General features: G+C 47.8%; 1 protein-coding gene across 1 annotated transcript; it reads right to left on the bottom strand.

Annotated features, from left to right (window-relative positions):
• Positions 1–6,941: 6,941 nt before the first annotated feature.
• Positions 6,942–60,957, bottom strand: LONP2 (lon peptidase 2, peroxisomal). The gene is made up of 15 exons (XM_056862770.1): positions 60,707–60,957; positions 58,485–58,719; positions 56,698–56,829; positions 55,260–55,382; positions 53,125–53,279; positions 52,646–52,740; positions 51,115–51,373; positions 43,923–44,064; positions 31,251–31,401; positions 29,247–29,373; positions 26,333–26,466; positions 16,533–16,675; positions 11,746–11,953; positions 9,306–9,496; positions 6,942–7,170 (listed from the first exon to the last, which is right to left on the bottom strand). The coding sequence occupies exons 1-15, from the start codon at positions 60,952–60,954 to the stop codon at positions 6,949–6,951; spliced, it is 2,565 nt and encodes an 854-aa protein (XP_056718748.1). The 5' UTR covers positions 60,955–60,957; the 3' UTR covers positions 6,942–6,948.
• Positions 60,958–61,253: the final 296 nt, after the last annotated feature.

Genomic DNA, 61,253 nt, shown 5'->3' with positions numbered 1-61,253 from the left:
GGGAAAAGATTACATTCTTTGAGGAACCCTTCCACAAGTCTTTGCCTGCAGGCTGGATCGTGTCTTTATTTATTATTAATCTGCTGTTAAATTGCACTTTGCTATATATAAACAGCTTGTTATAATACTGAATTCAGTAGATCAGAATTGTCCTGGAAAGGGCACGGTCTATGCTGCTAACCTCTTTTCTATTAAAAACAGGCAAGGAATCGCCAGCGGTGTCCATGTAAGTAATTGTGGAATAGACTTCTGTTTTTCATAAGGCAATAACGTCCGTACAGTTTAGACATTACATTCTCTCAAATGGTTTGATACATCGCTTTTTGCCTTATTCGATTTCAGAGCTTAGTCTAAAGATTTCACCTCCTTCCCCCCGCCTCTCCCTAAACAGAGGGTGCAAAGTAGAGTGTATATTTTTAGATGCTCCTTGAATACATGCAGTTGAAGGGTGCATGCCTAGAGAAGTCTTGGCAGCATGGTTATTCAGTAACTTGACTTCACAACCATGTCAGGTGCTGGATTTGATGCCAGCGGTATGTTTAACAGTACCAGGGGATTACACACTGCAGGCACTTAGTCTGGCTTTGGTACTAGGCAGTAAAACAGATGGTCTTTTCACCCAGTAGTGTATGCATGTCTGTACCTTTAGTCTATAGTATTTCGTGTAATGTGAAGCTGGCACAGCCCTATGTAGTGAACACACATTTGCGAGCAGCACCTCTCCAGTCGTGGACAGACTTTGTTCCTAGTCCTGCTACCTGAGATCTTTAAATGTTGTCTTACCGTATATACTCGGGTATAAGCCGACCCGGGTATAAGCCGACCCCCCCAAACTTGAGGCCAGAAAAGGGAATTTCTTATTGACCCGCGTATAAGCCGAGGGTCAATAAGAAATTCCCTTTTCTGGTAAAGCTGCGCTCTAAAATGGCGGCCGCCATTTTAGAGCGCAGGGAAGATCTTGCCCCTGCCCCAGGTCGCCCTCCCACCGGCCTCCCGGGACCTCCCAACCCACCCCGACCCCAGTGCCATTCAAGGGGGGGAGGGGGAAGAGCCCCTGAACCCCCTACTCACCAGGAGAGTCGGCGGCGGCAGCAGCGGCGCAGCCTTCCCGGCCCTGCAGGAGGCCGCTGAGAGCCGGAGGAACCCTCGCGGGGCCGGCGGCGGCGGGGCGGCCTTGCCGGCCCTGCAGAAGGCCCCTGCCGGCCGCGGCCGGCCAGAGGAACCCTCGCGGGGCCGGCGGCAGGGCGGCCTTGCCGGCCCTGCAGAAGGCCCCTGCCGGCCGCGGCCGGCCAGAGGAACCCTCGCGGGGCCGGCGGCGGGGCGGCCTTGCTGGCCCTGCAGAAGGCCCCTGCCGGCCACAGCCGGCCAGAGGAACCCTCGCGGGGGCGGGGCGGCCTTGCCGGCCCTGCAGAAGGCCCCTGCTGGCCGCGGCCGGCCAGAGGAACCCTCGCGGGGCCGGCGGCGGGGGCGGCGCGGCCTTGCCGGCCCTGCAGAAGGCCCCTGCCGGCCAGAGGAACCCTCGCGGGGGCGGCGACGCGGCCTTGCCGGCCCTGCAGAGGCCCCTGCCGGCCGGAGGAACCCTCGCGGGCCCGGCGGCGGCGGTGAGAATGGTAAGTTTCCCCCTCCCTCCTCCCCTCCCCTACCGTATTGATCCGCGTATAAGCCGAGTTCGGCTTTTTCAGCCCTTTTTTTGGGCTGAAAAACTCGGCTTATACGCGAGTATATATGGTAACTGGGAAGGACTGGATTGAATCTGGGACCTTTTTGTATTTAAGGGTGGGGGGCACGCATCCCTGTATGGTTTATCCAGTAATGTTAGTAAAAGCCAGCGTTACAACTGATTGGTACACCCATCATTGCAGAGAAACAATATGGTTTTAAAAACCCCTGCGTAAAAGGCCCAGATTAGCACAACGGCACATGACCTTATTTAGCCACTAATTTTTTGCAATACTTTCTCTTTCAACATGGAGTATTCAGAAGTGGCTGACTTCCTGCCTGGTTTTAAATAATGGCTCCTAAAGGAAGGAAGCAGTGTTGCATTGAAAAGGCGTAACACCTTGCCGTTGAATCTAGGTTTCCCCCCTTGTGTATGTTTTATTAAACAGCCTAATTGAACTGAATTTTCAAAACTCGCGCAGCCAGTTTCTACATGTTTACCCAAAAGCCCTGCTGGGTTCAGCGGAGCTTACTCTCAAGTTTTTACGTTCAGAAAAAGGCAAGCGAGAGGAAAAAAGAGCAACGAGTCCCAGAACTGGAGACGGTGCGTGGTTGTTTTCATATTAAAAATGGCAAGAAGTCCAAATGTTTCGTCACTCTGCCTCGATTCCTGGCTTTTGATGTGCAAGTTATACCAGTTTGGATTGTTTTGGATTGCATGTACTTGTTTGGGCTGACCTTGGAAACGGAGTGGAAATGAAACAGCATATGGGTGTGAGGCTTAGAAGCTGCTTGCTTGGTATGTATGCTGTGTAATGAGAGGGCTCGAAGTAGGTTAGTCCAAAGCAGCAATTCCTCACAAAAAAGGCTAAGCAGTACATAGTGTCTGGGTGCTCTGCCTGAACCCCCTACTCACCAGGAGAGTCGGCGGCGGCAGCAGCGGCGCAGCCTTCCCGGCCCTGCAGGAGGCCGCTGAGAGCCGGAGGAACCCTCGCGGGGCCGGCGGCGGCGGGGCGGCCTTGCCGGCCCTGCAGAAGGCCCCTGCCGGCCGTGGCTGGCCGGAGGAACCCTTGCGGGGCCGGCGGCGGGGGCGGGGCGGCCTTGCCGGCCCTGCAGAAGGCCCCTGCCGGCCGCGGCCGGCCAGAGGAACCCTCGCGGGGCCGGCGGCGGGGCGGCCTTGCCGGCCCTGCAGAAGGCCCCTGCCGGCCACAGCCGGCCAGAGGAACCTTTGCGGGGGCGGGGCGGCCTTGCATATCCTCAGTTTATGTATGTTGTGTAGGCTGTATTCTTCCACATAATGTTATACCAGCCTCCTTTGAAGGAATTGGCTACTTGATTACTGTACATGTGTCTCCTGAATTTTGTGCCTGCAAAGAATGGGAAACACCACAGTAGAGTCCTGTGAAAATGAGACATTTGCCACTCTGAAGAGCCAGCGTGGTGGTGTGGTTGAGAGCGGTGATCTGGAGAACCGGGTTTGATTCCCCATTCCTCCACATGAGCGGCGAAGGCTAATCTGGTGAACTGGATTTGTTTCCCCACTCCTGCACATGAAGCCAGCTGGAGACCTTGGGCTAGTCACACTTTCTCTGCCCCACCTACCTCATAGGGTATCTATTGTGGGGAGGGGAAGGGAAGGTGAGTGTAAGCTGGTTTGAGTCCCTTAAGGGGTAGAAAAAGTCGGCATATAAAAGCTAACTCTTCTTCCTTGTGAACCCGTGAACGACATGTGAGCACGTGCAGGCCTCCATTTGGAGTGTGGTTTGTGTTAATTTCTGCGGCAGGGGGTTAGGATACTTTTTCAGGCGACCTTTGCAGATGTCCTTGCCTCAAACTTACTGTACTTCTTTAAAAGAGTTCTTGATATGACCAGACTACCCCCGCCCCCCGGCAGTTAGATGCCCAGATAAGACAACCGGGGCGTACATTGCTACTGGGCAAGACAAAAGAAAGTCCTCTGTGGTAGACTCCCAACAGTGTCTTCTGACATCCTTGCTGGGACTGTGTTCCACTTGGTCTTGCCTGCCACTTACAAAATATTTGAGTCTTTTCTAGCACCTCACAACTCAGCCAACCATCAAGTTTTCATACAATACAGAATTATCAAGTGTGCATTTTAAGGGGAACACTTCCGAGGAGGGGTTACTACCTCATCCAGCCCTTCTGTTTCAACATCGTGAATCTTAACACAGTGAGTGTAAAAGAAAGCAAACTGCTGTTTGAAGGGTTTGTTAACTCCTCCCCGCTTTCCTGTCTCACCCAGTTACTTCCTCACATAAGCATTCTGCTGAAAAGCTTCAGGCAATGTGTCTTTAAGTGGGGGGGGGGGGGCTTCCAAGATCCTCTCTGTCCCTCTGCCTCCAGCCTGGCCAGGAGGACAAGAGGTTGCATTCCTTGGCAGTGGAGGTGGAAGTACATCGATTTCCACCGCTTGGATTGCAGAAGTGGAGGAGGGGAAGAGTCCAGTTGGTAAATTAGTCTCCTCAAAGGAAGCTAGTGCTGTAGACTAACATAAATCTGAGTTCAAGAAGGAACAGACTTGAGGAAAGAAAGCAAGGAAATGCCTGGATAAAAGGAACACATGAAGCTGCCTTATGCTGAATCGGATTCTTGGGCCATCAAAGTCAGTATTGTCTACTCAGACCGGCAGCGGCTCTCCAGAGTCTCATGCAGTGGTCTTTCACATCACCTACCTGCCTAGTCCCTTTAACTGGAGATGCCGGGGATTGAACCTGAGACCTTCTGCATGCCAAACAGATGCTCTGCCACTGAGCCACACTGAGGAGGTTCTCAGAAAATGCATTCATCCTTGCTTGTGGAAAAGTGGAGTTTGCACACTGTCATACATCTTCCAATGAAGCATTATTCACAGCAGTGTGGTAGTTGAACCAGTCTAGGTTTAGGCATCTTGAGCCGATTTCATGATAACTGTAGATTCCATTTTGTGAAATTCTTCCAAGTTGAGTTTGAAAACCCACTATAAGGGGGAGAGCGGTAAAATGATTTACTTGTCCCAGTTTATTTTGAGAGTGGCTGAAAGGGAAGTGCAGCTGGCATGCTCAAATGGGCCCTCTTTTGCAAGCGGGGGCATTTTTCCACACAGCCACGCTAGTAGCCTTGTCAAAAACTGTCCTAGCAAACTGACCCCCACCAGTATCGGTTGCAATCTTGCATTGATCAAATTCTTCCTGGTGTGATGAGGTTATGACTTTGGAAGCTCTTTGCTATGCATGACCAGAATAGACCATGATTGGGGGTGTATGTGTGTGAAAGGAGCATGAACAGCTGAAAGCAATAAATAAAATACAGTGAAAAATAATCCAACATAGTAAAGCATCCAGAATGGCTGAAATGCATGCCTGTAATCTGCATGTTTTTTTAAAAAAATCCAAAATACCACTAATTAAAAACTTATGGTGCTTAATTACAAAGTACAGTGGTGGTGTCTGCATGTTCAGTTACATCAGTCAAGAAAAGCTGAAGTAATTGTTGCTTTGGGGAGGGTTGCAAAGCCTTAAACGAAAAACTGCTTGGCACTTCAATGAATGTGGTAACCAAAAGGTTGAGACAAAGCAACCCAAGTGAACCCAATGCTAAAAATAATACAGAAAGTTAAAAAACACATTTTAATTAAATGTGGAACAAAATCAGATGATTAGAATTTGTTTGTGTGTAAACATGTAACAATATATGTACATTTTCTCAACCTTTTGGTTACCTAATTCTTATTCGGGTGTAGGTCCCCCCGCCCCGTTTTGGATTTCAACAAATGTGCCCAAACCCACCCCTGTATGTTTTGAGAGATCTACCAAGTTGCACATTTTAAGTACTTAGCAGTCTCTGAAGTGGTTGCGTTTTAAAGCAGAACGATAAGAACATAAGAGCCCTGCTACGTAAGACCAATGGTCCATTTAGTCCAGGGTCCTATTTCACACTGTGGCCAATCTGTTGTCCTGGAGGGACAACGAAGTTGGACGCTCTGTAGCTAACACGGATCACTTAGAATACCTTTGCAGAGGACAGAATCTCACATGGAAATTCTTATGAATCTTCCATTAAGATAGGGCATGGATCTGTTCTAAGAATACCCCAGGGCCAAACTTGCTTCTGCATGCCATTGGAAGCTCCCCTCTTTTCTATATGTGTCAAATCTCTCAGACGCAACAGCTGTTACTTCACTAACAAGCCTTTATCTGTATTTGCCTTTTGTCCATCAGCTGTAATCACAGACTTGGTATCTTCAGGTTGTCTAAGTGGAGAGTTATTCCCTTTTCACAACACTCTGCCTCCCTCCCGCCTCTCCTCTGCGACCGCTACTTTTCATTCCTTCTGGGTATCACTTGGAGGATGTTTCCACCCACAAAGAGTGCAGGCTTTGCCCCTTGTACCACCCATTTTCTGTCTGATCTCCAAACGTTTACTATAACTCTTCAGAAAAAAATCAAGTTATCAAATTAAAAGAAAAACATTTCATTACAACTGAAGCATCTTATCTGTTGTACCAAAAAAAGTAAAGCTTCCCCCACCCAGTGAAATGGGATTAATGTAGCAATGTATAATTTCAAACAATTGAAATAGGATTAACAGTAGGAGGTGCCAAACAATTCTATGCCATCACTATCATCCTCAGGAAGTGTTTTGTTCCTAGAGTACATAAAGCAGTATTCAAATCCTGGAACTTCCATTCCCAGATCCTACAGGTTGCAGGTTTTGAATGGATCCACCCCATGAATCTCCTCCAAACCCTTTGTAAATCATCTCGTGGGAAACAAAAAAATAGCTTATCTCCTCAGTACTTGCATGCAAGACCTGTGCTGTACCAATCATTTGCATTAAATTCCTCAAGATTTTTTTAAAGTGAATTACATTGTCCTCTAATAATACCAATTTAATTACATCTCTGAAATTCAAGTAAGTAAAAAATCACCTCAAGCTTTCCAGGTGAAAGACACCAGAATCATTCATGTTATTAGGCAATGATTTCCTGCAGGCTCCTGTGATTGGATAGTAGTACTCTTTTTACTCCTGTGGAAGTCTACTTCTGAATGTCTTAAAGGAATAATCATAATTAAGAGCTTAAGTGTTGAAATCTATCTCTGTAGACTGTTCCCCATTAATACACATTAAGGCCAGTATGAATGTCTGGCAGGTTGACAGTGATGACTAACCCCTTGCTACAAAAGTCGGATGGCTAATGTCCCTGCTTCGATACTCTCACTTTTATAGCCTGGCAGATGAATATCAGCATTGTATTCTGTTCCCTGTGCAAGCCCAAATCAGCCAATCTGCTTAAAGTTTACTACTGAAGTGATCGAGTCCAGTCTTGGCTGAAAACCCCCCCTCGAAGGCGGCATTGAGAACTTCATCTAGGCTGCTTGTCATCACAAAATCCAGGTCCTGCCGCACATTGGCCGCAATCTCCTCGAGGTCTTTCTCGTTTCTTTGAGGAATGATGATTCTCTTCAGCCCAGCTCTGTGTGCAGCCAGAACTTTGTCCTTAATTCCACCAACCTGTTTGAAAGAGACAGAATGAAATGGGAAGGAAGCTGAGAAAATTAGGTGGGCGGCTTTAAGTGTAACGGTGGCATTTTGGTTGTTCCTGTGTCAAAATCTGCATCCTTTCTCTGATTGCTATAAATGCAACACGCTACAGGCAGAGGTACAGCAAAGTGGTACAAACCTTAATAAAAGCTAAAAAGCAAGTACTGAAAGCAAGAACGCACCTGTCTGAGTATGAATATGGTGCAGAATGCAACTGAACTACCAGACTCACATGAAGCTGCCTTACACTGAATCAGACCCTCGGTCCATCAAAGTCAGTATCATCTACTCAGACTGGCAGCGGCTCTCCAGGGTCTCAGGCAGAGGTCTTTTACATCACCTACTTGCCTAGTCCCTTTAACTGGAGATGCCGGGGATTGAACCTGGGACCCTCTGAATGCCAAGCAGATGCTCTACCACTGAGCTACAGCCCTTCCCCCTTAGACAACACTTAAGAGTGGAGTTTTCCTCACTTGTGGACAGGCTGCAGAAGCACCCATTTCGATCACATTCTACATGCCTGGCTGGAAGATGTTCCTGACAAAACCTTTAGTAGCAATGCTACTAGGATCTGGGAAACCCAGGTTTAAATCCTCACTGTGCCATGGAAACTTGCTGGGTGACCTTGGGCCAGTCACACACACTCAGCCTCGATTCTGGCAAGTATTTGGATGGGAGACCTCCAAGGAATAGGAGGGGTGTGGCGTGGAGGCAGGCAATGGCAAACCACCTCTGAATGTCTCTTGCTTTGTAGTCAGCTGTGACTTGATGCCAAAAATAAAGGAATCAAAAGCCACAGAGCCCGAACTGGATGTGAGAACAAAAGGACATAAAAGCCATGCTGGATCAGACCAAGGTCCATCAAGTCCAGCAGTCTGTTCACACAGTGGCCAACCAGGTGCCTCTAGGAAGCCCACAAACAAAACGACTGCAGCAGCACCATCCGTGTGTTTCACAGCACCAAATATATTCAGCATGCTCCTCTGATCCTGGAGAGAATAGGTATGAATCATGACTAGTATCCATTTTGATTAGTAGCCATGAATACCCCTCTCCTCCGTGAACATGTCCACTCCTCTCTTCAAGCCTTCCAAGTTGGCAGCTATCACCACATCCTGGGGCAGGGAGTTCCACAATTTAACTTTGTCTTGTGTAAAGAAATATTTCCTTTTATCAGTTTTGAATCTCTCACCCTCCTGTGAGAGGAGGCAGTCCCGTTCCTCGAGCCACAGGTCTTGTCCATAAGAAGGAACAGGCAGGTGAGAGCAGCCGAAGCATGGAAGCAATTTCTCCCAGCCCAACTCTGCTACTTGAAATCAGCTAGGCCGCAGGAAAAGCGCAGCAAGGGGAGGCTTGCACAACGTGACCCCTGTCCATCTGAACCGCAGCCCACCAGCGGGGCCCTGGGTGGCAACAGGCATCCGTAGCTTTTTAGGCTACCTTCACAGGTTGTGCATGCCTCATTTAGGACTTGTGGAACGCCACAAGGACACAAATGCTATGAAAAAGTAATGCGCTGGTGTTGCTCAGAAAAGGATCTCAAACATCTTCCCCACCTACCAACCCAATTTTAGGTGTGTGCCCCCCTCTTAATACAACACTTCCTTATTTTGGAGTGGGAAGAGAGATTTTTAACTCAGGAAGTTTAGACTTTTCTGGATTTAACGTCTTCAGTTCTTGATGGTGACGTTTAAAGACCTGGAGTGTCGCTTATCTGTCATCCATGTGGAAGTGGGGAAAAATCAAAACCAGTTAACCTTGTTCTCAGGGAGGGATATTTCACAAAAAGGATCCAAGTAACGATACAGCCACAGTTTCAAATTAGGCACAATTAAACCCCACCGCTGGAAGAAGTTAACTGGTACCTGCTCTTGTCTCTTGGAAACGTCACCCGTGGCAGATTATTAACTTTCTAATGCAGAGCAGGTTGTTGTTTTTACATCAAGTATGTGTTAACTATACCAGAGGATTACAGAGGGCTGGCTAGGAGTGAAATACAACAAGCCTGGCGACGTGGCTTACAATAAACATGGAATTAAAACTCGTGCTGCGTGTATGTGTGTGGGAGAGGCTCGACGATATCATTCTCTCCAAACAATACTCACTGGAAGAACCAGGCCTCGTAGTGTAATTTCCCCAGTCATGGCTACATCCGAACGCACCAGCCGCCCACTGAAAAGTGAAGCAAGGCAGGTTACTATGGTAACGCCAGCAGATGGTCCATCTTTTGTGACGGCTCCAGCTGGGAAGTGCAGATGGATGTCTGTGTTGTCAAGGAGATCAAAACTTCCAGAAGCTTTAAGAAAGAGAAGGGGGGGGGGGAGAGAATCAGTATGGAAAATCCAAAGCTGCGGTGATTCTACCCGCACCCTCCCCCCCTCCCCACACACACACACAACAGAGATCTTGAATTCCTAGCGTTTGTTCCATTTGGCAGCGACGGATGTGAAAGGAGGCTTGGGAGAAAGGGAATAAAACACCTGCACTGATATGCCTTGCCTTAACTGCTCCAGATGAACGCCTATAGCAGCAGCAGCACTCATGTGCAAGATTCTTAACAAAAATATACAGGCTTCCATCTGCTTTAATGGAAGGTAGATATAATATGATTCCGCTTGCGAGGGGGACCTGTCCGTGCGAACTCGGAGAAGTCGAGAAGAGGGAGCATGTTTTCTTTAAATGCCCTATTTATAATCAGCTTCGACTTGCCATATTATCCCCACTATTGGAAAATCTAATCTGGTTATTCTAACAAATATAAACTTGGAAAACTACTGGCAGATGAAAACCCTTCGACCACAAGACAGGTTGCCAAATTTTTGCGTTGCCGAGATTAAAGTATGTAGTAAATTAAAAAAAACAAAGATGGAGATAAAGTTGAACTTAAACTACTGGATTTCAAAAGTGGAAAACCTGATGGCTGTATTGTTTGTAGGAAAGAGAGAATAGTTAAATTACTATGCAGTAATTGGATTTTAATTTTGATAAGTTTTCATATCCTATTTTATTTGGAATGCTGTAGGATTGTTACATATAGTGTGTATTCATTGGTCTTTGACCACAAATAAAATTCATTCATTCATTCATAGGTTTGAGATGATGTCACCAAAATGGCCAAGGCGCTTCTAATTCATTATCTTAGCATCCTTAGCTCTGGGAAGTAGACCAGTATTATCATCCCCATGAAGAACACGCAGGGCTGAGGAAGAGAGAGACAGGTTTGCCCCTGTGTGTGTGGGGGGGGGGGGGGAGCAACTGGAGAAACGGGCAATGTTAGTCTGGCTTGTAAAAAATTACAGGAGGAATGCGATTTCTAAACATTCACCCTGAGATGATAAAAGCCAGGGATCAGAAGTGATGTTATTACACTCTTTTAAGTATGGAACAGAACTAGCTGTTCTGTTTTGTTTGCAATCAAGTCACATCTGGTTTATGGTGACCCCAGTAGGGTTTTCAAGTCAAGAGACGTTCAGAGGTGGTTTGCCATTGCCTTCCTCTGCATAGCATCTCTGGTATTCCTTGGAGGTCTCCGATCCAAATACTTGCCAGGGTCGACCCTGCTTAGCTTCTGAGATCTGACAAGGTCAGGCTAGCCTTGGCTATCCAGGTCAGGGCAGCTGTTCTATTAATTGCTTATTATTAGACATTCAGTAATCTGCTTTTTAATTTATATACATTCCCCAAGTAGAGACCAATTGAACTCAAAATGCAACTGAAAACAAACCGTAAAACATACCGACTGCCAGACTTGGTTCAGGCTTAAATGCCAGACAAGGTTTGTCATCATGAGAATGAGTCTGGGGGAATCTGGGCGCTTCCTTCCCATCCCCCCTTCCATGCCTAGGTGGCAAGCTAATTGGCTACTTTTGCCTCCACGGCAAACCATTTTGTGTGTTTGCCCTGCAAACTGGCAACAAGCCCTGGTTCGCAATCCCGGATTGCAAGGTGCACACAAACCTCCGTTATCAGGTGAGCAGACAAACTGTGGTTTTTCCTCCCTAGGATACCAAAGTTAATTAATTAACTCACTGCTCATGAGGGAAGGAAGAATTGGCCACAGCTCCTTCATGGAGGACCAAATCATGGCTTGGCATTCTGTCCAAACCAAGCCACACAATCACCAACATGTTTTGAGGATTAAAAGCGTGTACAAAAGTACAAGCTCTTGGGGAAAGTCCTGTTCAGCTATGATTTACTATGAGGAGTTTGTGTTTGCTTTAGATTGTCTGAAAACGTGACATATCAATATTAAACAAATGAGAGCATATGAATGTACGATGGAGCAGAAGACTCTAAAAGGGAAAGGAGGCACCATGTTATGGGTTCTTTCTTCTGCATCAGAGTGTTTCCCGGACTAATTTGTGATGGAGGCTTAAGTATCAACCGGCCCTGCACACCAGAAACATATTTCAACCTGCAAGGTCTTCAGCAAGCCTCCGCTCCTGCAGTCTCAGGCAGGTGATGAGAACAAGAGGTGTTTCATACGCCCTGTTAGTGATGCCCAAGGCTGACGTTCATGTTCTCTGCTGATGGGTTCCCACGTACCGTTTGTCAGTTGGTATTTCTTTGCATTGCTGCGGAGCCAACTGATGGCGAGATGAGCTGATTCCTTCATGATGTCGCCCAACTGCCCGGTCAAAGTCAGCTGGCCCTCCCCGTCCATGCGGCTGGCTTCCACAAACATGATCTCTCCCCCTAAGGGGGTCCAGGCCAAGCCAATGGCTACACCTGGTTGACTGAGTCGCTCGGATACCTGGAAGGAAATGGAAACAAGAAGATTTCTGGAGGAGGAAACAAATCATGAATTCCCACTCTGATCATCTCAAAACACAGTAATATTCTCAAATATCATCAGCAGTATGAACACTCTCTTCTGGAAAAAGTATAGTTTTTCTGCTAAGTTCAGTAGAATGGAAAGATCAACATGGAGCTTCCAAATACCATGAGAGAGATCCCTTGTCCTGAATGATGTATCTAGGAGACCTTAAAATCAATGTCTTTGTGTTCTCAAGGTAGCACATTTGGGCAAATGGCTCTCAGCTTCTGCCTCTTTTTGGTAGATGATGTCCACAGCATACCTCATGGGACTTTTGGAACATAGAACAACCACAACAACAGGATTGTAGAGCACTTTGTACATTAATCACATGAGCACATCCTCATTTTGTGGTCCCCATTCATATTTAATGTACTTAAAGGAATATATACTGTGTCAGACCAAGGACCAGGTGGTAATAAGAATGAACCTCTGGGTGGCATTTCGGATTGCCATAGCAACCCCCAAATGGTGCTTGGCAGAGGAAAGGAGGGAAGCAGAGTTAGGGAAGGGAAGCAAAAGGGCAATAGGACTTTGGAGATCTCAGGTCTCCAAGTGTTCTCATCTAATACCCTTAGAAGCTGGTATTTCTGTGGGCCCTGACTTGGGTGGCCCAGGCTAGCTTGATCTCGTCAGATCACAGCAGCTAAGCAGAGTCAGTCCCAGTTAGTATTTGAGTGGGAGACCACAATGGCAAACCACCTCTGCTCGTCTCTTGCCTTGAAAACTCCACTGGGTCGCCATAAGTTGGCTGCGACTTGATGGTACTTTACATGCACACACACATTTCGTGGGCAGTATAAGACTTAAGCGGTACACTCTCAAGGCCTAATACTAATTTCTCTCCAATACAAAGCACTGGAAAACAACCCTGAAATAAGATGTCCACCGGGGGACGCTTCAGGTTTTCACGGCTAGTTAACAACCCAGAACCATGACCTAATTCACAGTTGAATGCCCACCACGAACTATACAAGTACCATGTAATAAATCCATTTCAACTATTCGTAAAGAGCAAAGATGCTTGCTGCGTGCATGATGTCAGCAGCCAAAAATGAGTTTAAAAAGGAAACCGCTCCAACATTTACCTAGGGACCATCAGATGGGATTTAAGAAACCCAGTTAACTAAACGACATGGTCTTAGATGCATTTATTAAGAGTGATAGCCAGTTCTATCCTGTAGGCTCAGCTGAAAAGATTCCTCCTCTCCATCCAAATCTAAAATTACATTAAGAAGCTAAAAAGAAGGGGGGGTGAGAATGTTATGCCATTCTGCGGGGCGGGGGGGGGGGGGAGGAAGCACCAATCGTCTTGTCCCTCTTCACAGATGTTCAGGGAAAACTCTGAGGAACATTCCTTTTCTTAAGTGGATTAGGGCAGGAAATCTTTAAAAGAACTTCAGCTGCAGGCCTATTCCTGAGATGTTTACTAGTGGACAGAGCAGGATTCTTGCAGAGGATTAGTTTTCAGAACGCTCATTTTTCAGACAAGTCAAGAGGTGCTCAAAAAAAAGTGTCACAGCTACTTTCATCGTCAAGCTCACAGTCACATTTTTCACTCACACACACACACACAAAGAGATGCACTGGACAAGCAAAACCACAAAGACTGAAAGGTATTTGACGCACCATTCAGAAAGTGCCTACTGAATGGTTCCTAAAACCGGAAGAAAAAGAACTTGAAACAGGTGCTAACCACTGGTTCAGAATGCAGATAGTTCAATCCTCCCCATTTTTTTCAATGGTTTCAACATTTCCAGGAATTTGACACCTCTAAAATAAGTTGTCATTGGATGTGGAATGGTATGGTATAGCCCAATTTCTTCAGATCTTGGAAGCTAAGCAGGGCCGGTACTTGGAAGGGAGCCCTCCAAGGAAGAATCTGCAGAGGAAGGCAATGGCAAACCGCCTCTGTTTAATCACTTGCCTTGAAAACCCCAAGGGTCGCTATAAGTCGGGTGCGACTTGATGGCACTTTACACACACACACACACACAAATAAGTTGTCAGGTAGACCAAGCCCCCTGTTCCCAACGTGTAGCCTCATGACGGCCAACAACCCTATGCCTTTGTTGCTCCCAACAGCTGGCAGCAATATGCACATGCAGTTCTGTAAGAAAACATGGCGGCTGGGATTGGAGCACTGGAAGCTCTTGGGGTGAGTAGAGGATAGGGCGGGATATAAATAAAATAAATAAATTAAGGTAATACGATAGATTCATGGAGGAATCATCATTAGTTCATCATTGGCTACTAACCATGATGACTAAAGGGAACTTCCACATCTGAAGGCAGCAAGCCTCTCAAATCCAGTGCTAGGAGAAATCAGGAAGTGGAGGGTTCTATGCCCTGTTTGTTGATCTTCCAGGGCAACTGGCTGGCCACTGTGTGAAACAGGATGCTGGACTAGATGGACTGCTGGTCTGACGATGCAGTGCATTCGTTATGTTCTTATGCAGAAGACCACAGATGGATCTTTCCAAACAATTTCAAAGCAAGGATTACTGTTGGCACAAGAGGTTTCCATTTCAGAAGGCAACCGTGACCACCTTTGTTTATAACAACCACAGGCATGCTTCCCCTACCTTGTGGAGGCAAAACAGAAGCGTTGGTAATGGTTTGGTTCTAGTGGTTCCCTTCTGCAAAGTGAAGAATCCTCTTCCACTGGAGGAAAGACTCCCTCCTCCCATGGCTGATGCCTCACAGTGGTAGGAAACCATTAGATCGAAGCCTAGGTTCCTAAACACCATCTACAGTGAGCCATAGACCAGGGGTGTCAAAAATAAGGCACGCAGGCCGGATGCGGCCCCTTGAGAACTCTTATCTGGCCTGTGAGCCAGCCACCCCCTCTCAATCTGGGCTGGCGAGGCATGGCTTGGCCTGACCAAGTGACATTTATGTCATATCTGTCCCTCTTAACAACTGAGTTCGACACCCCTGATCTCGACAATGTAATTTTGATTCTTCAGTGTAAAGTTTCTCTTGAACATCTGATACAAATTAATTCTTTGTAAAGCACCCCTGGGTTGTGGCTCAGTGGTAGAGCACCTGCTTAGCATGCAAAAGGTCCCAGGTTCAATCCCTGGCATCTCCAGTTAAAGGGATTAGGCGAGTAGGTGATGTGAAAGACCTCTGTCTGAGACCCTGGAGAGCCACTGCCGGTCTGAGTAGACAATACTGACTTTGATGGGCCAAGGGTCTGATTCAGTATAAGGCAGCTTCATGTGTTCATGTATGCCCCAAGATTATAGGCACAATGAATTCTTTAAAAAAAATCATTTTCGTTTCTGGCAAGGTAATCAATTCTATTGCGCCAGGTTTCCAATTTCTCTTTGCTAGAGCTCCTCTCTGGCTGAGAACTGTCATGAGAATTGCCTTTGCTGGGTCTTGATTTCAACTAGTTATTGATGGCAGAATGAAAGTCAGAGGTGACGCTCTCAGAGCCCGGGGAGGAAAACGGAATGAGAGGCCCATTGCAGGCTACACAAAAGAAAAACAAACCCAGCCCAACCCATCGGAGATATTTTTCACGAAGACGGAAGCAGCCCTCTTCGCTGCATCTCAGTGGCAGTGAAAGATAAAGATTTAAGGACTCTGAAGAATGATCTGAGACAGCTAGGAAGCAACCGTGGCCACTGGCCATTCAAAGAGTGCAACCACCTTAAACTGGTTACAAAAATTCCCTACTGAACACAGGAGGCTGCCTTATACTGAATCAGACCCTTGGTCCATCGAGGTCAGTATTGCCTATTCAGACTGGCAGTGGCTCTCCTGGGTCTTTCACCTACTGCCTGGTCCTTTTATAACTGGAGATGCTGAGGACTGAACCCAGGACCTTTTGCATGCCAAGCAGATGCTCTATCACTGAGCCACAGCCCCTCCGCTGGTTCAGAGTTCGTATATATTTGGTAGGATTTGACATTTCATCCCTAGGAGTCTCTAGACTCAGACCCACACTTGGATGGTTTTATGCTTCTAATTCCTTAGAGCTTCTGCATATAGAAAGCTAATGCTAAAAGGGGGGTTTCTACTCCTTCCTCTTGGGTCTAAGCAAAGCTGTTTTCTTTTTTCCAGTTTTAACAGAATGTGGTCAAAGAAGTTTTGAGTCCATTGTCAGTGCCCCAAGGTGTAGAGTTTGATACCAGGCTACCCTTCCCATCCACGAGTAGAATCAGTATAATGTAGTGATTAGAACGGCAGCCTAGGATCTGGGTTCAAATCCCCACACAGCCCACTGGGTGACACTGTGTCAGTCACAGTTCTCACCCTGACCTACCTCGCAGGTCTATGAAGATAAAATGGGGGGGGGGGGAGGAAGAACTCTGTTACTGCTTAGACAGTTAAGATGCACGTGACAGAATACTGTAAGACAAGTAAGAACTGAAGGGGCAAGGTGAGAGAAAGAAGGGAAGAAAGACTTTTTTTCTCCTTTAAAAATATCCACCGTTCACCCATATAATCACCAAAAGCAAGCTGGAACAAACACCGTGGTAGAGAAGCAAAAAACAAACGTTACCTCTAGCTCGTACATTGGCGGTCCAAGGATATCTTTCAAGGCGTGGGAGTCGATTAAAATGGGCATTTCCGGCGGCAGGGCCAGGTCGGCTGTCTCATTGATGGCATCGGGTTTTGCATCTTCCGTGACATGCTCTTTGCACTCTAAGACAAGAAAGGGGCACTTTAGAGTTGCACATGAGAAATTTGCCCCTGGAAATTCCTAGACAGAATCGGTATGGTAATGTTCTAAGGGACCTGGGGGTAAATCCTCCACCAGGGACTAACTCTGTTATTCACACAGGGCCTCTGGTCTGGCATTGGCTGAACTGCTCTGATGGTACGGGTTGGTGACAGGATAACATTGTGTTGTTTATCACAGTAAACAGCAGTCAGCAGTTGGCAGCCTCAGTGTATTAAACTATTAAATGTCAGGCCCAGTACACAACCTGGGTCCCACAGGTACCAACTCACCAGCACTGTGTAGTGGTTAAGAGCGGTGGTTTGGAACAGTGGACTCTGATCTGGAGAACCGGGTTTGATTTCCCACTCCTCCACATGAGCGGCAGAGGCTAATCTGGTGATCTGGATTTGTTTCCCCACTCCTATACCTGAAGTCAGCTGGGTGCCCTTGGGCTAGTCACAGCTCTCTTAGAGCTCTCTCAGTTCCACCTACCTCACAGGGTGTCTGTTGTGGGGAGGGGAAGGTGATTGTAAGCTGGTTTGATTCTTCCTTAAGTGGTAGAGAAAGTCGGCATATAAAAACCAACTCTTCTTCTTCACTCACTGGCGTGTTCTAAATGTAGCTTTGCAGGAGACACTCCAGCAGGGGTGTTAAACATGCGGTCCAGGGGCCAGATCAGTCCTGCAAGTCAGCTGAGGCAGTGTCCCCACCCCCATCTGAGCTGGCAAGCTTGCTGCAGGCTCACCAGCTGAGGCAGCCACCCCTCTAGTCCTGAGATGTCAATGATCAAAGACTGTTAAATAAAAGATAATACTATAAGAGTATTATTGTTTTAAGCATGTTTGTATTTTAAGTAAAAAACAAAGTAAAAAAATATATCACAACAGAGGTAGTACCCCAGTGAGGTAGGTGGGGCTGAGAGAGCTGTGACTTGCCCAAGGTCACCTAGCTGGCTTCGTGTGTGTGTGTGTGTGTGTGTGTGTGTGTTAAGTGCCGTCAAGTCGCTTCCGACTCACGGCGACCCTATGAATGAAAGTCCTCCAAAATGTCCTATCTTTGACAGCTTCGTGTGTAGGAGTGGGGAAACAAATCCAGTTCACCAGATTAGCCTCCACTGCTCATGTGGAGGAGTGGGGGAATCAAACCCAGTTCTCCAGATCAGAGTCCACCGCTCCAAACCACCGCTCTTAACCACTACACACCATGCTGGCTCTCACTACAAAATGTGTCCTTCTCTCCACCCCCCCATCCAATCCTTAGGGGGAGGAGAGGAGACTGGCCATGCAAATCAGCACACTAAAGTTCGTAGTCCTTAAGAACATGGCTAATCTGGCCACACAAGATCACTTTTATTGTCTGTGCCATGTCAGTGGCCCAAATGGGGGGGGGGAGAGAAAGAAGTCACTCTCTCCCGCATAAGTGAAGCTTTCCTGCCCGATCAACTAGAGGAAAGTCTTACTTGGTAAAGGTGAGCGACTGTTTATAAGCCTTTCATGGGGTTGCTGCCAAGCATGAAAGCTGAGATATTAACACGTAAGCAAGGCAGTCAGAGTCCTCTCTAGTTATTTTAGCGGAATGCTTCAGCTGCATCCAGATGTCACAAACAAAACGGAACCTGTCTGTGATGTGAACAAGCCTAAAATGCTTGGGCACCGAAACCTACGCCCCTCGCACTGCGTGCAGCTAGGTCGAAGACTTCTGCGTTCTGCTGTCAAGTTACAACTGGGGACCCTTTAACAATCTGGGGTTTTATTTCTTGCCCGCAAAAGCAGAACTCTAAAGCAAGAACAAAAGAACATAAGAAAGGCCCTGCTGGATCAGACCAAGGCCCATCAAGTCCAGCAGTCTGCTCGCACAGTGGCCAACCAGGTGCCTCTAGGAAGCCACAAACAAGATGACTGCAGCAGCACCATCCTGCCTGTGTTCCACCGCACCCAAAATAATAGGCATACTCCTCTGATACTAGAGAGAATAGGTAAGCAGCATGACTAGTATCCATTCTAACTAACAACCATGAATACCCCTCTCCTCCATGAATATGTCCATTCCCCTCTTAAAGCCCTCCAAGCTGGCAGCCATCACCACATCCTGGGGCAGGGAGTTCCACAATTTAACTATGCGTTGTGTGAAAAAATACTTCCTTTTATCTGTTTTGAATCTCTCACCCTCCAGCTTTAGCAGATGACCCTGTGTTCTAGTATGGGAGAGGGAGAAAAACCTCTCCCTGTCCACTCTCTCCAAACCATGCATAATTTTATAGACCTCTATCATGTCTCCTCTCATCCGCCTTCTTTCCAAGCTAAACAGCCCTAAGCGTCTTAACAGCTCCCCATAGGACAGTTGCTCTAGTCCCCTAATCATTTTGGTTGCTCTTTTCTGCACCTTCTCAAGCTCTGTAATATCCTTTTTTAGGTGTTGTGACCAGAACTGCACACAGTATTCCAAGTGTGGTCTCACCATAGATTTGTACAAGGGCAGTATGATATCAGCAATTTTATTCTCTATTCCTCGTCTAATTATAGCCAGCATGGAATTTGCCTTTTTTACAGCAGCCACACACTGGGTTGACATCTTCATTGAGCTATCCACTACCACCCCAAGATCCCTTTCTTGGTCTGTTGCTGCCAGCACAGATCCCAACAGTGTATATGTGAAGTTGGGATTTTTTGTCCCAATATGCATCACTTTACACTTACTCACATTAAATCTCATTTGCCATTTTAATGCCCATTCTTCCAGTATGCAGAGATCCTTCTGGAGCTCTTCACAGTCCAATTTTGTTTCAACCACTCTAAATAATTTGGTGTCATCTGCAAACTTGGCTACTTCACTGTTTAACCCCAACTCCAGGTCATTGATGAACAGGTTGAAAAGCACCGGTCCCAACACAGATCCCTGAGGCACCCCACTGCTCACATCCCGCCATTGGGAGAACTGACCATTGATTCCTACTCTCTGCTTCCTATTTTTCAGCCAGCTCTCAATCCATAAGAGGACTTGCCCTCTTATCCCGTGACTATGAAGTTTGCTTAGCAGTCTTTGGTGGGGGACTTTGTCAAAAGCTTTTTGGAAATCCAAGTACACAATATCCACAGGCTCATTCCTGTCCACATGCTTATTGACGCTTTAAAAAACTCTAATAGGTTAGTGAGACAGGACCTACCCTTACAGAAGCCATGTTGGGTTTTGCCCAGCAGACCTTGCCCTTCTATATGCTTGATTCTATATGCAAGATTGAACCGTGGTGTATAGTCCCCCAGTTTGTGGGCGAGAAATACAACACAATTCATTAACTTGCCTGAAACTGGACGCCGAAACAAAAAACGTGTTTGGAACAAAGACTTCCCAAATCAGGAAGTCTTCAATCATTGGGTGGGGGGAGTATGTGAGCCTGATTGATGTCAGCTACCCTCACATCACAAACAAACTTGAGACATCGGAATGTGACCTTAATCCACAATGAAAGCCATAACCCTCTGTTCATTCTAGCTGCGGCTCAGTCTGAATCCGCCCCGAGCGTGGAGACAGCAGTAAGAAACGGGGTGAGTCTGTACAGGAACCCCTTCCTTATTTGCTAAGGACCTCTGCCCTACCAGGAAAAAACCCATTTCTCTTTGCTTCATATTCTGATAACCCAATTAGCAACACCTGTTTTGGAACCTGTCCCCCTTTTCATTCAGCTCTGACGTCTCTCATCCCCGCTCCCCAGGGACGCATCGCCGAATTTGCATGAAGAACACCGAGTTGTGCAATTACGTCTAGCGAGGCGATTTTCTGCTTCAAAACAATAGGCTCTCTTAGATCATTATATTCACACATATAACGTGGGCCGAATATCGAAGGGTGCCGTAATCAGATTTGCATGCATTGCACAAAGTCCACAGGCTCACAACAGGTGACAAAACAAAGCGGGCCTGCATTAAAAAAAAACACAACAACCCCTGCCTACCGAGCAGCTGCTAAACACTTGTGTTCTTATCTTATAAAAAGATGCAATTCGGGTTTTTTTACAAGTCTCAAGTCAGATCTCCAGAATGGAAAGACCAGGGCTCGGCTCAGATGTAACGCCAAACTGTAGCTATGAAAATGAGCTCGGAACGGACTTCTGGCTTGCTTCCATGATCCTTTTCTCTCTCCCCCCGCTCCCCATTATTTTCTGGTTTGCAGCAACCAGCAAATTATGGTTTGCAGTTGGCCTTATGGACTAAGTTTGAAATCGGGGAATGAACCCTGGTTTGGAAGGCAAGCACAAAGCACAGTTTGCCAGTTCCAATATAACAACAACTACTCAGAGTAATTAATTAGCTTGCAGCACACAGGAATTGTGCGTGTGAAGGCACACACAATGCCTGCCTGAGACTCTGGAGAGCCGCGGCCGGTCTGAGTAGTCAATACTGACTTTGATGGGCCAAGGGTCTGATTCAGTAGAAGGCAGCTTCATGTGTTCATGTGTTCAAGGCCTAATAATGTGAGACTTTCCCCCCCTTGGTATGATGTCCCCAGATTAGGTCAACATGCACGGTTCAGAAATTCTGTGCTTCTTTTCAGAACAAGACTGTTGTATGCTGTGAAGGGGGGGGCTTATGTATTCCCCTCCCCGCACCATTTTCCAATTTGAATTGGCCTCAAGGAACTGTTATGTCCCACCCCCATGGGGCAACACATTAAGTTTCCCCAACGGGACAAACAGCGGCTCCTTGGGGTCAATTCCGGTTGGGAAAACCAAGTAATGTGTGTGTGAAGCCATGGTTCACAAGACAGCTGAACCAAGGCACTGGTGAGCAAAAAAAAAAGACAGGAAAAAGAAACAGGAGTTGGATCCCACGGATTTGTTCTGCTGGCGTAAGCACCTTCCTCTGGCGGAAGGGGAATTCCCTGGCAGAAGATGCTCTTTTGTCAAGGGGAGGCTCCTTCTGCTGGAGGAAAACACTTCTGCTAGCGCAACCACCTGTGTCACGTTTCCCTGCCTCTCGGTATGTGTAGTCACATCGACGACAGTTTTTGCACACAGTCACAACCCTATGACTGAAACTCGTGACGGGGCACAGAATCACCAAGTTGGAAGGGACCTCCAGGGTCATCCAGTCCAACCCCCTGCACAATGCAGGAAATTCACAACTACCTCCCTGCCACACCCCCAGTGAACCTTACTCCATGGCCAGAAGATGACCCCAAAAAAATCTTCCAGCATCCCTGGCAAATCTGGCCTGGAGGAAAGTTGCATCTGACCCCAAAGTGGTGATCAACATAGAATCACCTAGTTCAACATGGTTGACATGTTGTTCTAACCACATCACTGCACGAGGCTGTCCAACTTGTAATCCCTGTTGAATGCTTTTCCATCAGGGAAGACCACAAGGGAGGGGCCATGGCCCAGTGGTAGAGCCTCTGCTTGGCATGCAGAAGGACCCAGGTTCAATCCCCGGCATGTCCAGTTAAAGGGACTAGGAAGATAGGTGATGTGAAAGACCCCTGCCTGAGACCCTGGAGAGCCGCTGGCGGTCTGAGCAGACAATGACTTTGATGGCCCAGGAATCCAATTCAGCATAAGGCAGCTTCATGTGTTCAGCTTCCTGCTTCTGCTGCCAGCCCAGGACTGAGGACTTCGCCAAGCACCCTATAAGCCACACTGCATGGTTTGGGTGGAGGGGCGGCATTTCTCCCGCAACAGATTATCCAACACAACGTGATTCGGCGTGGCACAGTACAGCTCCAGCATGCACACATGAAGCTGACAAACTGAATCAGACCCTTGGTCCGTCAAAGTCAGTATTGTCTACTTAGACCAGCAGCGGCTCTCCAGGGTCTCAGGCAGGGGTCTTCCACATCACCTACTTGACTAATCCCTTTAACTGGAGATGCCGGGGATTGAACCTGGGACCTTCTGTATGCCAAGCAGATGCTCTTCCACTGAGCCACGGCCCCTCCCCCAGACTCCTTTTCTTTGCCTGCCTCAACTTTGCAGAAGAGAACCGTGCGTCTCTTCTAGTGAGGCGGCACCGTCCCAGTGCCAAACTGCGTGCCCCTCCCCATTGGTCAGGCTCTCTTTTATTGTGCGCTGTTTTTGCCTGCTGCTGATTTAGGCCACACAAAGACAACTGTTTGCAGCTCAGTACTTCTGGGCTCCCGCCAAATGGCTCAGCCCAAGCAAAAAGGGAAGGGGGGATGCTTCAGTTTTACGCTGTTTGGAAGCATACAGCTGGCCATTCCTTTCCTAGCTGGGAGCGGTTTCAAGGCCCGCTCTAATTTTAACACTGTGAACAACAACTCCGCTGGATTAGCCGGAATCCCAAAGACAGCCTCCCTTTTGTTCGGCGTTTCGTAGTAAACAAGTCATTGTGTCCTACAAAGGTGAGAGTTCTCGAGCGGTTCCGATAGCCACCCGAGAAAACTGAACACGTCTGCTAATCGGCGGGGCTTTGGGGCTGAATTAATAAACCCATCGCTAGACCCACAAGCTGAATTTTGGAGCTTTGTGCCTTTTTTCATGGGATTGTAAAAAAAAGTCACAGCATCTGATTGCAAAGATACGCTGAAGAAGGGTGCAAAGATTACATATGCTTGAAGTTCTCCTCTCTCTCCTAGAGAGCTAGTGAAGATAGATAACGGGGGTAACTGCAGACATATCAGGTCTGAACAAGTACTACCTAAGATCTAAACAAATATCAGAACAATTACTACTGGGACAATTACTTCCTCTCCTATACAGAGTGTTCCATTAATACACCACAGTTAGGATGATTATTATCACCCCTACCCTGGATGTTAATGGTCACTGTGCTTTGCATAGAAATGCCATAGATTGGACCACTTATTTTCCAGGGTGATTTGGCTTTTGCCCCCATTTCATTTCTGTGATAACACTTCTTGCATCCGATGAAGTGAGCTCTAGTCCATCCAAGCTTATGCCATGATAAATCTGTTAAGTTTTGACAATGCCACGAGATTCCATTTTGTTTAAAGGCAAAGGACTGAACTCTCTAGCAGCTGTACTGATTCTCCAGATCCTAGCCCAGTTTATGCCCATAGATTTGTCTGCTTGCATGACCCAGCCATCAAATTCCAAGCACGCATAGGGCGCTTTTACACATGCTGAATAACACTTTCAATCCACTTTCAATTCACTTTAACGATCATTTGCAAGTGGAGTTTGCCATTTCACACAGTAAAATCCACTTGCAAAGTGCATTGAAAGTGGATTGAAAGTGCATTATTTGGTATGTGTAAAAGCACCCATTATAACCCCCACCCCAAACAGGATAAATGCATTTGGGACTCCGCCACATTCCCTTTGGAGAAGGATAGCGCTTTTTGACAAGGACAGAAGGTCTCCGGATTATGGGTCAGAAAAGACTGCTCGTAGAACTGGGAGAAAAGGCATTCCAACCCTTGTTTCTTGGGGGAAGGGGTTCCAGTTCAGTGGCAGAGAGGCAATGCCCTGCACGCACAGAAGGTCGCTGGTTCAATTCCTGCCATCTCTGGTTAAAACAATTGCCTGCAGTTTGCAGAAAGAACCCATCCCATACTCCCCCGCAAGACCCTGAACAGCCACCGCAACCACAATAGGTGACATCGATCTAGATGGAACCAAAGGTCTCACTGCAGATAAGACAGCTCCAGGCATGCTCAGATACCAGCACCTGAGCTCACCTGCCACGTGGACTATGGAGAGCACTTTAATTTTAAAATATTAACATGCATCTCGACAAAAGCATTTTGTCCGGTAAAACAAAAAGGGCAAACTGACGGGGGGAGCATTCTGGAAAAAATACAAAAAGGTTGTGCAGACATCTGTCTCTCTTGGTCCTCCAATCTGAAAAAAGATACTGGCACAAGGCCATGGCTGGCAATCACTACATCAACAACTCGGCTGCCAACTGGAAAAAAAAAACTGGAAAGGGTTTTTTTCTGAAAAGGAGACCTGGAAGCACATTAAAAGTTTGGTGCCCCCTTATTTCACAGCTCCTGTAAAAATCTCTTCCTAGACCTCCACGTGGTGTTTAGAAGGCAGAGAATGTCTTCCTGGAACACTCAGGCAGGAACGCACGCAAACTACTAATTAAACCACTGCTAGAACAGTAAGTGGTAGAATGATCGGAATCAATGAGATGTGAATCCCTGAACATGCCTGTCGTGCAGAAAACTCCACGTTTACAGGTAACAGCACCACAGGTTCATGAAGGCACAACTCCTATTTCTTCAAAGCTTGCATGGATTTCAGATTGGGAGTATCAGAGCAGCAGGAACACATGAAGCTGCCTTATGTTGAATCAGGTCCATCAAAGCCAATACTTTGACTTGCAGTGGCTCTCTGGGGTCTCTGTCAGATTGTTTAACTGGAAAAGCCAGGGATAGAACCTGGGATCGTCTGCATGCCAAGCACTGAGCCACTGCCCCTCCCAGCAAAAGGCAAAGCATCTCCTGGGAGTGTTTGTGGGATCTGTTAAGACATCTTTCCAGTAGCACCTTTACAGGGCACCGTTTGGATGCATTATTCTATGGAAACAACTTGGAGCCAGTTCAGGCAGGGCAGCGGCGGCACGGTGGATGCTTGCCCACAGCTGCGTCCTGAGGCATTTTGAAAAGGTTGGGAAGTAGAGATCAGAACAGAGGTGATGGGTAAAGGGGCCATGGAAAATGACCACGTCATCTATCCCAAGTGATGGAGCGGGATAAAGAAAAAGAAGAAGAGTTGGTTTTTATATGCCAACTTTCTCTACCACTTAAGGGAGACTCAAATTGGCTTACAATCACCTTCCCTTCCCCTCCCCACAACAGACATCCTGTGAGGTAGGTGGGGCAGAGAGAGTGTGACTAGCCCAAGGTCACCCAGCTGGCTTCATGTGGAGGAGTGGGGAATCAAACCCAATTCTCCAGATCAGAGTCCACTGCTTCAAACCACTGCTCTTAACCACTATACCACACTGGGTCCCTGTGATAATGCCCTGTGACCTCTGGATAGCTTGTCCTTGAGAACGCCTCTCTTCATATACTTGAGGTCCCAGTCTTTTTGGGGTAGAGAAGGCACTGCTTAGCTCGAATCAAATCACGGTGGGGTTCAGGAAGGTGGTGGCTTCTTAGGAATATCTGGCCCACAGTTGTTAACAGTTTCAGAAGATAAAACACAGGCTGCGCTCACTGTCTGGTTGCCACCAGTCTACAGACTTGGCTAAGGATGTAGAAGAAGAAGAGTTGGTTTTTATATGCCAACTTTCTCTGCCACTTAAGGAAGAATCAAACCAGCTTACATTCACCTTCCCTTCCCCTCCCCACAACAGACATCCTGTGAGGTAGGTGAAGTTGAGAGAATGAGACTTGCCCAAGGTCACCCAGCTGGCTTGGGAAACCAACCCCATTCACCAGATTAGCCTCAGCCGCTCATGTGGAGAAGTGAAGAATCAAACCCGGTTCTCCAGATCAGACTCCACTGCTCATAACCACAGGGTCCCGTTGCTCATTCTCAGCATTGAACGCCAGAACCCGAACTCTGCCTATTTATTTTAGCGAGAGACCCGAAAACATATGCAAATCTAAAAACCGTGAGACGTGGGCAATGGCTCTTTTAGCGGGCAACCTTCCAAGTCAGGGAGCTGGCAAGAGTTTGAAATTGGCAGGAAAATGTACAAAGGCACACAAACCTTCTCCTTCTGTCACTTCCGAGCGATCTGGCTTCGTCTCCTTGTGCTGGCCTTCCGCCACTTTCACCGCTACGGCTCGGCAAACGGCTCCAAATTTGCGATCCAGAGAGCGCACGCCTGCCTCGCGGGTGTACCTAGCCCAAAGAAGCCATGAGGTTCCCCTTCTGATACGGATCTAATGGACATTTATCTGGATTCGCCACTGCTCTATTAACTGCACGTGGGGTTTTTTTCTCTCTTTTAAAAACAATTTGGCTATTTATTTCAGCACATAGAACGATTTTACCTGTGAAGGCTCTAACAGCCGTAATAAAGCAGTATCCGTGGCTCAGAATCTACCGAGGGGGGGGGGAATAAGATTGAGAGGCAATCGATACTGAAGTGGAGCCTAACAACAGCCCCATGGAAGCATAGAAGAGTTTAGTTGTCTCCATTTAAATAACCTGACAATCTTAAAATAGAAAAAGATTGGATGAGTTTCTGGGAAAGGGTGGAATAAAATATCCTGTATGCAGCCCGAAGCTCTCTGCTGACAATCAGGGTTTTAATTCTCTCTCTTACCTGCCAGTGGAAGAAAGAAACAGCATAGTCCCTTCTTTCTGGAACCCCGTTTCCCTCTTCCACAAACCGAAACAGAATGGCCCCCTTCCCAAATGGCCAAATCCAGAAGCCATTCTGTCTAGCGCCAACGTATTTCCAGTACCCTCCCGGAATACCCTTCACCCCCCCCCCCAATTGACGGCTCAGTTAGGAGACAACTATACTCCTCAGCCGTATTTTGCTTTGTTAACGTTGCAGTATTGGAAATCAATCGAAGATCCAGGAAGACCCGAGAGCAGCTGTGTGAATTAACAGCCCCCCCTGCCCTCCCCCTGAATATTATTCTGCTTGGTTAGTCATGGGGAGGGATAAAAACATCGCCAGACCCTGCAGCCCAGTCCCCAAGCGCTGCAAATCCTACTCATTTACCCCTCCCCGACCCATCCGCCCCCAGCTTCCGAGATTTCATTAGGCATTATTCAATATACTTTCAAGCTCCCTCCCCGCCCCTCGACCCTAAGGACTAGAAGGATGCACTGAATACATATGAGATGCACAGGCTCCCTTTCCTATCGACCGTTACTCATGCCAAATACAGATGGGCTTTCTCCAGAGCTCGCTTCAACACTATACCTTCTGCCATTTTAGGTGGAAGGTTTCAACATTTACCTGTGGAGCAGAGGTGCTGCCCGTGTTCACCCAATGCAGTTGAATCAATATCGCACAGAGTACTGCATTGTGAATTGTACTCTGATGTTGGAACAAGTGCTATTTCCTCTCTGCTACCTCGGTTTAAGTGTCTGAACTATTTTTCAGGGTTTACGGAGTTAGACCCGATTAACTGCTAGAGCGGTTCCTCAGCGGAACAGGCTTCCTCGGGAGGTGACGGGCTCTCCTTCCCTGGAGGTTTTGAAGCAGAGGCTAGATGGCCATCTGTCAGCAATGCTGATTCTATGAGCTTAGGCAGATCACAAGAGGGAGGGCATCTTGGCCATCTTCTGGGCATGGAGTAGGGGGTCACTGGGTATGTGTGAGGGAGGTAGTTGTGAGTTTCCTACATTGTGCAGGGGGGTTGGACTAGGTGGCCCTGGTGGTTCCTTCCAACTCTTACGATTTTACGAAAGACTTACTTGAAGATAAGGAGGCTTCAGTATCTTATGTAATGGCAAAATTTTGTTATCTTAGTTATCCTTCGGCTTTTTAACTAATCAGGGTATGTATTTAGCTCACGGTTGTATACAATCCTTTTATTATGGAAGACTGCTTGTATTTTATATTTTGCTGGTCTTTGACCGTAACAATAAATATATCTGAGACACACACGCCTGCAGAGCTCCGGCCTGTCACGCCAGGTGGAACATGGCACCTAAAAGGACTGTGCTATGAATCCGCAAGCCTCCAGTTTGAATCTCATTACCGTGAACTCAACGGGGGCTTCAAGCCAGCTGTTCATCCTTCCCTCGATCTGACCTATTGCAATGGGGGAATTCACCTACGGCAGGGGTGGGGAACGTCAGGCCCAGGGGCCATATAAGGCCTGCGAAATCATTTGGTCTGGCCCTTCATGGGTCCTGGCAGATCTCTAGCTCAGAAGGATGCTGCCCTGCCTGAATCTCTTGGGCCCAGCTAGGGACAGCAGAGCTCAAAAGTGAGTCGCTCTACGTGGCAGACACTCGGAGCCGTCTCTGGCCGTGCCTCTTGGCTAAATGTTTGACCAAATATAGTAGGCTAATTTTTAAGTTGATAATTTTGCATGGCCCGTGAATGATGTTATAAATATCCAAATGGCCCTTGGCAGAAAAAAGGTTCCCCACCCCTGACCTACGGGGTTGCTGAAAAGATGACAAGGTGCTACCGTTGCATTCGCCATTCAAAACGTTCCACATATCGGGGAGAGGGGTTGTGGATCCGGCAACTTCCTTCCACTGGGTGAGGAGTCTTGCTTTTTAGAAAGGAGCAGGCGGATCCAATCCTGTGAATTGCTCCGAGCGGTCAAAACAGCTACGTCAGTGCTAAGGATTGTCAGGTTGGTTACAAAGATCTTTTTCTACCCGGTTCTTTCTGATTTCACCTCCTCACGCTCTAGTCACCACCCTAGGTGGCTTTTGTCTACCTGGGTCTCACCAGTCTCTGGTGTAGCCTTTTTTTCTTTCTTTTTTTGGGGGGGCGGTCCTCTCTCTTTCGCCAGAGGAAAAGCTGGTAGATACACCCCATCAGTATCATCAGCACCTACAGCCCCGGATGCATTTACACATTCTTTTTGACGAGTTGTTGCTGATGAATAATAATTCAGAATTCTAAAAGACTACTCTTTCAGGAAGCCGCTCCCCACCCTCAAAAGTGGCAAAGAATTTAAAGGGTAGCCAAATTTTACCGAGTGATGATGGCCAGAGTCGCTTCCGGGGGGATCTGAATCTGCTGGGGAGTCAAGCCATGCTGCTCCAGCTGTTTTGGGATCAAGTGTCGATGCGCAATTTCCATCTTCTCTTCTTGGGTGTATCCTTTAAAAAAAAAGTGCTTGGACATCTTTTATGTACTTTACTGATATCCTGCTTTTCTCCCCAATGGGGACCCAAAACTACTTTCGTCATGGTGTAGTGGTTAAAAGTGGCAGATTCTAATCTGGTCAATTGGGGTGGTTTCCCCACACCTCCACATGAAGCCTGCTGGGTGACTTTGGGCTAGTCACAGTTCTCTCTCAGCCCCACCTACTTCACAAGGTGTCTGTTGTAGGGAGGGGAAGGGAAGGCTCCTCAAAGATAGAGAAAAAGTGGGGTATAAAAACCAGCTTTTCTTCTTCTCTCCCATTTTATCCTCACAACAACCCTGTGAGGCAGGTCAGGCTCAAAGTGTGTGACTGCCCAAGGTCAACCGGCAGGCTTCCATGGCAGAGGATTCAGACCCGAGTCTTCCACTACGACATACCGGTGAAGTTCTGTGTGGGAATGTAAAGCTAACTTTCATTGTTGTGAAAAGACAGTAATGTTTTAACCACAGGGCAGAGGGAGTAGGGGGTCACTGGGGGTGTGTGGGAGGGGGGAGGTAGTTGTGAAAATCCTGCATTGTGCAGGGGGTTGGACTAGATGACCATGGTGGTCCCTTCAAACTCTAGGATTCTATGATTCTATGAGACAGGGAGAGAGGGGACAAGATACATGGGCGGGGCCATGTCTTGACTGGTATGGCCTTCCACTCTGAATGCCCAGTGGTATCAAAGTCAACTCCTGGTCCCACCCCAAGCAAGGAGCTCAGGGAGCAGGAAATACCTTTCTCGGAGATTCTGGAATGCAGCACAAATAACTTAGTTTGTGCCAAGTCTGAAACTGCCACAGGTCATCCGTATACAAACAGTGGATAGCAAAAGAGAAACACGTAGCCAACATGAGTGATGTTGCTAGAATTTGGTCCGCAGTGCTTGCTTAGGCAGCACATATACTAAAATTGGAATGACACAGAGAAGATTTGAATTTGGTCTGGGGACACCAGGGTTCCAATCATGAAGCTCCCTGAAGGAGGATGGGCCAGTCCCTCCTTCTCAAACTAGGCTACCTCACAGGCTGTGGTGAGAGCAAAAAATGGGATTCCCTCATCCATGTATGCTACCCTGAGCTCCTTAAAGAAAGAGTGGGGTATAAGCGGGAGGAATCAAAGAACCACTGAGTTTGAATTGTTCTACATATGCAGGCCGTTGCAACTACATCTGGCCACTGCAGCAGACAATGCCAGATGGCTATCACAAACAAGAAAGAGGAGTTGGTTTTTATATGCCAACTTTCTCTAAGGAGTCTCAAGCCAGCTTACAATCACCTTCCCTTCCCCTCCCCACAACAGACATCCTGTGAGGTAGGTGAGGCTGAGAAAGCTGTGACTATCCCAAGGTCACCCAGCTGGCTTCGTGTGTAGGAGTGGGGAAACTAACCCGGTTCACGAGATTAGCCTCCACCGCTCATGTGGAGGAGTGGGTAGTACAACCCGGTTCTCCAGATTTATTCAATTTTTTTATTTCGATTTATTATTATTACGGCATTAGCCAGAAAAGATACAAACCTTGTCAATAAAACCGATTACATGATAAAATAATCTCTTTGTACAAAATACAGATAAAATTATATCAGTTAAAATGCACTTTATTAACACTAATATCCTTTTCCCAGCGGATTTTAATTGCTGCAGAGCAATACTTGGCTACCTTCAAATAACACTGAAAGTCTCCCTCCCATAAGAGGAATTTAATTTTCTCTTCCTCCGAACTGGATGAGTTCTCCAGATCAGACTCCACTGCTCCAAACTACCGCTCTTAACCACTACATCACGCTGGCTCCCCACCAGGACCTTCTTACCCACCACAGCCAATCTATCGGCATTAGTTCTCCATTACCTGGAACCTGAATGATCTCCATTCTGTCCAGCAAAGCAGGGGGAATGGTCGCCATGGTGTTGGCGGTGGCTATGAAAAGGACCTGCGACAAGTCGAACGCAACGTTCAGGTAGTGATCTGTGAAGCTGTGATTTTGTTCCGGATCTAAGACCTTGAAGGGGGGGTGGAAGCAGATACAAAGAGAAGGGTTTTAATCTTGCAAATGTAATTCCCTTTTTAAAAAATGAAGACAATTTCCATATGTGGCCCACTGTACAGGTCAAAAGACGTACAAGGGAAGCCAACCCAGGGCTAAGGTACAGTTTTCTGAAAAATCTTAACACTCCATAAAAGTGGATGGGGGTGACCCCCCCATGCAAAGTAAAAAAAAAATGACATTCAGGAGAAATACAAAATGCTCATCCAATCCAAAATGGTGTCCAATGTTGCATGGCCTCAGGAGGTGTTGCCAAGATGGCATCAGGCAGACAGGTACCAGCCCCTGTTGTCAAAGATTCATGAGCATTCCCTTTCAGAATGACCAACAGCCCCATTCACATGAGAGCCAGCGTGGTGTCATGGTTAAGAGAGGTGGTTTGGAGCGGTGGACTCTGATCTGGAGAACCGGGTTTGATTCCCCCCTCCTCCACATGAGCGGCAGAGGCTAATCTGGTGAATGGGGTTGGTTTCCCCACCCCTCCGCATGAAGCCAGCTGGGTGATCTTAGGCTAGTCACAGCTCTCTTAGAGCTCTCTCACCCCACCGACCTCACAGGGTGTCTGTTGTGGGGAGGAGAAGGGAAGGTGATTGTAAGCCGCTTTGATTCTTCCTTAAGTTGTAGAGAAAATTGGCATATAAAAACCAACTCTTCTTCTTGTGGGGAGAGGGAAAACGGGGACGAGCACGGGTGAGGATAACGAAGGAGGGGAGCAGGGGCAAAGTTGGAAGAAGAGGGGGTGGAGATAAGGAGCCAGCTGAGAGGGGGAAGGAATGGGATTTCCCTTCCCCTGGATGTTGTCAGGGTTAAAGCAACCAGTGCAAGAAAAGAACCACTTCTAGCTAGATATAAAGCACAAGCAAGAGGTCTGGCAAACTCAAAAGCCTGCATACCATTTTGTGTTGTTTTTGGTTGGTAAGGTATGACGTCACTTTTTGTTTGAGGATTTTGCTGTGGACCAACGCAGCTGGACGCTTCCTTTGTCTGCGGCTAGAAACGTATCTTACGTCTAACGGCCTCCTTTTCCTTGCTACAGCTCTAAATGCTCCTAGAAAACTGATTTCTTAAAAAAAAAAAAAAAAAAAACGGAAAGCCACGTCTACAGAATCCTTAATGTAAACCTGAAACGAACGAGCGGATTCTGCGCTTTCCTTCAGCGCTTTTACTCCTTGCTGTTAGATCAAACTTGCTCGGAGGAGACACGCTGAGTTCCCTTCCTGCAGGGGACCTGGCAGAATGAGGCTTTCCTTCCTTTAACTACTGACTTCTCACATGGGAGAGCAGAGGCAGGAAGGGAGCAGAAGCTGAACAGTTCTCCAATCTGCTGCAGAGGTTTCTAAATCTAGTTTGTTTGTTTGTTTTTAAGTAGGACAGACGCATGGCGCCCTGCATCAGACAAACAATAGAAAATCACTACCCTCTTCTGTTGAATGTGCTTATAGGGTTATCCAACCTGCTTTAAATCTATGTCCGCTGCATTTCAGTGCACCTGGAAGGAGCTATTATGATCACAAAACATGCTCGCTGTAAACCCTTTATGGTAAGCAGTTCTGCGTGTGTTGCTGTGCATTTGTGTATTGGGTAAACACTCGCCTTTTAAAGAAAGGTGTATGAACACTCAGCTGTCTTTGGAAAGTTGAACATAAGAAAGGCCCTGCTGGATCAGACCAAGGCCCATCAAGTCCAGCAGTCTGTTCACACAGTGCCCAACCAGGTGCCTCTAGGAAGCCCCCAAACAAGACGACTGCAGAAGCATTGTCCTGCCTGTGTTCCACAGCACCTAAGATAACAGGTATGCTCCTCTGATCCTGGAGAGAATAGGGATGCATCATCTTGCACGTTCTGCCCAGAGGCAGAAACTGAACCAAGTGAAACCCCAAAGCTGAGAAAGTTCACAGATGCTCTTTTCCATAACAGAGAGGTGTGATGAAATGCACCACTTATGCATCTCGAACCACAACAGAGAAGTTATCATCTAACAAATATAAGCGGGGGAGGGGGGGAGAAGTCACACTTAATATGAGTTTGGGCACTTGCACGTAGCAAGGTTTGGGCAGTTTGTTTTCATTTATTTTTAATTAAAGGTACTGTAAGAGGGAAAAGCCCTGACTTGGATAGCCCAGGCTAGCTTGCTCCTGCCAGATCTGAGACGCTAAGCACGGTTGGCTGTAGTTAGTAACTGGATTAGTAACTGGGACACCAATTGGGAGATTAGTAATTGGGAGACCACCAAGGAAGTTCAGGGTTGCTACGCAGGCAATGGCAAACCACCTCTGTTCGTCTCTTGCCTTGAAAACCCAATGAAGAAGAGTTGGTTTTTATATGCTGACTTTCTCTACCACTTAAGGGAGAATAAAGCCGGTTTACAACCACCTTCCCTTCCCCACAACAGACACCCTGTGAGGTAGGTGAGGCTGAGAGAGCTCTAAGAGAGCTGTGACTAGCCCAAGGTCACCCAGCTGGCTTCATTGTAGGAGTGGGGAAACAAACCCGGTTCACCAGATTAGCTTCTGCCGCTCATGTGGAGGAGTGGGAGAATCAAGCCCAGTTCTCCAGATCAGAGTCCACCGCTCCAAACCAGCGCTCTTAACCACTACACCATGCTGGCTCTCAATGGGGTCAACCATAACTCATCTGCCACTTAATGGCCCTTTTCACCACCACCGAAAGGGAAAAATTATAAGTTGCCACTGAAGCGTGCTGACAGGACGTTATGAGGCTAGCATGTTGGCAAGCTACCCTGGCACCTTGCCCGCCCAGCCAAGCAATCCCTGCCAAATGCCCTCTGTTTTCATACCAACTGACGCTTGTTTATGATACTCACAATGGATCCAGGTAATGTGTTTTCAACAGCTAGGTATGCCTTTGAACGCCTGAAGCTGCCTTACACTGAACCAGACCCTTGGTCCATTCAAAGTCAGTATTGTCTACTCAGACCAGCAGCGGCTCTCCAGGTTCTCAGGCAGAGGTGTTTCACATCTTGCCTGGGCCCTTTAACTGGAAATGCTGGGGATTGAACCCGGGACCTTCTGCATGCCAAGCAGATGCTCTACCACTGAGCCTCGGCCCTTCTTGGTGTTTGCTATATACACAACCTGGAGATACTTGGGCAAGATTGAAGCCACACTGCACTAGTTTATTCCAGACTTGCAGACTGACACTCACGCGGTTGATTATGGCAACTCAAGGTTTTTCCTGGGTAAGCAACAGATTTCTCATCCCCTATTCAATTCCTGAGTGAATCTTTGCTGTTAAAATATGCGCGATTTGAGCACTTGGAAGTTCCTACCTTTTATTATTTATCGACTTCATTTATACCCCGCCTTTCTCCCCAACGGGAACCCAAACAGACTTATGTTGTTCTCCTCTCCTCCAGTTGTATCCTCACCACAGCCCAGCCAGGTAGGTGAGGCTGAGAGTGTGGGACTGGCCCAAGGTCACCCAGGGAGCTTCTATGCCAGAGTGGGGATTTGAACCTGAGCCTCTCAGATCTTAGTCTGACACACTGACCACTAAACCACAGTCTCTCATATTCTATTAGGGTGATTATGGCTTTTTAGGATAGGGCAATGAGAAGGTACGAGGGGGAAACTGTCCTGCATTTGTCGCTGGATAATATATACAAGATGTGCTCAAGCCCTGAAACAGCTGTTGGGTTGGCCAATGGTTGGGAGCCAGCGTGGTGTAGTGGTTAGGAGAGGTGGACTCTTAATCTGGAGAACTGGGTTTGATTCCCCACTCCTCCACATGAGTGCCAAACTCTAATCTGGTGAACCAGGTTGGTTTCCCCTCTCCTCCACATGCAGCCTGCTGGGTGACCTTGGGCTGGTCACAGTCCTCTCAGAACTCTCTCAGCCCCACCTACTTCACAGGGTATCTCTTGTGGGGAAGGGAAGGTGATTGTAAGCTGCTTTGAGACTCCCTTAAAGGTAGAGAAAAGTGCATTAGCCATTCTAAGCATTAGCCATTCTAAGCATCTGATCAGAGAATGAACGGCTGTCATCCGTGGGCGAGGATGTAGAAGCGTCGCCCACTACATCATCCAGTGGGGAATGATTAGAGTAAGTATCAGAGCCCAGCTCTGAATAATACGACCTAGACCCTTGCTCTGAGTCGGTGTCGCTGTCCTGATTTGAAAAATGTGGCTCTCTCCGAGGAGCAGAGGGTTGAGTTGGGGCCTGGGTCGGTGCCGGAGGCCATGGAACCGATGGCATCTGAGGAGGGAACCACTGCGGGTACATTCCATAAGTTGGCCACTGTTGTTGTGATACTGAAGGAGGCCACTGGGGTTGCTGTTGAGACGGCCATTGTGGAGGCCACCAGGGTTGTGGAGGTTGAGGCTGCTGAGTCGGAACCGAAGGACCCGGAGCCGAAGAAGATGCCACTTGCGTCGGAACCAAGGTATCTGTCCCTTCAATCTGTAGGGCGTCCCCGATGGAGAGGTCAGGGAGGTCCAGTTCCGACTCGGAATCGAGCCCTACAATGGGTGCGGGCGTCCGAGGGGGAGGGGGTGTAGAGAGTCCCTCCATCAGCACTGATTCAGCCGAAGTCGAAACCGAGGGCTTCGGAGCCGAGAGTTGGGAAATCTTGGGACCGCGTCCCTCGACGCTCTGACCCTCCAAGTGCTTGGTCTTAGCCTTTGCTTTCTTATGCGTCGGTTCCCATGACGTCTTCTTACGCGTCGGTTCCGAAGCTGATCTCCTCTCCTTAGTTTCAGAGGACCGAGATGACTTTCTCTTCGAACTCGAGGTCGGAACCGAGCGGACGGAACCGACAGACTCGGCCCTGGGGGCATGCTCTCGCGCGGCCGATTGAGACGACGCTGGCAAATCGGAGCAGGTAAGGGCTTTCTTGTACAACGCAGCCTGCAGATGCGCAGCCCTATTAGAGCGAGCTGTTGGCGTGAACTGTACACAAATTTTGCAGGAGCCCACCTTGTGCCCTTCACCCAGACATAGGACACAAAGGGCATGGTCATCAGTTTTTGACATCTTAGAGTTGCATTGGGAGCATCTCTTAAACAGGGCGGTTTGCGCCATCACCGCAGCCGCGGTAAAAAGATATTTAGGAATAAAAGACTCACGATACAGTTAGTAGTTATGAAGAAGAGCGAAGCTTTGATGAACCTTCCTTACAGGCGGCAAAGAAAGAACTGAGGGATAGGGGGCGCCGACCTCCGACGTTGCGTCACTTTGGTGGGAAGGCGCGCGCATGCGTGGAGGAGTCGGCGCCCCCTATCGTGTAACTAGAAGCTATAGAAATCTTCCGATGGCTGGCCTGCGCGTGCGCAGTCCCAATGTGGGACTGCACAGAAGACCGAAGACGAACCAACTCTTCTTCTTCTAACTAGTGAGGCCCAGGGACCTGCACGGGGGCCCCACCAACCTATTTGCTCTCACCAGGAAATGGGAGATTTTCCCCAAAGGCCCCCAAATGATCTCCCAGTTCCTGGGCTGAGATATTCTGGAGGATGCAAAGCAGACACTCTGGCTCCCTTAAGTTCAGAGAAGCGGCAGTGGCACTCTTAGTGGCCAAGCCACTGGAAGGCATCTTGCCCAGGGCTCCCCCACCTAACTGGGAGACACCCCTGCCCCTACTCCTTTTTGCGAACAAGGTCCACAAGAGGAGAGTGGACAATACCCAAGTGAATGGAGAAGGTCAAGGGCCGTAGCATCTGCTTGGCATGAAGCCCAGGTTCAACCTCCGGCATCTCCAGTTAAAGGGACTAGGCAAGTAGGTGATGTGAAAGACCTCTGCCTGAGACCCTGGAGAGCCGCTGCTGGTCTGAGTAGACAATAATGACTTTGATGGACCAAGGGTCTGATTCAGCAGAAGGCAGCTTCATGTGTTCATATTGGGGAGGGGCTGTGGCTCAGTGGAAGAGCATCTGCTTGGCATGCAGAAGGTCCCAGGTTCAATCCCCAGCATCTCGTTAAAGGGACTAGGCAAGTAGGTAATGCAAAAGACCTCTGCCTGAGACCCTGGAGAGCCGCTGCTGGTCTGAGTAGACAATACTGACTTTGATGGACCAAGAGCCTGATTCAGTAGAAGGCAGTTTCATGTGTGTCTGAGTAGACAATACTGACTTTGATGGACCAAGGGTCTGATTCAGTATAAGGTAGCTTCATGTGTTCACTACACAGTCCAAAGATCAACTATCCGTGTCTTTTTAACGGTGTTAAGACTTTCAAACCAAGGGGAAAAATATTACAAAATTCTCACTTAAGATTTTTCAACGACCAGAAACATCCACTAAAACAGCAAAAGAGGGCCAGTTCATGTAGCACAGAGGAAGTAGCAGCATTCCATCAGAGAAGTAAACAAGCTTGACTTGACGCGTGATGTTTCTAGGTACAGAGGTTCAAAAATGACTCATGAAGATAATATTTTTTTTGGGGGGGGGGGGAACCGAGGAAAACAATTTCCCAGAAAGAATCCGCGCTGTTGCTTGAACTCGTAAAGAAGTTCTGACTTGAAGGACCAGGGCTGCTGCTTGAAAAAACAAAAAGCGCAGGGCACAGAACAGAAAACCCTGCCCTGAACACAACAACAAAAACTGCTTTTAATGAGAGGGTGTGGCTCTATTAAAGAGGAGTTCCAGCATGCCTGGAGCTGTACGCTTTCCATTTTGACCGAAGTGCCCGCTCGCTGATCTTGGGACGCTTGCGAGTGTGATGCACAATTCTTGCATTGCTGTGCGCTGTCCTTGCTGGACCCTCTTGTCAGGTCGCCTGAAACCGACATTCTGTTGGGCATGGGCTTAAAACAATCCATTTGCAAGGCTGATTAGGCGCTCACACAGCTCAACTTTAACCCCATTCAAGGGACGCCGGGACACTTGGAGCAGGAAGGGACGAACACCTCTGATGTTCATACGTGGCATAAGAAGCCTCTGCTTGGCATGAAGAAGGCCCCAGGTTCAATCCCCGGCATCGCCAGTTAAAGGGACGAGGCAGGTAGGTGATGTGAAAGACCTCTGCCTGAGACCCTGGAGAGCCACTGCCGGTCAGAGTAGTTGATGGACCAAGAGTCTGATTCAAATTCAAATTTGTTAACACGGTCGACTGACCAATCACGTGTCAACACAACAAAAATTCCAGACTCAATAGTTTTGCACTGCAGAATCACAGACTGCCCGTACATATAAAGGTATAAGATCAATAAAAGCAACCCCTGGTGAAAATGATCATCTTAAAATTGATAAAATTGTAAAATATTCTAACAATCATTTTCTGATAAAGTTCTGCGTATTGTAATAGCAACGGCGCAGAACTTGGCAGTTTGGAGCGTAAGCTGGGGGTCAAGGGTCTGATTCAGTACAAGGCAATTTCATGTCTTCAACAGATTCTACTCTGGGGTGACTTTCACACTCACTGCCCAAGGATCCACATGTGCCCTTGTGCCCTGTAAAAGAGATAACATGCGACGTCAGCAGTACGTGTGCAATTCACGTGGGGGAACAGGACCCCGTTCTCATCACGAGTTCTCTCACACGTTCAGAGATAAACAGGTCCCGTATGTACAGGATCTACAGCCAGCGAACACACGAAGTCATCTCCCGGTTGTATTACAATGCTAGGTGGATGGCCTAAAACAAAGCCCGGATGTGTACAAAAGCAAGAAATCCCTCCCTCTTTACGCAAACCTTGATAATACAAGGCATCCGAGTGACCCAAAGGCAACAGCATCTGAAACGCCACCTGCGCAGGGTTCCTGCTTCTCATAACCTGAACCAAAATGATGAGGGGGCTAGAGCAACTACCCTATGAGGAGTGGCTAAAACGCTTAGGGCTGTTCAGCCTGGAAAGAAGGCAGTTAAGGGGAGACATGATAGAGGTCTATAAAATTATGCATGGTATGGGGAAGGGACAGGGAGAAGCTTTTCTCCCTCTCTCATAATACTAGAAACGCGGGGTCATCTGCTGAAGCTGGAGGGTGAGAGACTCAAAACAGATAAAAGTATTTCTTCACACAACGCATAGTTAAATTGTGGAACTCCCTGCCCCAGGATGTGGTGATGGCTGCCAACTTGGAAAGCTTGAAGAGGGGAGTGGACATGTTCATGGAAGAGAGGGCTATTCATGGCTACTAGTCAAAATGGATACTAGTCATGATGCACACCTATTCTTGCCAGGATCAGATAAGCATGCCAAATATATTAGGTGCTGTGGAACACAGGCAGGATGGTGCTGCTGCGTCTTGTTGGTGGGCTTCCTAAAGGCACCTGGTTGGCCACTGTGTGAACAGACTGCTGGACTTGATGGGCCTTGGTCTGATCCAGCAGGGCCTTTCTTATGTTCTGATGTTCTTATAAACATTTATTTATTTTATTTATTTTTAATTATTTTTCAAATTTATAACCCGCCCTCCCTGGCCAAGGCCAGGCTCATGGTGGAACAGCAACCCATATTTGCTGCTCATGCAACACCCGTCAAAACCAACCCTGGAATTATTCTGGTGCTCTCCCTTCCCACATTACTAGCACTACTAGCGACGGGACTCCCGCGATGCCCAGGCAATTGCACTCAGCTGTCAACAGAACGTATCCTTTTCCCATTAGGGCCTGAACAGCGTCCCTTTTGTTTGGCAGTTTAAATTACGGCCCAGAACCGTGCTGGTAATTAAAATTAGACGTCTCTCTCTCACACACACACACCCATGCTCACACAGAGAATCCGAACACTTGTCGAGAAGAAAAAGCCATCTCAAGTAGCTTACAAATTACTGTAACTTTTTTAAAAAGTTGAAAACTGAGGGGGGGGGAGGGATCCGAGAGAAGGAGACACGAACCATCAATCGAAAGTGATTTTCAAGGGGAGCTTACTGGGTCACACTAGCTCTTTTGAAACCTCCCATGTAGCTCTGATACATTTCTGCTATAAAAAAGTAGTTTCTGCTATCAAGGGAAAGTCTTAAGAGAGCCAGCGTGGTGTTGTGGTTAAGAGCGGCTGACTCTAGTCTGGAGAAGCGGGTTCGATTCCCCACTCCTCCATATGAAGCCTGCTGGATGACCATGGGCCAGTCACAGTTCTCTCAGAACTCTCTCAGCCCCACCAACCTTACAAGGTGCCTGTTGTGGCGAGGGGAAAGGGAAGGCAATTTTAAGCTGCTTTGAGACTCCTTTCAATAGAGAAAAGCAGGGTATAAAACCCAACTCTTCTTCTAAATTGTGAAAAGTGGCTTTTGGATTTCAACAATTAAGACCATGAACCGTCATCTTTCCCAGGGGGAAAAAGGCTTTCCCCTCTGTTTCAGGAAGGCCTGAAACAGCTTTACTCCTCCTCAATCCCCTGCTCCCATCACTTTTACCCTTTCTGTTTTTTGAGAACAGGGGTCTTTTTGAGAATAACGGTGCTATTCAACTGGTATCCCATTAAATTCAGGAAATCTTTCAACAAAACACAGCACTTTCCAAGATCGAGGTTGAACTTCCACAACCCAGAAAGATGATTGATCAGAGTGCAGAGGTTAGATGAGGAACAGTGGGACCTGGGTTCAAATCCAATGCTCACCCATTAAGCTCATTTTATTGAACACATGAACACATGAAGCTGCCTTATACTGAATCAGACCCATCAAAGTCAGTATTGTCTACCCAGACCGGCAGTGGCTCTCCAGGGTCTCAGGCAGAGGTCTTTCACTTCACCTACTTGCCTGGTTCCTTTAAATGGAGATGCCAGGGATTGAACCTAGGACCTTCTGCATGCCAAGCAGATGTCCTACCACTGAGCCACAGCTCCTCCCCTTGCATGTTGCATGAGAACCTTGAAACAGTCACACACCACCTTCTCTTTCAGCCCAACCTACCACACAGGGCTGTTAGGAGGGCAAAAGGGAGGATGGGAGCATGGACCTGTGTGTGCTAGCCCACGGTTCTTGGAAGAACGCTGGAAGACAAAGGCCAACAAAAATGAGCTCCTCTTCATTCAACACTTGCTTATTGCTCCCCTTCCAAAATATGCAGGGCCGGCATCTTTGCAGACATTTCATGGCCTGCCTGCGTATTTTTGCTTGATTCCCCTGCCTGAGAATGCTCTCCAGCAAGCACTTGGATCCTTTTCTGTCTCCTCCGACCTTCAACAGGGGTCATCTAAATATAGAACAAATGTTCCCTTGTTGACGAACAGTAACTGGAAATAGGAAGACATTCTGCTCCGCTCAAGCAAAAAACGCGCCCCGGCCCACCATCTGGACGATCCAGATATCCAATTCTGGAAGGGGGGGGGGAACAAAAAAACTCTGCCTTTTGCCTACAAAATACAGGGGGCGGGAAAACATTTCTTCCCTTTCAAGTGGGTCCCCAGCCTCGCTGAGACAATTTCCTGAACCTTTCTCAGCTTTGTCACAACGGCCTGAAATACTTCTTCGGCTCCGCGCAAGGCCAACATCTCTAAGGCTCACTTCTAAGCGTTCCGGACGCTGGTGCCTAGGAAATGGGAAATTCCTCCTCGGCTCTGGAATACGAGCTCATTCCCCAGCGTGAAATATTTCAACAGGACTTAAAACAAATGCTTGAGCCTAGGTGAACCCGCTCGGGGAAGGAGGCCAGAAAGAAATTAACCCAAGGACGCCTACTGACAACAACCAAAAAAACCCCCTAATGACCTAAAAAGGGATCTCAGAGATTACAATCCCCAAACCCAGCATGGACCAGGCTCTGAACGGAACATTTTCCCTTTCACAGTGGCTGTGGCTCAGTGGAAGAGCATCTGCTTGGCATGCAGAAGGACCCAGGTTCAATCCCTGGCATCTCCAGTTAAAGGGAGTAGGAAGGTAGGTGATGTGAAAGACCTCAGCCTGAGACCATGGAGAGCCGCTGCCAGTCTTAGTAGACAATACTGACTTCGATGGACCAAAGGTCTGATTCCGTATAAGGCAGCTTCATGTGTTCAATAGGGTTGCAAGCTCTGGGTTGTGAAATTCCTGGATATTTTAGAGGGGGTAGCCTGGGGAGGGTGGGGGTTTGGGGAGGGGAGAGACCTCAATAGGGTATAATGCCATAGAGCTCGCCTTCCAAAGTAGCCGTTTTCTCCAGGGGAGCCAATCTCTTTAACCTGGAGACCAGTTGTAATTTTGAGAGATCTCCATCCCCCACCTGGAGACTGGCAACTCAATCTGACAGACTTCCAGAGCCATTACCTTCCAGGGTGATTCCAAGGTACACACATCTGGCCTAGTCTTGCCTCACTGAAAACAATCCTGTATTGAGAGGACGGCCACAAGACTCTGAGATACTGCAAGGAGAGGGATTCCTTTGCAACACGGTTGCCAGTACAAAATACATGCTAAGCTACCAGAACAGTGGGACTCTTCCCCCGCCACCCGACTTCCTTCCTCTTGTTGTGAGATATAAATAAAAAATGCAATTTTCCTGAGAGAACGTCAGCCCCTTGGTAAATAAGACTAAGGTCCAGCAGCTGTCCAAGTCCTTTCATTTTGTTTTTTTGTTTTTTTAATTCCGCCTACAATACAAAATTAGCTATCAATCTCAAAATGCCCCAAAGCATCTCCAGTATCATTGTAACTGGTTATTTTTTTCTAAATCCATGGCCAAACGAGCCAATTTATTAACGGATTTAAATATGAGAACCCATGTGGTGTAGTGGTTAGAGTGTCGGACTAGGATTCGGCAGACCCAGGTGCGAATTCCTACTCCGCCATGGAAGTTTGCTGAGTGACCGTGGGCCTGCCACACCCTCTCAGCATGACCTACCTCACAGGGTTGTTGTGAGGAGAAAATGTGGGGAGAGGAGAATGATGTAAGCCACTTGGGGAGAAGGTAGTGGTATAAATTAAGTTAATAATAAATATTTATATCCTTCTTTTATCCATCTAAGAGGACCCAGGACAGCTCACATGAATGATGGAAAAATGACTTTCCTTGGTTTCTCAAGCAATACAGACACATTGTGGGCTATCCAGGGTTGCCCCTGATTCTGGGTGTAAAACATACAGGCAGTCAATACTTTTGAAATGCAAGAAACTAATGCAGCTTTCAGAGTAAAGCGGCAATTGCTAAAAAGCAAATGTAACAGTAGAAACAACCAACATCACCGTTGCAAAATTACAATAACATGACAACCACGGCCGCAATGGGATCTCTCTGGAAGCTCGCCCAAGAGTGGCCGCCGGTTTCTTGCGATGTCGTCAAGCTTCCCTGACACACCCAGCCGGCCCATTTGGAGCTGCAGCCAATCGGGAGCAAGGGGACCGGCGATACCTGCCGAGCCACCAGAATCTGTGTGGGGGGGATGCATTGGCAGACCATACGTTATGCATCTCGGCTCCTAAGCATTAAAAACCCCTTGCTGTTTACTGACAAACAAGATGCGGAAGCACTAGTGGCAATTGGCCTCTTTCGTTCAATGTTATCTCCACCTCCGAAATCCAGACTGTCCCCCGAAGCCCAGAACAAGAGCGCTGGCTTAGAAGCAAGCGTCACAGGCAACCAGGAAGCAGCGTGCGCCCTTCCTTACCTCGAGCAGAGCTGCTGCCGGGTCTCCCTGCAGGCTCTTCCCGAGCTTGTCGACCTCATCGAGCAGGAACACGGGATTGTTAACCCCGACGGTCTTCAAGCCGTTGATTATTCGCCCCGGCATGCTGCCCACGTAGGTGCGCCTGGAAGAAGCAAGCAAGAACTGAAAGACGGACCGCAGCAAAACCGAAAGACCACGACGCAACCCTGGAAGCAAGCAATTTTTAGGTACCCTTTTGTGATACTGTGAAAATTAAACATTTAAAAGAAGAAGAGTTGGTTTTTATATCATCATCATCATCATCATTCCTTTACTGGCATAAAAACATAATACAAAAAGGGTACAAAAGGAATGGAGATATTAAAAAGTACCCTTTATGGCATAGTTAAAAGACAGTTACATCAAACAGCGCTGTTTGTTGATACTGCCATCTAATTAACCGTTTGGCGGGCTTTTATATGCCGACTTCCTCTACCACTTAAGGGAGAATCAAACCGGCTTACAATCACCTTCCCTTCCCCTCCCCACCACAGACACCCTGTGAGGTGGGTGGGGCTGAGAGAGTGTGACTAGCCCAAGGTCACCGAGCTGGCTTCATGTGCAGGACTGGGGAATCAAACCCAGTTCACCAGATTAGCGTCCACTGCTCATGTGGAGGAGAGGGGTATCAATCCCAGTTCTCCAGATCAGAGTCCACCGCTCCAAACCACTGCTCTTAACCACTACACCACGCTTGTAGGGGTATTGCCTAAATAAGCACAGAGGTAAAGCGGGGGCACATGGAACATTTTTTAAAGTATCTGAGAACCATGGAAATTGCTTTTTGATCAGTCATACGGATTTATGAAGATGCATTCCTATGCCGAGTTAGAGGATCGGGAGATCCAGTACTGTCTGTTCCAAAGGCAGAGCTTCTTCTTTTCCAGCCCATTAACTTTTAAAATGGACATGTCGGGGACCAAACCTGTCTGCTCACACACACCACCGAGCTATATGGTGCCTCTACGTCATCCTGAAACATCACTCCATAAACACATGCTTGTTTTAAAGGCCAAGATCCTCCCAACAACAAACAATGGAGTGGAGGTCCTATCATTCCCCAACAGTTACTTACATATTAATTGCTGGAGAACTCTGGCCATTGAAAACACGCTCACGTTACTGATGGTGGAAGATGTCCCTTTTGCTATTTAACCTTACAGACCAACACAATTTTGGGGGCATAAGCTTTTGAGAGTCAAAGCTCCCTTTGACAGATACTGTATCTGACGAAGTGAGCTCAGACTCTCCAAAGTTTATACCCCCAAAATTGTGTTAAACTCTGTGCCACTGGACTCAAATCTAGCTCTTCCACTAGACCAGTGGTTCCCAAACATTTCGGGCCACCGCTCCCTTGGTTCCACAAACAACCCCAGCGCCACCTACCCTATCCTATGAAAAGCATTATTCAAAATAGGAGTTTGCATGACTCACTAAAGAAGATAATAACAATAAAATTTCAAAACAGTAACAATTAACTGCACATCTATTCAAAATCAAATTAAAACTTTTTGGTTGAAATTTATTCAACGAAACTGATGAACTTGATGGTACCAAGCTCTTCAAAGTCTGGGGGAGGGGAATTCTGATAGTTTACACCAAATTTGCCAGCATGGTGCCATAGCTTGATTTATTGTAAATTAGTGAACAACACAGTTGAAGGGGCCCACCTCTAGCGCCCCCCTGCTGCCTTCTTGCCTCTTAGTGCCCCCCTAGGTAAATCCACCGCCCCCCAGGGGGTGGTACTGCCCGCTTTGGGAACCATTGGCCTAGACCAACACAGCTCCCCACTGCATCTCCCCGTGTTCACAATGTTTTCCGAGCCACTCTAACCTGTTTCCTCCAGAGTTGTCCAGTCTTCACGGCTAACCCTTCCCCTGAACATATCTATAAGCATCCTGTGACATCACGGCTGCTTGGTCAATGGCCAGGAAGTCTTACAGACCACAAACGCTATGTGACACTCTCTGGTTTTTGATCTTGAAAGGTGGCATGCAATGAACAGAGTAAAGATTTCATTTTTGTCAGCCCAGCGCTCTGTTGTTTACAAGGTCCAAATACCTTTTAACTGTGGAATCTTTATGTTGGTTTTCTTCCCGGCCAGAAAAAGAAAACTGCCCGCTTCGACTGTATCCAAATTCTAAGGTTCCCTGCGTCTCTCCAAAATAAATACCTGCTTGCAAGGAGCATCTGCGGCGTGAGAGCCTGGCTAAAACATGTCATTCGCCACATCAAGGGGGGAGCTACGTGTAAGCCGTGCTTCAGCAGAGGACCTTTACGATGATCCCATGGGGACAGGAAAAGAAAACTGGAGAGGGCTATAGTTAGGATTGCCAGCTCTAGGTTGGGAAACCCCTGAAGATTTGAGGGGTGGAGCCTGGGGAGGGCGGGGTTTGGGAAGGGGAGGGGCCTCAGCAGGGTGTAATGCCAGTGAGCGCACGCTCCAAAGCTGCCATTTTCTCCAGGGGAACTGATCTATGAGGTCTGGAGAACTCCAAGCACCACCTGGAGAAAAGCAATCCTAGCTATACTATAGGCAAATGCACCGGGGGGGGGAAGCCACTGGCTACCTCTCTCCCTCTGGAGGAGGAGGAAGAAGAGGAAGAAAACGAGGAAGAGGAAAAAGAAGAAGAGGAGTTGGGGTTTTTTTGCCAACTTTTACTTAAGAGAGCTTTACTTAACCAGCTTACAATCATCTTCTCTTCCCCTCCCCAAAACAGACACACTGTGAGGAAGGTGGGGCTGAGAGAGCTCTAAGAGAGCTGTGACTAGCCCAAGGTCACCCAGCTGGCTTCATGTATAGGAGTGGGGAAACCAACCCGGTTCACTAGATAAGAGTCCACCGCTCATGTGAAGGAGTGGGGAATCAAACCGGGTTCTCCAGATCAGAGTCCTCTGCTCCAAACCACCGCTCTTAACCACTACACCACGCTGGCTCTCTGTTTAGTCCTCCTTATCCTCTTTAGCAGCTAATTATCCTGGGCGGGGGGAGCAGTGACAACAGAGAGAGAAAGACGGCCAGCAGCTCGTGTTTTCCCATACGACTGTCTACAATCTCCTCCACCTTTCTCTGCCCGTCTCTATGAGAGTGTCGGAATTCCCAACCGCTTAAACGTGGCTATTTTTAACGTGACGAATGTAACGTAGCCAAGCTCCAAGGCAATAAACTATGTCAAAATTCCTAAGCTTATAGTAAAAACATTTACAGTTCTGTTTCAAATATTGGGGGGTGCAGGTAGGAGAGTCCTTAAGAACTGGACAATTTTATTGATCATGTAATGGCACTTAAATAAGAAATCCAAACCCATAAATCTGGATTTTAATTTAAGAGCACCAATAAGCGGCATAAAAACATGAGTAATTAGAAGAATAAGAGTTGGTTTTTATATGCTGACTTTCTCTACCACTTAAGAGAGAATCAAACCGGCTTACAATCACCTTCCCTTTTCCTCCCAACAACAGACACCCTGTGTGGTAGGTGGGAGCTGAGAGAGCTCTGAGAGAGCTGTGACTAGCCCAAGGACACCCAGCTGGCTTCATGTGGAGGAGTGAAGAAACAAATCCGGTTCACCAGATTAGCATCCACCACTCATGTGGAGAAGGGGGGAATCAAACCCGGTTCTCCAGATCAGAGGCCAACACTCAAAACCACCACTCTTAACCACTACACCACACTTAGCCTAATGATAAAGACCAGTCTCATTAAAACGCCATTACGATGGGCGTTTCTCTACATTGTTGTTCTCAAAAGCCCAGCAAGAGCTTTTAAAGGACTTTCACTAACAGAGGTCACTGTCGGTTTGCATGTGTGAATGTCAGCTCGTGACTAGTAAATCAGCATGCCTCTCTGGAATAAGGAAACAGCTAGTGCAATAAGAATTCATATAAACTCAGTGAAATACAATAATCTTGCAGATTAGCATACCGTGGGTCTTTGATCTCATGGGCACTTCTGGAATTTTTGAGAATGTGGAGTGGTCACCGTCAACAAAATGGCGGCCACAATGGGGCAATCACAAAATGGCTGCCATGGAGACTGGGGCCAATCACAAAACATTGGAAGGCTGCAAGCCAACAAAAGCAATTGTTTCCGGCAGGGTGCTCCCTGCAGACACAAAGGTGAGGCCGTCTTGATTCTTATTATGTCAACAAGGTAGCAGAAAGCTAGGGCTGTCCTTTTGCTTTGCAGAAAAGATGCTCTGCTGAAGAAGCAAACCAGTGCTAGAAACTCCCATGGCAGGCACTACGGTACCCATAACCACCACCTCAGACATCACAGGCACACCAGGTGTATTTACTCCTAAAACAGAAGTAGGGACTGTGGCTCAGTGGTAGAGCATCTGCTTGGCCTGCAGAAGGTCCCAGGTTCAATCCTCAGCAACTCCACCCTCAGCGACCGCCTCAATGGAAAATATTTTTTTTGCTGCTGCTGCCAGTGACATATGACGTGATAATTAAATAATTATATAATTAAGTGTAGCAATTACAAAAGGCATTTCTCCCACCCCACCCTCCACTTGCTTCGGCTAATTATTCCAAGTCAACCTTACCGAATGAGAGGAAAACTACCCACTGGGACATCAGTTCACTTATTGCAATGTTTACATTCTGTTAGCCAAAAAACAAAAAGGTACACAGTGTGGCACTGATAAAAAACTAGAAGTCAGTCACTTTAGGACCGGGCTCCGAGAGGAGGAACCAAGCCCTCCCCTCCTACCAGAGTATCCACACTGAGCCAACGTTCAGAGGTTATTCCAAAGCATTTAGGCTTTGTGTTAAGTTCCGTCAAGTCACTTCTGACTCATGGTGACCCTATGAATCAATGTCCTCCAAAATGTCCTAACTTTGACAGCCTTGCTTAGATCTTGCAAACTGAAGGCTGTGGCCTTTATTGAGGCCATTTACATAGGGTCAATTTTGATGCTCGCTCAAAGCTCTTTTTTAAAATGCGACTTTAAAAATGCCTATTCACGTCCCAATGTAAAAGGAGTAGTTCCACTCCCCACACTTGCCTGCTCCCTTGTTCCTATTTGCATAGCCATTAGCATAGCCATTAGCTAACGCGCCTCTGTTGTTTTGCATAGTTCCTTGAAGGGGATTTTTCACGGCAAACACCAAAGGTCGCGTTAAATGGGCTCTTTACTAATGAAAAGCAGGTATGTGCCGGCTTTGCAGTCACTTCGGGAATGACAGTTCAGTGTGCAAAATTTAAAAAAAATATGCGGGGCAATTCAGCCTGGAACGCGCTGCTAATTACCATGCAAAAACGGCCAGAGTCAATCCATCTCTTGTTGGGTCTTCCTCTTTTCCTGCTGCCCTCAACTTTCCCTAGCATGACTGTCTTTTCCACTGACTCTTGTCTTCTCATAATGTGACCAAAATACGATAGCCTCAGTTTAGGCTAGTTGTTTTTAAAGAAGCCAAATCTATGCTAAGACCAAAACTGAAACTCTGAAGCTGCGCCCCCTGTCCTGAATAAAACCGTTTTCAACTGCCTCCTAAAGACTGAAAGTGAGAGGGCCAAGCACCCCTCCCTGAGGAGGCCATTCCACAGTCGTGGGGCTGCCACTGAAAAAGCCCTCTCTCGTGTACCCACCAAATGAGCCTCTTTGATTGGCGGGACAGTTAGCAGCCCCTTGCATTATTAACTTCTACTAATTACTGGGATCACTCCTTGCAGTTGGACTATCCATCTTGGGCTACTTCGGAGGCTTCTTGTCTGGCGCCCCTCTCTAAGCGGAATGTGTTAGTATCTACTTATGCTAGAGTGGATCCCATTCCGCCTACAATTTCTGCAACTAGAGAACACCGGTGTATAATTCTCAGGCAAGAACGTAAGGGAGAAGACAGTCCTTCAGATACCCTGGTCCCGAGTCATGGAGGGCTTGCTACTCAGTAAATTCAGCACTAGATAAAGATTCTAATGCCACTGTATCACTGGGCCACAATCCAGAGGTTCTTCTCAGACATCTCCCAAGCTGTCATCCCCCACCCCAAAAAGCAGCCCCTTGAATAGTTTGGCATGCCGCTTTTAACACTCAAGGGAATTTCAAAAGTGAATTTCAGTGAAACCCAAGGAGATGCTTGGGTTGTGCATTCACGGGCGTTCAAGAGAGAAAGAGAGCGTGCCCAGCAAAGAATGCAAGCCCTTGTGCACAGGAAGGGACCCCTGATATTGAAGCTCTGACCTTCCAGAATGTAACTAACAAAACTAGCAGACTACAGAACTGAGGTCCAAGCACTCCTTTTCGTTAGCAAAGTTATTTTCTGTGTTATAAGTTCCATGAAAAGCATTTAACAACCTCTAGTGGCTCCCAGGTGAATAGCAGCCAGCCATAAATACTTTTCAAGAGTTGCTGACAGCAAAGGCGGAGCGACGCATCCTCTGACTCTACTGGCTTCATCCCCAACCTGTGATCAGCAGACAGCAAGAATGTGCCAAGTATGGTGAACTGGCACATAGTTCATGACATCTCCTGAGACGAGATATATCAGCGCTCCCATATTTGACATAGAAGAAGAGATGGTTTTTATATGATGACTTTCTCTACCTTAAGGGAGAATCAAACCAGCTTACAATCACCTTCCCCTCCCCACAACAGACACCCTGTGAGGTAGGGGGGGCTGAGAGAGCTGTGACTAGCCCAAGGTCACCCAGCCAGCTTCATGTCTAGGAGCGGGGAAATAAATCCAGTTCACCAGATTAGAGTCCACTGCTCCAAACCACCACTCTTAACCACTACACCACAACAGACACCTGATGAGGAGGAGAAAGAGAAGAGGAGTTGGTTTTTACATGCCGATTTTCTCTGCCTTTTAAGGAGAATCAAACTGGTTTTTATGCTTACTTTCTCTTCCACTTAAGGAAGAATCAAACTGGCTTACAATCTCCTTCCCTTTCTCTCCCCACAACAGACACCTTGTGAGGTAGGTGAGGCTGAGAGAGCTCAAAGAGAACTGTGAGTAGCCCAAGGTCGCTCAGCTGGCTTCATGTGTCGGAGTGGGGAAAACAACTTGGTTCACCAGACTAGAGTCCACCGCTCCTAACCACTGGGAAGCCATAGCATGTATCACAATAAAGACGCAGAGGGAAAATTCTAATATGAATGTTCTTCTATAGTCCTAACACAAGGAGCAATTCCGAGAGAGATACCTGTGACCTCGGATGTCAGACTGGTCACACACTCCTCCCAAGGCAATGCGATGGAACTCTCGGCCCAATGTCTTCGCTACGGATCTCCCCACACTAGTCTTCCCAACTCCAGGAGGGCCAACGAAGCAAAGGATCGGGCCCTTCAGGTTGTTCTTAAGCTGCCTGACTGCCAAGTATTCCAAAACTCTCTTCTTCAGCTTCTCCATAGCGTAGTGGTCATTGTCCAGAAGGATTCTGGCTGCACGGATATCTAGGCGGTCTGTTGGCCAAATGTTGACCGAAAGAAAAAAGAAAAGAAAAAGAAAGCTGAGCGAAAACACTGCCACTCTTCAAACATACCACAAAAACTGGCAACCCAGATGACATAGCAAATATTTAAGCGCAAAACCCACAAAGCTGCCTTGTACTAAATCAGACCCATCAAGCAAATGAGATCTTGGGCTGTATCAACAGAAATATAGTGTCCAGATCACGCAAAGTGATGGTATCGCTTTACTCTGCTCTTGTTAGGCCTCACCTAGAGTATTGTGTTTTGGGCACCGCAGTTTAAGAAGGATGTAGACAAGCTGGAACGTGTCCAGAGGAGGGCAACAGAGATGGTGAGGGGTCTGGAGACCAAGTCCTATGAGGAAAGGTTGAAGGAGCTGGGTATGTTTAGCCTGGAGAGGAGATGACTGAGAGGTGATATGATAACCATCTTCAAGCACTTGAAAGGCTGTCATATAGAGGGTACCAAGTTGTTTTCTGTTGCCCCAGAAGGTCGGACCAGAACCAACGGGTTGAAATTAGATCAAAAGAGTTTCCGTCTAAACATTAGGAAGAACTGTCAAAGGCTTTCATGGTCAGAGTTCATTGGTTCTTGTAGGTTAACCGGGCTGTGTGACCGTGGTCTTGGTATTTTCTTTCCTGACGTTTCGCCAGCAGCTGTGGCAGGCATCTTCAGAGGAGTAACACTGAAGGATCACACAGCCCGGATAACACGGTCACACAGCCCGGATAACCTACAAGAACCAATTAGGAAGAACTTTCTAACAGTTAGAGTGGTTCCTCAGTGGAGCAGGCTTCCTCAGGAGGTGGTGAGCTCTCCTTCCCTGGAAGTTTTTAAGCAGAGGCTTAGATGACCATCTGTCAGCAATGCTGATTCTATGACCTTAGGGAGATCATGAGGGGGAGGGAATCTTGGCCATCTTTGGGGTATGGAGTAGGGGTCACTGGGGTGTGTGGGGTTGTAGCTGTGAATTTACTGCATTGTGCAGGGGGTTGGACTAAATGACCCTGGTGGTCCCTTCCATCTCTATGATTCTAGGTCAGTATTGTCTACTCAGATTGGCAGTGGCTCTCCAGGATCTCAGGCTGAGGTCTTTCACATCACCTGATGCCTGGTCCTTTCAACTGGAGATGCCAGGGACTGAACCTGGGACCTTCTCTATGCAAAGCAGATGCTCTACCTCTGAGCCACGGCCCCTCCCCAAACCCCTCATACATTTTTGGAATGGTATACAATCTCGGCCTGTGAAATGGCAGGATTTACCTCTTGTGCTTTTATTCCACGGCAATTCCACCATCAGCTCCAAATAATTTCGAGTTAAGGCATATTCCGGCATTGACTGAGGCATCTTCTTCAACCTGGAAGAACAGATCTAATCTTCAGAAACAGCCTTATCTCAAACTGTTTGATATGAAGCAAGGAATGCTAGCAGTATAATATTTGAACTCTGATAGCTGCAATGTTATACTGACACAGAATTAGTTCAAATTCAAGATTTAAAAGTTTCCTATGAAGCTAGTTGGGTTTCCTATGATGACTTCAGTTCTTCTTCCAACTCCTTTGTTCCTGGCCAACTCTGAGATTAAACAAAGAAATATCTAGGATGACAACACCAGCCTGAGCAAACTTCTCACGCAGAACCCAATTCTCGCAGGGCAAGAATCACACACACACACACACAAAATAAAAACAGTTTTAGGCAGCATTTTAAAAAATGTCCCATGCTCAGAGAAGTAACCTACCTCTTTACCTCTTTGATGCACACTTTCAGAGCCTGCTCAGGCATGCTGGAGGCTCGGATTTTCTTCTCGAGCACAACAACATCGTCGTGGTCTTCGTCTTCCTCCTCGTCTTCTGCGATGTGAGCGATTCTTCGAATGGGACGTATAGTGACAACCTAAAAAGGGTGAGGCACAGGAGAAAGAACACAGCAGCTTTCCATGTGCAATCTCACGGCTACTGCCATAAGCTCTCAGCTATCAAATGAATCCGCAGACTACTAATATAAGAAGTAATCGTTGCAAAAATATAAACTGCTGGCAGCCAAGAGACGCAGGATGCTTTGAGGATCCACATCTTACCACATCAGCTGCAACTAAAACGGATCACGATAATAACAATCCATTCTCAGCTCCCTCCCATAAAACATCAGCTCGTCAAAACTGAATCAAGCAGAGCAGATAACGTACAATTAAGCTTCTGTGTTTTAGATAACGATTATCTGGGTATGCTTGACAGACAGCAATTGCTACGCTGTACATATGACAGGCAGTCTAATTCCATCGTATAATACCGGACTAGCTGAAGAGATAACTGAACCATGCATTTTCCTTTATCTCTGGCTGGTTGCACATCAGCAGTAATAATAACAGTTTGCATTCCTAGAACGCTTCCCCGCATTTATTCCCTGCTTTCCTGCTCAGTTTTTCTCCCCTCGTGGTGCTCAAATGTGCTGACGGGAAGTCTCCCATCCCAAACGGACCCCGTCCGCCTCTGTTTAGCTTCATCCAGGCCTTTCGCATAGTACGCGCTCCAACTATGTAAACACCGCAATCCTCACAATAACCCCGAAAGGCAAGCAGCTATGATTATCCCCATATTGAAGGGGAGAGGGGGTCTGAAGCAGAGAGGGGATCATCCCCAGGCATGCCATCAAAAATATCTGCAAGTATTAAACAGTAGTTGCAGCCTCCCCTCCCCAATTCAGGCTGGGACCTCAGCACCAGCATGGTGTAGTGGTTAAGAGTGGTGATTTGGAATGGTGGACTCTAATCTGGAGAACTGGGTTTGATTCCCCACTCCTCCACATGAGCAGAGGAGGCTAATCTGGTGAACTGGGTTTGTTTCCCCACTCCTACACATGAAGCCACTAGGTAACCTTGGGCCAGTCACATTCTCTCAGCCCCATCTACCTCACAGGGTGTCTGTTGTGAAGAGGGGAAGGAAAGGTGATTATAAGCCGGTTTGATTCTGCCTTAAGTGGTAGAGAAAGTTGGCATATAAAAACCAACTCTTCTTTTCTTCTTCAAAGCCCCAAAAGGGCCAATAATGAAAAGGAAAAAGAGTAGGTTTTTATACTCCGCTTTTCTCTACCTTGAGGAGTCTCAAAGTGTCTTACAACTGCAGTCCCCTCCTCTCTCCACAACAGGAACCTTTTGAGGAAGGTGGGGCTGAGAGAGTTCCAAGAGAGCTGTGACTGGCCCAAGGTCACCCAGTGGGCTTCATGTGGAGGAGTGGGGAGTCAATCTCGGTTCTCCAGATTAGAGTCTGCCACTCTTAATCACTACACCATGCTGAGAATGTGTGACTGGCCCAAGGTCGTCCAGCGAGATTCCATGGCAGAGTGGGGGGATTCGAACCTGGATCTCCCAGATCCTAGTCTGACACTAGGACCACCACACCACACCGGCTCTCACATCTACCTGCCCTCCATCCCAGCCCCAATCCCAACCATCGACCTCCTGCAGCTGTTCTTTCTCCTGATTCAAAGCTCTGTTGCGGCATCCTTGCAGCCAAAACAAGTATGTAATGCTCATAAGCCGAGCTTATCTCAAAAGGGGGGGGGGGTCTTGACAGACACCTCTAATTTTAATATAAACAAGCAAACAGTCTGCTCTGCTCCCCTCAGGTCTGTGTTGATTAGCACTTAGATGAGGGGGGGAAATTACAACTGCCTAGCTTCAGTGTGATGGTTTAATTATGGAGGCGGTATAATTTAACTTCTCCTTGACTGGCAGCGTTCCATTCCCACTTAATCATAAAGAAGGCATTTCACACACACACCCCAAAAAAAACCACCCTATTTGTTTGGTATTGCAACTTCAGATATCTCTACTGCCATTTAACACCTTTAAAATGAAGTACTGAACTAACGTACTCTTTTGTCGTCATCTTGTTTTGGTTTTCTGGTCTTCTGAAGCAACTTCAAACCTTCGATCTGCCGAACGAGCAAAGGTATGGTCATCTTGAATCGCTCCTCCAAGCCAACGGCGTCTAAAATCTAAGAGGAAAAGAACGCAGCTGTGTACTTTTCAATTGTTGTCCTGTTCCTCAAACATGCTCGGCTCTCATGGCCCTTTCTTACATGCCCAGGGTAATGCCGATCACCACTTCGGGGTCAGGAAGCAATTTTCCTCCAGGCTGGATTGACCAGGGATCCTGGAGGATTTTTTGCCTTCCTCTGGGGAGTAGGGGGGAGGTGGTTGAGAGTTTCCTGCAATGTGCAGAGGGTTGGACTAGATGGCCCTTGAGTTCCCTTCCAGCTCTGTTTCTACCTCTCCTCTCCCAATGCAACAAAGACGTTTGCTGCACTGGATGTATCAGTGACCATTGTTAGGCAACATCAGAGTACCATCTGCAAGCAATCATGTTCATGAACACATCACTGAGGGATCTGCTTTTTATCGAGTTTGATCATTGGTCCACCTAGCCCAAATCAATACCACCTGTTCTGATTGCCAGTGGCTTTTCAGAGTCTCGGGATGTCAGTCTGTGCCCCACTAACTGAGATCCTTTAGCAAGAGATACCAAAGACTGAACCTAGGACTATTTGCATATGCTTTAACAGCGCTCTAGTTCTCCCCAAAAAATATCTACAGTATGACAGCCAGGCTTCTACTGGACAAGCAGAACACAAAATTGGAATCTGTGACCTCAATGGCTCTTTTCATGCAAAACTACCATACTTCCCACAGAATGCTAATATGGGCTCCATTACTGGAGGGGAGGGGGTGCAAAAAGAGAGTGGTGTTAAAATTATTTGATTGGATCCAATCGTTTCCCTTCTGCCAAGTCGGATCCAATAGTGGAGAAAAGTGCTGTCAAGTTGCAGCCGACTTAATAGCGACCCCATGGGGTTTTCAGGGCAAGAGACGAACCGAGGTGGTTTGCCCTGCCTGCCTCTGTCTAGCAACCCTAGACTGCTTTGGTTGTCTCCCATCCAAATACTAACCAGGGCTGACCCTGCCTTAAGTTTCTGAGATCTGATGAGATTGGGCTAGCCTGGACCATCGGGATCACAGCAGGATCCGACGACTCCCACTAATCTCTCCTCTTATCGAAATAAACTGCACGGGAAAGGAGTATAATGTGCTAAAGAGGTAACTTATAGCTCAGTTACCCGAGCTGCATACTACAACTGTTTATTTCTTTTTTTTAATTTATGGTGATCGACTTCAGGCAATTACAGTATTTCCTACTTACTGTTATTTATCATTTTGACAGACATGGAATTTGAGAACAAGTGGGGAGGGTGTGAATGGGGGGGGGGGGGAAACAGCATTGTGCTGGGCCTGAACGGCATTTGCCTGTTGTACCTGCAGCTTCTCTTGGTTGCTGGTGCGGATGATGGAAGTTAATATATCTGGCAGAGCTTCCCGAGGCAGGTTGTCCAAGAGGCGTCTTAGTTTAGCCACTGCGGGGACCGACATGTCCAGCATTTCAACCAGCTTCATAAGGGAAAGGACCAAAAAAAAAGAGTATTAAATGCTTTTTTAGTATCATTTCGGATTAAGGAAACGGTCAGCATCACAAGAAAACGAACTTCTCGGGAACCCGTTGTTTCTGAATTCCAGCGGCTAAGAAACCATTTGCCTCGAGGCGAACCTCCTGCAAGAATCCACCTGAACAAGCCAAGCTAACCGACTTCTTGAGGGCAATTAGTGCTGCTGACTACAGAGCTAGAGGGGTTTTCTGCCGCACAATTTGAATGCCTTTCTGATGCAATTATCATCAGAGTTCCTTGCTCGCTTTGCATGCTGCAAAGCTTTGCTTTTTTTCCTTGGGGCAAGAAGCAGCTTGCAGCCAGACTCGCGGCTGTCGGGAGCAAACGCAACTCTGAATCACGTCCTGAAATAGTGCGCCTGACTAGTTACCTGGTGGGCTCCCCCTGACGGAATATGGAAGGATCAGCAAAACGACAGACCAAAACATCTTTTGCCTTCTTTTTGCCTGGCAGGCAACTGTTTCCAAGCCTGGGAGGGTTCTCACGCAGTTTAACAGCAAAATGTTACAAGACCAGGATGGCAACAGCCCCTGGTCCTCGATCAGATAGGAGGACCTGGGCAAGCCACCACACATAACAAGAGGAACGAGTTATACTAATTCTTCCAGCTGCTTCCTGTACTGCCAGTTTATCAAGCACTCTCACGCATTAAAGACTAACAAAAATGTCTGGCAGGGTTATGAGCTTTCGTGAGCCACAGCTCACTTCTTCAGATACAGCTAGAATGTGAGTCCATCTATCCTTAAGTAGAGAAGAGCGAATTAGACACACAATGGCAATGTAAATGTCAAAAGCAAAGTAAATGACATTAGCAGGCGTGATTAGGTGTGATATCAGGCCTATAAGCGGGGCATGGAGGCTAAATTTTCCCTCTTCTGCTGCTCTCCCAACGAACAGCAGTCAGCTGTATGCTGCATCTGAACATGGATGCATTTAGCCATCACAGCCAACAGCCACTGACTGATACGCCACATCTCCTTTAAAAGTCACTTAAAAGTAGCAGCCCCCACCACATTTTATGGTAATGCATCCCATAAGTTGATTATGCACTGGGAAAGAAGTACCTCATTTTGCTCTCCTCATGAACACATGAAGCTGCCTTATACTGAATCAGACCCTTGGTCCATCGAAGTCAACATTATCTACTCAGACTGGCAGCGGCTCTCCAGGGTCTCAGGCAGAGGTCTTTTCACATCACCTACTTGCCTAATCCCTTTAACTGGAGATGCTGGGGATTGAACCTGGGACCTTCTGCATGCCAAGAAGAGGCTCTACCATTGAGCCACGGCCCCTCATCAATTTCACTGGGTCTCCCTGTATTCTGTTATTATGGGAAGAGAAGAAAAAGTTCTCTGCCTCTTATTTTCTCCATATTCCGTGTACTTGGACAAGCAGGGTCTCGGGCAGAGAAAGGCTCTTCTTGGCACCTATCACCTTTTAAGCTGAGATGCCGAAAACTGAACCTAGGGCCACCCGTGTGCAAACCATGTGCTCCACCACTGAGCTATGGGCCTTTTGCGTATACTTAAACTATACTTATACTAAAGCCCTTGGATGCTTCAAATCAGCTCCCGCGGTTCCAGAACCAAACCAGCGAACCTGCACTGCGTATTTGTAGAACTGCTCAGAGAGCTCCCCCAGCTCCTCCTCAGCTTTAGACTTGTTGGTGAACTGCTCCAGCCGATCCAACTGCTCGACATCGGCAACGGGGTAGGGCTTCTCCTTCACCAGCTGCAAAATCTGGAACCTGCAGAGGCCCGTGACCAGCAGCGTGTAATGAGGCTTGGGCCAATTGCTGCCAACCACTTGCACTGCCAGCGCCGCTGTGCCAATCCTGAAAGCAATAAGAAGATATGCCTGATTTGCCATGACACAGAAAGAAAGTTTAGCTTAACTAGCATAATAGACCTTTGCTCTCTTTCTCAGCACTTTACTCAAGCCACTGGGAATAAAGGCCAAACAAAACAGGACACGGGGGAGGGGGGAATCCACATATAATTTTACAAGTGATCGATCACCTGCTCACGTCCAAAGCAGGAAGTGGGAAACTGTTTTGTACCAAAAACAGAGTAGGTGGGCATGGGAGAGCTTCCCACCCACCCACCCCGGCTTTAGAAGAAGAAGAAGAGTTGGTTTTCATATGCCAACTTTCTCTACCACTTAAGGAAGAATCACAGAATCACAGAGTTGGAAGGGACCACCGGGGTCATTTAGTCCAATCCCCTGCACAACGCAGGAAATTCACAACTACCTCCCCCCTACACACACACACCCAGACCCATACTTCATGCCCAGAAGATGGCCATGGTGCCCTCCCTCTCATGATCTGCCTAAGGCTATAGAATCAGCATTGCTGACAGATGGCACATCTAGCCTCTTCTTGAGCTCACCACCTCCCGAGGAAGCCTGTTCCACTGAGGAACCGCTCTAACTGTTAGAAAGTTCTTCCTAATGTCTAGACGGAAACTCTTTTGATTTAATTTCAACCCGTTGGTTCTGGTCCGACCTTCTGGGGCAACAGAAAACAACTTGGCACCCTCCTCTATATGACAGCCCTTCAAGTACTTGAAGATGGTGATCATATCTCCTCTCAGTCTTCTCCTGTTCAGGCTAAACATACCCAGCTCCTTCAGAGCATTCCAGCGATAGTTTCGCTATGTGACAGACTGGACGGCCAGATGTGGGACTTTCTCTGTACAGCCAAGCCAGGTTTTGCACACTGCAATCCTATATGCGGTTGTTGATTTTGATGGGCTTGGACTGGAGTCATTCACCATGCAGTTGCATTGAGAGTTGAACAGTGCTGAGAGAATGAAAACATGGAGCACTTCTCTTCACCACACAGGGGCTCAAGCCGGAATTGGCATTTAAGGGAAGGCTGGTGGGAGAGGCGGCTGGCCTGACACGAGGGGGGAGGTGTTGTCCAGGGCAGGGGGAGGGCAGTTGTCATGACAAGCTAAGAGAGGGGTTAGGCAGTGGCTACGGTGACGGGAAAGGCTGTAGCGAGAGCGGCAGGAGGACCAGATGGGGCAGCTTCCATGGCAAAAGAAGCAGTTGCCAGGGCACAAGTGAGGGAGGAGCAAGAGGAGCAGCCGCCATAGCAACAGAGAGGCGGAGCATCACTGCTGGGGGGGGGGAGGCATTGCCAGACCATGGAGGTAGTCCTGGTAGGAGAGGTCAGTGGTCCTGATGCAAGGGAAGAGGTGGGTCAAAGGAAGCCTAACCATTGCCATGACAACCGAAGGAAACGATCCCCATTGGGGATAAAATACATGTATCCCCATTGGGGGAAAATAAAAGTATTCCCATTGGGAAATAAATAAATGCAGCAGGATGGAAGAGGTGGGTCAAAGGAAGCCTGACCGTTGCCATGACAACCGAAGGGCACAGTCCTCATTGGACAAAAATAATGTAACCCTATTGGGGGAAAATAAATAAATGCAAGAGGATGGAAGAGGTGGGTCAAGGGAACCCTGACTGTTGCCATGACAACCGAAGGGAGCAACCCCCATTGGGGAAAAATAAATGTATCCCCATCTGGGGAATAAATAAATGCAGCAGGGTGGAAGCCATAGCAAAAGGGGCACGAGGACCAGATGGGGCAGTTACCACGGCGACAGAGGGGACAGTAGCCATAACGACAGGAGAGGGAGACGGTTACCAGGACGACCGAGGGGGCGGGGCCTAACTGCAGGGGGCGGGGAACCGCCCACGACCGTTCGTCGGAGGCGCGCCAGCGAGAGGGGCGGGGCCGAGAAGCCGGGCGGTCGCCACGGCAACGGGGAGGGTCGCCACGGCGACGGAGGGGGCGGGGCCTGTACCTGTGGAGCGGGGGCAGCGGGTCGAGGTCGCTGGCCGGGTCGTTGGTGTCGGGGATGACGCCGATGATGGTGCTCTTGAGCGACGTGCCCTTCAGGAGGCGGCTCCGCACCAGCTGCATGTTCCGCGGCGAGTCCACGCTGGCGCGCATGGTGGAGCCCGGCAGCAGCACGGCCTCCGGGGTGAGCAGCAGCGGCAGGCGGCTGGGGATCTGGATGGGGCTGCCGCCCGACGACGAAGGCGACGCCATGGCCCGGCCGGCGCGAGAGCCCGTCCAGGCCGCGCTACGGCGGCCGGCAGGGCCAAACCCGGCGGGACAGGGCCGCTCGCCACTGCCACCTGCCGGCTGGCCGCGGCACTGCAAAGCCCAGCGAGGCAGTAGAAACTGTATTACTGCTGGGGTTGCCAACCTGCTGCTGTGCAGTTGTGGTCACCATGTAGGATGCAAAAAAAAAGCCACTTCACTCTCTGGCCATTGAAATTTTACACTTCCTTCCACCACGCCTGAAAAAGGATATTGCAGAGCTTGAGAAGGTGCAGAAAAGAGCA

Source organism: Euleptes europaea, chromosome 17, assembly GCF_029931775.1.
Source record: "Euleptes europaea isolate rEulEur1 chromosome 17, rEulEur1.hap1, whole genome shotgun sequence".
Taxonomy (NCBI): domain Eukaryota; kingdom Metazoa; phylum Chordata; class Lepidosauria; order Squamata; family Sphaerodactylidae; genus Euleptes; species Euleptes europaea.
Note: the sequence above shows the minus strand (reverse complement) of the source record. Positions and strands in the feature narration are given on the sequence as shown.

What these genes read in the sequence shown, in the direction of transcription:
- LONP2 (XM_056862770.1), bottom strand. Translation starts at nt 60,954, where the DNA reads ATGGCGTCGCCTTCGTCGTCGGGCGGCAGCCCCATCCAGATCCCCAGC. An exon ending in GGAGATCATTCAGGTTCCAG is followed by an intron (nt 29,374 to 31,250) that starts GTAATGGAGAAC and finishes TTTTTTTTAAAG; the next exon opens with GATACACCCAAGAAGAGAAG. An exon ending in GAAATACCAACTGACAAACG is followed by an intron (nt 9,497 to 11,745) that starts GTACGTGGGAAC and finishes TCTTTCTTAAAG; the next exon opens with CTTCTGGAAGTTTTGATCTC.